A 72,089-nucleotide genomic window follows, 5' to 3' on the forward strand; every position below is an offset into this window, starting at 1 on the left:
CAAAAGGTGGCTACTTTGAAGAACCTAGAATATGACATATTTTCAGTTGTTTCACACTTGTTTGTTATGTATATAATTCCACATGTGTTAATTAATAGTTTTGATGCCTTCATAGTCATGAAAATAAAGAAAACTCTTTGAATGAGAAGGTGTGTCCAAACTTTTGGTCTGTACTGTATATTAGGGTTACTCCTGCAGTTTATAAGTCTTTTGCTAGAGGTAGTTGTGCGTTGTGTGTGTATATATTACGCTTTTTGTGAGGCAGTGTAACCAAAAAATGGCTGTTCTGGCACAGTTAAAAAATTTTTGTTTTTGACAATGTTCACCTGACAGGGTAGATCATGTGATATGTTTATAGAGCAGGTCGTCTAGGACGTGGCAATACCCAATATCTATTTTTAACATTTTATTTTGGTTTTACACAATAAAAAGAACTTTTGGAAAAAAATGTCTCCATTTTCTGAAAGCCATATTTTATATATATATATATATATATATTTTTTTTTTTGGTGTGATTGTCTTAATACTTGGTACCATTTTGGGGCACATGACTTTTTGTATCACTTGGTATTACACTTTTTGTGCTATAAGGTGATAAAAAAATAGCTTTTTTTTATGTTGTTTACCAGATGGGTTGGATCACATGATATTTTAATAGAGCAGGTCGTTATGGACATGATGATACCTAATATGTGCATTTTTTAAGTTTTATTTTATACAATAAAATCATTTTTGAAAAAAAATCATGTTTTTGGGTCTCTATTTTCTGAAAGCCATATTTTTATATTTTTTGGCTGAGTGTCTTATGTAGGAGCTCATTGTGTGCGGGATGAGGTCACGGTTTGATTGGTACTAATTCTGGGTATATATGATTTCTTCAATCACTTTTTATACCATTTTTTGGGAAGTGCGGTGGGCAAAATTGCAATTCCATCATAGTTTTTCTTTTTTTTTTATGGTGTTCACCATGCGGTAAAAGTGATCTTTTTATAGATCAGGTCCTTACGGATGCGGCGATACCAAACATGTTTAGTGTTTATTTTTTTTACATTTTTAACCAATTATGTGTGGATCTAGGAAGAAGTTCGTTTAAAAAAAAATGGCATAAATTTTCTTTTACTTTTTTTGGACCCAGACCCACTTTGTTCTTGAAGATCCAGTTGGTCTGATGGCTTACAATACACTGCAGTACACTGTATAGTGTACTGCAGTGTATTGTGAATTTCCACTTGGCCTTTAGCAGAAGCCTGATCAGACTTAGATATACCATAGCAAGCCGGACGCCTGTGAAGGCATCAGGTTGCCATGGTAACTACCGGGACGCTGCCACAGTGCAGCGGCCTGATGGGGGAGGGATCCCCCTCCCTCAGTTTACCCTTCAAGCATCGGGTTGCTGCCACAGTAGAGCAGTGGCCCGATGGTTAGCCCCTCCATACAGCGGTCCCTAAGGACCATGGTATGAAAGGGGTTAAACATCAGACATCGGTGCCAGCACCGATCTCGGCCGTTTCAAGCAGAGTATCAGCTGTACATTACAGCTAACACTCTGACCCGCTGCCATCCTGAAAGGGTGTGTGTGTGTGTGTGTGCGCTGCGCGCTCTGCATCTATGAAGGAGGGGGGCTCTATGCCCTCTTGAAAGGGGGGATGGGAGTGTTGTGTGCGCTCTGCCATGCTGAACTGGGAGGGTGGGGGGGCCACCGCTTGGCCATCTATAAAGGAGGGGCGGCATTAACCATTCACGCTTTGGGCTGCTGCCACGGCAGAGCAGCGGCCCGATGGTTAGCCCCTTCCAGACAGCAGTCCCTAAGGACCGTGGCATGGAAGGGGTTAAGCAGCTGTCTCAAGCAGATTGTCAGCTGTATGTTACAGCTGACACTCTGCACCACTGTGCCATCCTGAAGGTGGGGAGGGGGGAGGAAGGAGAGGGAGACACTGGAGCTAGGAGGAGTTACAGAGAATCCATCATCTGATGGATTCTCTGTAAATTCACTAAGAGCAGCCTGCTGTGCATAGGAAGCACAGCAGGCTGTAGAACAAAAACGAAAAAAAATAAATAAATAAATATATATATATATATATATATAACACAACCACCTTTACAAAGGTGTCCATATACTTTAATGCCTGACAAAAAAGAGAAAAAAATACAGATCCTGCTAGTAGACAAACTCAAAGCTGTGTAGGGAAAACGGCTCATCATTTTTAATAAAGACCAATTTTAAAAATAATTTTCAGTTCAAAATCAGTACAGTGCAATAATAGAAAAAAAATTGCGACCAATGGAGTACATAGCCTTTAATTAGAGATTAGCAAATGTCATATTTTGAAATTCGTTCACGGTTCGTTTGGTGGTAAAAGCAGAATTGCGTTATGGATTCAGTTACCACGGACCATAACTTAATTCTATGACGGAATGCATAATGGAATGCCTTTAGAGGCATTCCGTCATAATAGAAGTCTATAGGCTGCAAAATCTGACAGTTGCCCATAGCAACCAATCAGATTCCATATTTAATTTTCCAAAGGAGCTCTGAAAAATGAAAAGGTGGAATCCGATTGGTTGCTATGGGCAGCTAAGCCAGTTTTCCTTTGCACCAGTTTTGATAAATCTCCCTCAGAGTGCTACAACTGAATCCAATCCTTGGGCTTGCAAACTATAATCAGCTGGTGTAGCTGAAATTAGTGGGTTCTCTAATATGCATGAGGACCTTAATGAATTTTACCAGAACATCGGTAAATATGCTTCATGTGACAGCAGTATTTCCAGAAACTGAACACTGCTTCAGTGATGGTTTATAATGCTGTGTTCTTGCCTGACCTCGGCTGTACAATTCAGTACAGCCAAGGTCAGGCAGGAACACACAAAATTATAAATCATTATAATGCTGTGAGTCACAGGAGTGGTGTTCAGTCTGGGAATTGCCTATGCAGTGCGAGAAATACGCTTTCTGTGACAGAGGTATTTCCCATCCTGAATGCTGCTCAGACCCACGGTATTATAATTAATAATGATGCTGTGTGTTCCTGCCCGACCTCAACTCTAATGTTTTGTACTGACAGTACAAATTATGCTAGTGAAAATCATACAGTTGAGGTCGGACGGAACACACAGCATCATAAATCATTACAATGCCGTGGGTCTATGTCATAAGAGTAGCATTCAGGACGGGAAAAACTTCTGACACACGGAGCGCATTTCTTGCACTGAACACGCTTGTGTGAAATTGGCCTTAGTGTTCTATTTCCCTGGAACACCACTACAGGGGAACTATTACACAGTGCCTATTGAAATCAATTAGTTGCCTCTATAATGCAGGACAGGTCCTCCACTCTTATCAACTTATGAGGATGCTGAACAAGGGACCCCTCTATTCACTTTACTGCCTAAAAGCACAATGGCTCAGTGGTTAGCATTAATGCCTTGCAGCCCTGGGGTCCCGAGTTTGAATCCGACCAAGGACAAACATCTGCATGGAGTTTTTTTTTGCCAGTCTCAGTGTTCCTCCTTAAAGGGGTTATCCCACTTAGCAGTTTCATACTTACCTGCTGCCACCGCGCGTTCACTTCCTGGATTCTGGCTGGGGGCGGGCTTCATCTTGATTGAAGTCTTCTCCCGGCCGGGCCGCGCGCTGGACTGAACGCGCACGCTGCCGCGCATGCGCAATGTGACTTATTTCTGGCCAGTATAGTACAGAGCCGGCGTGCGCGTTCGCAGCTCTGTACTATTCTGGCCGGGAAGAAGTCACCGTCGCGCATGCGCGGCAGCGTGCGCGTTCAGGACAGCGAGTGGCCCGGCCGGGAGAAAAGAAGAAGTCTTCTGGGCAAGCGCGACCATCGGTATTTTGCGGAAGAGCGGTGGTCGTAACCAGGGGAGACCGAGTCACAACCATGAGGTAAGTGGGGATGAATTTTCTCCTAATCGGTGGGAATTTGTTAATAAAGTATATTTACAAAAATGATCACTGTCAAATCATTAACAGATTTAACAGTGATCATTATGATGGGATAACCCCTTTAATATTATTCCTCAAATGTGAATTTAGCTTTTCATGAGCTACATATAACACGGATGCCCATTTCATACATGGCATGCATTGCACACAGAAAGACCATATACCTACTTACAACACATTCTCGAAGGTGCATCACAATTTTAAAATGAAGTTTACCCAACCACTGAAGCATCAGGACACATGTTCTGCCAGCATTGCTCCAGCTAGCAAATTCACCAATGGGCAGATTAGGTGAACCCCAAGTTCTAATGCTCTGAAAGAAGTCAAAATAAAATTTAGGTTTAGGTTGTGAAACGTTTACTCGAAAGACAGAGCGCCTTGAATTCATACCATGTTGTGTAAGCTGGATGACAAGCCCGGTCACGGTGAACATTCCTCTGGCTGAGCCCTCTTCATTTAGTCTCAGTGCTGTAGTAACTGAGCCAGCTGTTCCCTACAGACCAGAGTTGTGACAACAGGGATGTTTATTAGTTGAATAAACCTCTCTGGGTTTGCACCTGCCTTCTGGTATAGCACAGGGAGTTTGGGCAAAAGCACCCGGAAAATCAAGTTAACGTTTCATGGGGAAAATATTCCCAGGTGTTAACAGAATCTTTATTCAGTCTCACACATGTGTGATGTGAGATTGGTGACACTCCACCGTGAACCCTTAGAAATTTGTATTTTGGGATTTACTTGTTACATTAAGTTTTCTGCTTTAACAATTCCATTAATTGTGACAAAAAGGAATCTACAGAATTCCAATCAAACTCAAATCCAGACAACATAGTGTATCTGGGGTGCTATTTAGAGGGATTTTCTCAGCATGACAACCCAGGTCCATATGACCTTTGAAGGTTCGTCTACACATCAACAACATGTGTCATGTGACAATTCATGTAATGATGGTCAATGGTGTTACAATGTGACATGCTCGATTTTGTGTCACAAGAAGCATGCCACACATGGCTTTTACTCCATAGGCTTGAATCTAAGTTGCGCTCAACATGCAATTCATAGCGATTTTTCTGTGACTTGCTGTTCCCTGTAGACGTACCCTTATGGCATGTGGATGTCATTGTGGGGGTCCCCAGGTGATCAACATGCAAGGTTCTTTTTAAAAAGGGTGGTGTTCTTCATGTGACAAATACTATCAATAACAGAAACATGGGTACTTATGCAACGATTTAGAGTATCACACGTGTAGCTACAGTATAGCCATAGTAGATCATCTAGCTGTAATAGGGCTAAGAGAAGAATAGGCCATCGATCTGCAGAGGCAATACTGAACCATGATGCAAATAGCATTAAGTTGTGTTCTGTTTCATTGTAGGACGTTCTTGTAGTCTACTTATATCTTTTAAAGAGAAATAGCCTGGTACATTTATGAAAGATCCATATCAGTCCACCCACTACTACAAGTTAATATTTATATTGGACCCGTCACCTCTCTTAACAAGTCTGTATTAGTAACTAATTGTATTCCACATTAAATGACCATTCTGGAGCATATTTTCATATACACTCCTTAAGACTAAAATTGCAGCACAAACTTATGCAAGTTGAGGAAGTAGCAGGTGTCTATAAGATCTGCAGATGGTTCAATTTTAAGCACCTAGCCTCAATCTGTAGCACATAAGAGAGGCATAAAAGCCTGATTGAAAAAGTTTTTATTAGCCACATGAAACCTCACAAATCAGACCAAGTTGTGTAGGATGATTGAGTGACGCCTCCCAACACTGGGCTACTAGCCAGACATCCAGCTACAGGTGTTCCATTGACCTCATGCCACTGCTCTTAAAAGGCTGTCATGGTGCACAGCAAGATGACAATGGAGGTCTATCTTCTTCCTCAATGAGTCCCCCTTTTGTCTTGGTTGCAATGATAGCCAGAGATTGATCTGGAGACCACACGGGCAATGCCATGAAGATGCCTTCACAAGGGAACATCGTACCAGTCCTACCCCCAGGATTATGGTATGGGGCGGCATAATATACAGTAGCTGGATCCCTTGAGTCTTCATTTCAGATACACTAACAGCTCAGCGTTATATTGGAGAAATGGTCATACCATTGGTTCCACGGCCAGGAATAGTTTTTCAACAGGACGAAATGCACCATGTTTCTCATGCTACTATGAGCAGCCTGTGTGACCTAAATGTGCTACTATGGCCTGCAGTGTGTTCAGACTTTTCTCCCTTCGTGCACATCTGGGACTTCATTGGTTGGCAATTGCAAGGGGAGCTTTCAGCAGCAGATCTTGATGATTTTTGTTCCCTAACTGCATTCAGCGTGGCAGAGCATTCCTGAGATAACTATTAATAACAATTGATAGCATGCCAAGGTGTGCATTTCTGTGAGTGGTGCTCACTCAATACTAAAGATTTTTTTTAAAATATATTTTGTTTCATTTTTTTATCATTTGCATATCATTAACATGCCTATAGATGCTGTGATTTCCATAATTACATGACTTTTCCTTATTGGTATTGCAATGTCAGTGCTTAGGAGTGTAGCTCTAGGTTGCGTCGTTCCTTGGTCATTCCAACTCGAAGTATATGAATGAATTGCCAACTAGGTGTTATCAATTTCGAAGTGTATCCCTGCACAGTCTGCCACTGCCCAATTAGTGCTGCTAGATGTAGACTTTACGGACACACCACTTTGACCAGCAGGAATAGTAATACCCAGCTGACCATTCATAATAGCAGGAATAACAGAGTCAATAGAGTCATATGAAAACATGTTTCAGAATAATTTCATAGGGAGGTGACAAGTCCTCTTTAAAGGGTTTCTGTCACCCTGCAAAACTCTTTTTTTTTTTTTTGGATAGTTAGATTGCTCATAGTGCGATATAGCAGAATATAATGCTCTTACTTACATTCATGCGGCCGATTCTTTATAAAACGAACTTTTATAATATGTAAATTCGGGCTCTACCAGCAAGTAGGGCGTCTACTTGCTGGTAGCTGCTGCAGAAATCCGCCCCCTCGCCGTGTTGATTGACAGGGCCAGCCGTGATCTCCTCCTCCGGCCGGCCCTGTCAGTAATTCAAAAATCGCGCGCCTCGCGTCATTCGGCGCAGGCGCTCTGAGATGAGGAGGCTCGTATCCTCAGCACTCCCTCAGTGCGCCTGCGCCGATGACATCACCGAAAGAGAAGACGTCATCGGCGCAGGCGCACTGAGGGAGTGCTGAGGAGACGAGCCTCCTCATCTCAGAGCGCCTGCGCCGAATGACGCGAGGCGCGCGATTTTTGAATTACTGACAGGGCCGGCCGGAGGAGGAGATCACGGCTGGCCCTGTCAATCAACACGGCGAGGGGGCGGATTTCTGCAGCAGCTACCAGCAAGTAGACGCCCTACTTGCTGGTAGAGCCCGAATTTACATATTATAAAAGTTCGTTTTATAAAGAATCGGCCGCATGAATGTAAGTAAGAGCATTATATTCTGCTATATCGCACTATGAGCAATCTAACTATCCAAAAAAAAAAAAATGAGTTTTGCAGGGTGACAGAAACCCTTTAAGAGGTTTTCCAGGAAAATAAAAAAATAAAAAAAATATTGGCCTATGCCAAGTGTCAACTGCTCAGCAGAATTAGGCTCCATTCACATGTCCGCAACGTGATTTGCGGATCCACGGAGCCGCAAAACATGGAAAGCGTTAATGTGCGTTCCGCATTTTGCGGACCGCACATTGCCGGCACTAATAGAATATGCCTGTTCTTGTCCGCAATTGACAAGAATAGGACATGTTCTATTTTTTTGCAGAACGGAAGTGCGGATCCGCAATTCCTTGTCCGGGCAGCACATCGTGCTGCCCCTTAGGAATGAATGGGTCCCCAATTCCGTTCCGCACAATGCGGAACGAAATTGCGGACGAGTTAATGGAGCCTTAAGGGGTAGCTGTGTGAAGATCAGGGGTACATCATTCATGAGGCAAACTGACAAACTGATCCTCTTGGCTCAGGTGGCGCTGTGCTAAGATTGAAGGGGGGCAGCAAATTATCCTCCAGCCCTGCACAATTCTGGGGATTATTGTACATCATGGTTTTATTGCAGTTTTTTTTTAAATTTGCGGCAAAACTGTAACAAAAACAAGAGGTGTATTATAAGTCCTAGGCATAGATGTGTGTAGGAGAGGGTAAACATAGAAACATAGAATGTGTCGGCAGATAGGAACCATTTGGCCCATCTAGTCTGCCCAATATACTGAGTACTATGGATAGCCGCTGGCCCTATCTTATATGAAGGATGGCCTTATGCCTATCCCATGCATGCTTAAATTCCTTCACTGTATTTGCAGCTACCACTTCTGCAGGAAGGCTATTCCATGCATCCACTACTCTCTCAGTAAAGTAATACTTCCTGATATTACTTTTAAACCTTTGCCCCTCTAATTTAAAACTATGTCCTCTTGTAGCAGTTTTTCTTCTTTTAAATATTCTCTCCTCTTTTACCTTGTTGATTCCCTTTATGTATTTAAAAGTTTCTATCATATCCCCTCTGTCTCGTCTTTCTTCCAAGCTATACATGTTAAGGTCCTTTAATCTTTCCTAGTAAGTTTTATCCTGCAATCCATGTACCAGTTTAGTAGCTCTTCTCTGAACTCTCTCCAAAGTATCAATATCCTTCTGGAGATATGGTCTCCAGTACTGAGCACAATACTCCAAATGAGGTCTCACTAGTGCTCTGTAGAGCGGCATGAGCACCTCCCTCTTTCTACTAGTAATGCCTCTCCCTATACACCCAAGCATTCTGCTAGCATTTCCTGCTGCTCTATGACATTGTCTGCCTACTTTTAAGTCTTCTGAAATAATGACCCCTAAATCCCTTTCCTCAGATACTGAGGTTAGGACTGTATCACTGATTTTATATTCTGCTCTTGGGTTTTTACGCCCCAGGTGCATTATTTTGCACTTATCCACATTAAATTTTAGTTGCCAGATTTTTGACCATTCCTCTAGTTTTCCTAAATCCTTTTCCATTTGGTGTATCCCTCCAGGAACATCAACCCTGTTACAAATCTTTGTGTCATCAGCAAAAAGACACACCTTACCATCGAGGCCTTCTGCAATTTCGCTGATAAAGATATTAAACAATATGGGTCCCAGAACAGATCCCTGAGGTACCCCACTGGTAACAAGACCTTGGTCTGAATATACTCCATTGACTACAACACTCTGTTGCCTGTCCCTCAGCCACTGCCTAATCCATTCAACAATATGGGAGTCCAAGCCCAAAGACTGCAATTTATTGATAAGCCTTCTGTATGGGACAGTATCGAAAGCCTTACTGAAGTCTAGATAAGCGATGTCTACTGCACCTCCGCCATCTATTGTTTTAGTCACCCAATCAAAAAAAATCAATAAGATTAGTTTGACATGATCTCCCTGAAGTAAACCCATGCTGTTTTTCATCTTTCAATCCATGGAATTTTAGATGTTCCACAATCCTCTCCTTAAGTATGGTTTCCATTAATTTCCCCACTATTGATGTCAGGCTTACTGGCCTATAGTTGCCCGATTCCTCCCTACTACCTTTCGTGTGAATGGGCACAACATTTGCTAATTTCCAATCTTCTGGGACAACTGCTGTTGCCAGTGATTGGTTAAATAAATCTGTTAATGGTTTTGCTAGTTCACCGCTGAGCTCTTTTAATAGCTTTGGGTGTATCCCATCAGGCCCCTGTGACTTATTTGTATTGATTTTAGACAGCTGACTTAAAACCTCTTCCTCTGTAAAGACACATGCATCAAAAGATTCATTAGTCTTCTTTCCTAACTGAGGTCCTTTTCCTTCATTTTCCTTCGTAAAGACTGAACAGAAGTATTCATTGAGGCAGTCAGCTAGTTCTTTATCTTCTTCCATATACCTTCCTTCTTTTGTTTTTAATTTGGTAATTCCTTGTTTTAGTTTCCTTTTGTCATTTATGTATCTGAAGAATGCCTTATCGCCTTTTTTCCCTGACTGAGCTAATTTCTCTTCTGCCTGTGCTTTAGAAGCTCTTATAACTTGTTTGGCCTCTCTCTGCCTAATCTTGTAAATTAGCCTGTCATCCTCTTTTTATTTATTTATTTTTTTATAATTCCTAAATGCTATCTTTTTGTTTTTAATGATTTTGGTCACTTCTGCTGAGTACCACAGTGGTCTTTTCCTTTTTTTGCTTTTACTGACAAGCCTAATGCAATTTTCTGTTGCCTTCAATAGTGCCTCTTTTAAGTAGTCCCAATTCTCCTGGACTCCAATGAAACTGTTCCAATCTGATAGGGACTCTTATACCACTAATCTAATTTTAGAAAAGTCAGTTTTTCTAAGATCTAAAACTTTTGTTTTTGTGTGGTGTGACTCAGTCACTGTACTTATAGTAAACCACACTGACTGGTGATCACTAGATCCCAAGCTTTCCCCTACAGTAATATCATATACCAAATTCCCATTTGTGAATACTAAATCTAAAATGGCCTCCTTCCGGGTTGGCTCCTCAACTACTTGCTGTAGAGATAATCCCAGTAGGGAATTTAGAATATCTGTACTCCTGGCAGAACTAGCTATTTTGGTTTTCCAGTTTACATCAGGAAGATTGAAGTCTCCCATAATGATAACTTCCCCCTTCAATGTCATTTTAGCTATTTCCTCAACTAGTAGATCATCTAATTCTTTGACTTGGCTAGGTGGTCTATATATCACACCTACACGAGTTACCATATGATTATCAAGCTGCAAGGTAAAGGACCTTTGAGATCATGTGTGCATGCCAAAGGACTCCAGGGAGAAGAAGAACTGGCAGCATCTGCTCTTATTCTGAATAGAGAGGAAATGTACAGCATCACGCCTCATGTACTGTATACTGATGTATATATACAAAGCCACAGCACAGCACCTATATACTGATATATATGGCAGATTTACGTTTTTCCCAATTCCACCCCATTTGGAATTTATTCCACCTTCCCACTATATCATATGCAATGTTAAATGGTGTCATTAGAAAGTACAACTTGTCCAGCAAAAAGTTAGGCTTCATACATGTATGTGAACTGAAAAATAAAGTTATGGCTCTGGGAAGGTAGGTATTTAGAAAGATTCAGAGTGTATGTCTGTAAATACATGACCACATATTGCAAACATATTTAAGGCTGAGTTCACACGAGCGTGTCCGGATAAGGTCCGGATGCGTTGCGGCAAGGTCCGGATGCGTGAGTAGGTACCCAAATGCAGTCAGTTTTGACTGCGATTGCGTTCCATTGTTCAGTTTTTATCGGGCGGGTGCAATGCGTTTTGCACGCTCTTGATAAAAAAACTGACTGTGGTACCCAGACCCGAACTTCTTCACTGAAGTTCAGGTTTGGGTTCGGTGATGTGTAGATGTTATTATTTTCACTTATAACATGGTTATAAGGGAAAATAATAGCATTCTTTAATACAGAATGCTTAGTAGGTGGTCAATTGAGTGTTAAAAAATAAAAAATAATCAACTCCCCTTCTCCTCTTGATCGCGTAGCTGGCGATCTCTTCTTACTTCTTTAATCATGAGCTGCCGGCTAAAGGACCTGTGGTGACGTCAGATCACATGGTTCAATCACATGGTCCATCACCACGGTGATGGATCATGTGATTGGAACATGTGATATGACATCACCACAGGTCCTTTAGCCGGCAGCTCATGATTAAAGAAGTAAGAAGAGACCGGCAGCTACGCGATCAAGAGGAGAAGGTGAGTTAATTATTTTTTAACCCTCAATTGACCACCTACTAAGCATTCTGTATTAAAAGAATGCTATCATTTTCCCTTATAACCATGTTATAAGGGAAAATAATACAGTGAATAGACTGTCATCTTAGCAACCATGCGTGAAAATCGCACCGTATCCGCACTTGACTGCGGATGCTTGCGATTTTCACTCAGCCCCATTCACTTCTATGGGGCCTGCGTTGCGTGATAAACGCACAATATAGAGCATGCTGCGATTTTCACGCAACGCATAAGTGATGTGTGAAAATCACAGCTCATGTGCACAGCCCCATAGAAATGAATGGGTCCAGAGTCAGTGCGGGTGCAATGCGTTCACCGCCCACATTGCACCCGCGCGGAAATCTCGCCCATGTGAACTAAGCCTAAGGCTGCAACTCAGCCCTTAGGCTACTTTCACACTTGCGTTTTGGCTTTCCGTTTGTGAGATCCATTTAGGGCTCTCACAAGCGGTCCAAAACGGATCAGTTTTGCCCTAATGCATTCTGAATGGAAAAGGATCCGCTCAGAATGCATCAGTTTGCCTCCAATCATTCTCCATTCCGTTCTGGAGGTGGACACCAAAACGCTGCCTGCAGCGTTTTGCTGTCCACTTGAAGAAACTGAGCCAAACGGATCTGTCCTGGCACACAATGTAAGTCAATAGGGACGGATCCGTTTTCTCTGACACAATCTGGCACAATAGAAAACGGATCCGTCTCCTATTGACTTTCAATGGAGTTCATGACGGATCCGTCTTGGCTATGTTACAGATAATACAAACTAATCCGTTCATGACGGATGCATGCGGTTGTATTATTGTAACGGATCCGATTTTACAGATCCATGACGGAACCGCCCAAAACGCGAGTGTGAAAGTAGCTTAGTCACAGAGTTGCAGTCTGAAAGACGTAGGAAGTTTGCTGTCATGTACTGAATGGATTTTATGACAATTCCAAAAAGCTAGAATATTTTATGTAAAACTGAATTCTGGATTTAGCTTACTTATATACTGACAGGTAACTGAGCCCTATTATTCGCCAAGGACCACAGATTGTATATCCAGACACAGCAGCTCGTCTGTTCCTGGTCCTGCAGGTGAGGGGCCAACCTTGATCCCAAGGATGGGGCACCAATGCTTTTCCTGGAAACCCCTTTCAGAATGATAAGTGGAGAAACTAGACTGACATTAAGATATTACATTTTTAACAATTTGCAGGAATAATGTTATTTTGCTTGAAAAGAAAACCAATAGCACTTACATAAAAAAAAAAAAATGTTCATGGGGGGGGGGGGGGGGGAAGCAAAAAGTAATAAAGAAACATTTGACCCTACTGTATACATATGTAATATACTCTCTTTGACAAAAAAATTAATGCACCAAGAAGGAGTTGTTGGCATCACATGAACCTGTGTGTGAATGTAATGATGACATATGTAAGTGATTACAATATTAGAGCGAAAAGATACATTTATTGGGGAAAACTGTACAATTGTAAGGAGGCTCCAGTACCTGTTGGGTCACCTCTAGCCTGGATACAGGATGAGATATGGTTGGTCATGAAGGCATACACGTTCCTTATGGTATCCTGCAGCACATTTGCCCACAGGTGTTGCAGCTGGGCCTGTAGATCCTGCACACTGGAAGGTTGCCGAAGCTGGCGATCCAGTGGAAGCCCTTTTACGCCCTCTTGTGGCAAGACCCAGTGTCTAATCAGACCATACCTGTAATCATTTACATATCTGCCTGAGACATTAACTGCATGACGAATTTTTCAGCAATCCGACATTTCTGGGTGCACACTACATGACAAAACAAATTGATATGATCAGGCCTTTATATGTAGATAATGTTGCTATTTAAAAAAATTAAATAATGGAACTAGTCAGTGCAATGTGAGCAAAATTTATTAATACAAAAAAATGTACATAGGGTATACAAATGTAGCTATTAGGAACACTTGATTTTAAATAACTAGCAAAAAACAACATATTTTGAAAGACAAGAGAAATTGCCTTTGGTAGAACCATGAAGAAAAGTGGACCACTTGGATTTGTAACCTTTAAATACAGAATACGGTTTATTTTAAGGCCATCTCCTGTCAACATTACAAATATAGATGAGCGAATTTCATATTTTGAAATTCGGTCACGCTTCGTTTGGTGGTAAAAGCAGAATTGAGTTATGGATTCCGTTACCACAGACCATAACGCAATTCTATGACGGAATGCATAATGGAATGCCTTTAGAGGCATTCCGTTATAATAGAATTCTATGGGCTGCAAAACGGATCCGTCCCGTTTCCGTTATGCAGGGGAGACACAGAATCCCTATAGTTCCATATTTCAGTGCTGTAGGCACACTGTGCTTCTGTACGGCACAGTATTCTTCTCTAGAAGCATAACTGACTGTGCATGAGCCTTTATACTGTATCAGGTCAATTAGACAACTACTACAGTTTGCTTGGTCCATCAGATGCTAGCCGTACCAAGATTTGCATCATCAATATTTCCAACAGAAAATGAAGCTTAATAGAGTTTTAACAAATAATGGTGTTTTGGGGTTTGGCCAGTAGAAGATTTATATTTAAGCCCCATGCACACAACCGTATCCACTTTCTTCAAAATATAGATGCAGATCGCGTGCGGTCCGCATTTTATTTGCGGACCCATTGTGTGGATGTCCATTTTGTTTGTGGAATGGATATACAGATGATCCATGTGCTTTCCACATCCATACGTCCGTTCCGCAAAAAGGTAGAACATGTCCTATACTTGTTCACAAAATGCGGACGCAACACAGAGCGCATCCATATAAGGCTGATCTGCGATTTGCAGACCCGATAGGGTTTTCTGCATGGGGCTTGAATGAGGAGAAATACCTTATTTAGATACTCGCCTGTATGAAATGTGTATTTATCAAGCTATGAGAGAATGATACTAATATGCCCAAAATCTAAAGATTTTCTAGGACAACCTCACGTTATACCTGGAGCAAGACACAGCCTCATGCAGCACAGTGCCTCTGTGAATGAGAAATGATGAGAACATCTGGCAATCTGAAATAATATGCATCTACACGTCTCCATGCTAAAACTATGTTGGGGCTTATCTTGAAAACTGAGAAGCAAAGGGGTTTCCTATGGTAATCAAAGCTTTCACTTTTTAAACCAGTGAAAAAGCCATAATCTGGTTGCTATAGGCAACATTTTTTGCATAGATTTTCAAAAATAAGCCCCATTGTCTTTAGCGCATGCTGCTCAGGGTCAGTCCGACATATATCTGGTCTACTCCAACTTAGGTCTTATTGCCTCTAGAGGTTCTGAAGGTCTTCATCGCAAGACAGATGGTTGAAAAATGCATGTAGCTTAGGCTGAGTTCACACTTCAGTTATTTGGCCAGTTATTTCCATCAGTTATTGTGAGCCAAAACCAGTAGTGAAGCCTACTCAGAGATCAGGTATAATGGAAAGATCTGCACCTGTTCTATGTTTTTGCTCACAATAACTGATGGAAATAGCTGACCAAATAACTGAAGTGTAAACTCAGCCTTAAAAATCGTAGGTAGACTGGTTGCAAGGGACGCATTGCCTGACAAACATATATAACAGGTAGTGCATCTACTGAAACTAATCAGTCTCAGCCTGCCGGCTTGCATTAGAAAACTTTCAGCCAATTTTCAGTAAACTGAACCACTTTTGTCCACGGACTATGCCTGGTATTGCAGTTCAGTTGTATTCATGTGCATGGGCTTACTACAGTAGATACGGCCTATGGACAAGAATGAGCTGTTCTGAGAATGTGTTCTCTTCCATGAAAAGTAAACCCATGTTGACAAAGCTTCTAATTAAACGCTGATGTGTAAGGGCTCATGCACACAAACGCATTTTTCTTTGGTTTCCGTTCCGTTATTTTTACAGGTCCGTATGTGGAACCATTAATTTCAATGGTGCTTGAAAAAAACGGAAATGACTCTGCGTGTATTCCTTGTCCGTATGTCCTTTCCGAAAAACAAATCCTATTCTTGTTGGTTTTGTGGACAAGGACAGGCATTGTTACAAAGGATCCGCAAAAATAAAAAAAGATGCAACATGGACGTCACCTTTTTTTTTTTTTTTTGAGGATCAGCGTTTTGCGGACCGCAGAGTACATACTGTCATGTGCATGAGCCCTAAGAGTGAGGATTTATTAAACCATAATCTTGGAGATATCCCTCATACACTGAGCAATTCCTGGGCAGGATGCTCTACACTTTTCCCCCCGTTTAGATGCATTTTACAAGGATTTCCACTGCAGCTACATAGCAAGAACTTGCATACCAACTGGGCTCATTCCCAATAAGTTAAATATCAACAAAACTGAAATACTGCTACAAATAGCAACAAATGAAATCTATTAGGTTCTCTTTTCTCTATATATATATATTTACAGTACATGACAACATTTCACAAGTCCAGTCCTACTGGAATACTCAGAATGAAGGAAAGAGAATCTTTTGACTATTTACAAAGTGGAATCAATGGCATGCTTCTGGAAACCATCGGCCTTTTCCAATTGAAACAAAGAAAAACACATTTATATAATAATAATAGGACATAATATCTATAATAACAAAAGTGAACAGGCAGCATTTTAGTACAAAATGCCAGTTACAAGTGCATAGCATACAGAATAACAAAACAGTGACATGGTATCAAAACTTTACAAATTCAGAGAATGACGTTACTACTTACACAGCTCAATACTGTCTACAAAAAACGTGAACGCTTTTTTTTTGTTCAGCTGGCATCATAACAGTAGTGGTTTGACCATTTTGTGTGTTTTTGGGGTTCAGTAAAAGGAGCTGTTTGCACATCCTCTACTTTGAAATGCATCATTGTTTCGTTCTTTCAAGATCATGCTTTTTCCTAGAATGAAAAAGATGCATTAAAAAGAGAGCAGGGAGTGACATGTTCCTTACTGTATCAGATGTAGGAAGCCATCTCTATAGCACATAACAGCATTTTACTTTAGTTGCAATGTGACACCATAAAGCGGTTGTCAGGATTTAGTCACACATGCATTCTGTACAAAAAACATGTTTAACGCAGGAAACAAACATTTCTACCTTTTTACCACCATGTTGCTTTTATATATACATACACACTGTATGTAGCGGTTTGGCGCTTTGTACAGAGCATTTGGATCTCTGTACCAGAAAAAGTCTTTAAAAAAATGCAGCCACCAGTCACCACTAGGGGGAGTTTACTACACACTGTGTTATTACAGGGTTAAATTAACACTAAGCAACAAGTTTTTGCTCTAGCGGCAAATGCAGGCATTTTCTAAAGTTTACATCTATGCATGTGATTTCTAGTTCTCCAGCAGAAAAAACAACAACAATATTTTAAGACATTCAAGAGGTTAGCCCATTAACAGTATATATTGTAGGTGATAAACGTATGATCCATGGAGGTCTGACTGCTGGTACCTCCACTGATCATGAGAATGGGAAGCCCCGAGTCTTTGTGAATGAAGCAGTAGTGTGCATGTGTGAACACTTTTCCATTTGCTTCTATGGAGCTAATTGAGATAGCTAAATGCTGTACTCAGAAGTCCCATGTAGGCGCACTGCTGCTCCATGCACACAGGAGACTCAGAAACCCCTGTTCTCATAATTGGTGAGTGATCCCACCACCATTGATGATAATTTAAAGGGGTGACCCACAAACAACATTTATCACCCATTCACAATTAATCAGTGCACAATTTTGAATCTATTAGATGTAGTGTTCAAGGGGGGAGAATTACACGAAAATCTACTGTATAAAATGACAAGTGCTTTCAAAAGAATTTTCAAAAAGGGACCATAACATAAATCTGGCTATTATGGTACAACAGCATCAGATTTTTTTAAAGTTTTAAACCCCACATCATTCATACTAAACAGTACTTGGTGACTCAGGCAAGCTCCTGTGCAAGTTAGGATTTTGGCTATGTCTGTTTCGACTACGCACAGAAGAGAACATAATGTTGCAACCAGTCACCTTACATTTATGAAGTTGCCTCAGATGTACAGTTTTGTAATGGGCCCTGAATGTCCCCTTGTTACTGTAAGTTTTTTGGCAGATGTGGCAAGTTATTGGCATACCAGATGGTATATGTGAGAATCTTTGGTCAGCTTTGCTGACCAAATTCAAGTTGTGGTAGACCTCTTCCTGTGACATGAAGCTCAAGCCTTCAAAGTTTTCATCACTATCTTCCACTGGTAGGTTACCTTCTTCACTACTGCCATCTGAGTCCCAGGAGGAATGTGAACTGCTTGCCGACTGGATGCTTGAGGTTGTGCTTAAATCCAACACAACGCTGTCATTCACAGGATCCGTACCAAAGCTGTCCAAACAAGGCTCTCTGATCTTACTCATGGGATAAACCAGACTCCCTGTCCGGTTCATTCCTTTGAAGATCACAGATGTCTGTCCTAGGTTTTTTAGTGGGGATTCCTGGTAGTGATCCTTAACCATGTCTTTCAAAAGATAAGGGATGTTGTATGGGTTGTTTTGTAGTTCCAAAGCCTCTCTGGTTAGAAGCTTATGATGAAGGTTCAGATTAGAACTGTGCCTGTAAAACAGAAGGAAGAGTGAAGGGAATTTCCAGTACACAGACGGCAACTACCTGTTTCTAAATGTATTATGATAAAGATAAAACGTTACCTAATAAAGCAGATTAGGTTTCTCTTTCTGCTAGGGATTGAAAACTAACTAAAAGTCTACATAAACTGTGAGGGGAGCTCTGAATGGATAGGTGCACTTGCACCCAAGTCCTGGTATCTTAGAAGGCTCCAAACCCCTTGTGTACATAAGACATCAGTACTACAAAAAGCATGCTAGTTTTAACGTTTTGAAAAAAGTAGGGCGATTTTGATATGGACTCTGGAATGCTCTCCACTTACATCTAATTTACAGACAATTATAGGGGATTGCTTTTTTACTGTATGAAAATGTCATTTACAATGTAGAACAGATGCAAAAATTTTGATTTTTGTCTTGGTTAAACTCAATAAACATGCAAGTAGGTCTCAAAATTATGAAAAAATATTTGTTTTTAAGGCAATTAATCTGCTTATCTGACTGAGAGTCATTCTGTACATATGATGAGAAATATACAGGTGGTATAGTAGCACAGAGGGCTCTGCTGTAATAGTTGCCATGGCAGATACCTCAAGTGTGGAGTTTTTTTCTAAGTAACCCCTACAGGTTTCCATACACATTAGGCCAACGTTGGCAAACCTGGCAATTTCATCCGGACAGGCCAACTATCTAATGTGCATTCGAAATTCGGCCAATGTTCATTCAGCCTTTGTCATGGGGAAAAAAGGACCAGGATGACTTCTACGTGCCTGATTCTTTATTTTTCAATAACTTGTGGATGTGTATGGCAGTAGCTTAATCCCCATTCCGGACAAACTAAGCAGTCAGGAGGTTTTACGAAGTATATTGTTTGGCTAACAGCTATTGAATGTGTACTGACACCCTTAAGGTCCCAATATAGATTATTGTATTGTCAGCCGAAGCCAACAATCTAATATATAAATGGGGAGCTCCCAACGACCCACCACCGGCAGATTATGTCAGGGGAGAGAAGGGTCAGGAGAAAAAATAAATAAATCATTCTTTTGTTCTCCCAGGGGATGAGCTGCTGCCAGATTTATTTGGCAACAGCTTTCCTCACCCTCCCAACTAACATACACGCTCAGCCGAACCAAATATGTTTATTTGGGGGGTTGGCAGAGATAGTCGTAAGCAAAACAGTTGTTCAGCCAACAGCTATTGACTGTGTAGGGAGAGGTGAGTTTCTACCATACACCAGTGTTACTGCTTGTTTAGCAGTGAAACAACGGGATCAGAGGGGTGCACTCCAACCTGTCTAAGGCCTCTTTCACACTTGCGTTGTTGGGATCCGGCATGCACTTCCGTTGCCGGAGGTGCCTGCCGGATCCGTAACAACGCAAGTGTACTGAAAGCATTTGAAGACGGAACCGTCTTCCAAATGCTTTCAGTGTTACTATGGCACCCAGGACGCTATTAAAGTCCTGGTTGCCATAGTAGGAGCGGGGAGCGGGGGAGCGGTATACTTACAGTCCGTGCGGCTCCCCGGGCGCTCCAGAATGACGTCAGAGCGCCCCATGCGCATGGATGACGTGATCCATGTGATCACGTGATCCATGCGCTTGGGGCGCCCTGACGTCACTCTGGAGCGCCCGGGGAGCCGCACGGACGGTAAGTATGCTGCTCCCCTGCTCCCCGCTACACTTACCATGGCTGTCAGGACTTTAGCGTCCCGGTAGCCATGGTAACTATTCAGAAAAAGCTAAACGTCGGGTCCGGCAATGCGCCGAAACGACGTTTAGCTTAAGGCCGGATCCGGATCAATGCCTTTCAATGGGCATTGATCCCGGATCCGGCCTTGCGGCAAGTCTTCAGGATTTTTGGCCGGAGCAAAAAGCGCAGCATGCTGCGGTATTTTCTCCGGCCAAAAAACGTTCCGTACCGGAACTGAAGACATCCTGATGCATCCTGAACGGATTACTCTCCATTCAGAATGCATTAGGATAATCCTGATCAGTATTCTTCCGGCATAGAGTCCCGACGACGGAACTCTATGCCGGAAGACAATAACGCAAGTGTGAAAGAGCCCTAATCCACATTTATCCTTCTTAAAACTATTTAATTAAATGTATTTTAATGGTACATATAAGGGTCCATTCACACATCCGTAGTGCATTGTGGATCGTCAATACACCCGGCCAGCACCCCCATAGAAATGCCTATTCTTGTCCGCAATTGTGGACAAGAATAGGACATGCTCTATTTTTTTCCGGAGCTGCGGACCGTAAGATCGGGGCCGCGCTCCGAAAATGCGGATGCGGAGAGCACATAGCAGTCCCCATAGAGAATGAAAGGGTCCGCACCCGATCCGCACAATTGCGGAACGGGTGCGGACAACACTTGCGGACGTGTAAATGGAGCCTTAATAGAAACCAGGCAAGAATTTAAAAGAAACGGTCACTCATTGTCAGCAACCATAGCATGTGTTAAATACCAGCTCCTACAGAAGTGAGTGGGGGATTGGTGTAGGGTAGCAAAGTTGATTCACCAGCATCTGCCCATCCAGAGAGTGGTGGCATCTATTACGAGCATCAGTACAGTCTTAGACTACTGTTTCCCTCCCATATAGCCACTGGAGGGAGAGGGGAGATATAGTCTTAAGTCATAGCAATATCTGTTGTCATGAATACTTCCAGAAAGGATGAAATGATGCACTGATGAATAGCACCATCAGCCCTAACATCATATCTCTAGAGACACAAATGCATTTCTACAGCAGCAGTAAACTACATAAGGAAAAAAAAAAAAAACATAAAATAAACGTAATATTGACTAAATAGTTCTTTACCTGTCTCTGCTCCTTCGGGAAGGGAAAGCAGCATTGCAGCCATCAATTGTACATAAATGCATTTCTTTTGGGTGCACATTTTTGTAATGCATTTTAACACTGTATGCGTTTTTGAAGGCCTTCTTACAAATCTCACAGTGGAAACGATTTTCATCCTTGGGTAAATCTAAGTGCTGATCTCCACGTTCTAGGTTTATAGAGTCACTTAAACCAGGGCCCTTGTTAGATATTGCACCAAAAGTGCCCCCATTGAAAGGGAAATGCCGAAATTCAATACTGTCCTCAGAATCAGCGAGTTTTGGCTGCTCTCTGTTATACAGAGAAGGGTCAGCCAGCTGCCTCACAACATTAAAGTGGGTTGGGCGTTCATATTTATTTTCACTGGAATCCACTCTCAATGCCGGCTCTTGAGTGAAGGGATGAAATTCATTCTCAGAGTCTGAAGATGTATTGTCATAACTTTTATCCATAGAGTGAGAATTTGGTCCTTCTCCATTTTGGGAGTGGAAAGTAATTGAAGAATGCACAGTATCCCTCTCAGGTCCACCTGGACTTTCATCAGGAGTTTGTACATTCCTATCAGAGTTATCAAATACAAAGGAATCATCTTTGTTTGGAGAGAGGTCCTCTTCAGAACTCATGTTTTCTGTGCTTTCTGTTGGGGCATCCACAGATTCTTTATGGATTTTGATGGGCATGCTGGATTTTCGAGATTTCTTTTTTGGCATGTTATCCAATAGCGCATCTGCGGAAGCCATCTTATCACTGATAGAAGGAGAGATGGCTGGTAGAGAAGGAAGCATGCCAGGAGTATTGGCAATTTCAGCTGGAGTAACAGGACATCGGTAGAAAGGTAAAACTGGTTGAACAGTTTTCAAGTTAGGAATGAGTACACAAGACTGTCCAACATTAGGCAGACCTGTTGGCATCTTTGAGTCAGTGCTGTGAGTTATATAGTTATTAGAAGATCTGTTATCTAAGCAAGGACTTTTGAGTCCCATCCTTTTGTGATCCTCAGATACAGAGATAATAAGTCCATTCCTAAGATCTTTATCTCTATTATTTCTATTCATTGGCATATGAAGTCGTGGGTTGGGATTAGAACTATGACGATTTCGGCTACGTAGTGAACTAAATACCATATTACAACCCTCTATAGTACACCTATGTTTTATCTTCAGGTGCACCGCATTGTAATGTATCTTTAATGTTCCTTTGTCATAAAAGGTCTTTTCACAAGCAGTGCAAAATACACGGCCCTTTCTGGGTCCAATGCCATTTCGTTCAGCATGCTTCAGTTTATTTTCAGGAGAGACTGAAGTCATCTCATAGTTTGTCAAGGTGTTGTGTGAACTGGTATCGCTTAATGGGCTATCATCTTCTGCTTTGGTGACGACATCCTGAGCACTTATGCTGGACTCATTTTCTAAATTAAATGATGCAGAACTAGAAGTCAAGAAGCTGCTTTCAGAGAATGATATATGGGCATCTTGTTTGCTTTCATTCCCTCTATCCTGGCTTCTTTCAGTAAGTGGCCTTTCAGGTGGTGAGCCTATAAGAGGGGGAGGCACAGGGCTGAAAAACTGAAATGGTAATGTGAAGGCCATGTTATTGATCATGTTCTCAAATGGATGCATGGAAGGTGGAGACAATTTCTCCAGTGGGTTAGGTACTATAATAGGACTGCTCCTGGGGTTGCTGTTTTCGATAAATGTTCTGATGTCAGAATTTGTCCGAGTGCTAGGAATAAGCACAGAGTACCCCTCTTTCTCATGGATTGCCATAAGTTCTACAATAGATTTTGTTTCTCCAAATCGAAGAAACTGCTGCAATGTGGCTAATTCTTCTTCAACAGTCATTATTGACCAGTGATCCAAGACTTTTCCAGATGCATCCTAAAGATAGTTTTGTTTGAAACAAAAAGAAAAGAAAAAAAAACAAACACTTTAACATACAGTACTTTATTATTGCTTTAAGGTATATGAAATTCAAATGGATAAATACTAATCAGGCTAAATTCCTATGGAAAGCAGTGAGAACATGAAGATACTGACACAAAAACCATTTAGTGGAGACACATCGTGGCCAACGTTTCTCCTAACATACCATAGGCAATTTGGTAAGAAAAGAGCTAACCACTGTTTTTGTTAGCAACAACCAAGCAAACTGCGAGTGGAATCATTCAAGTGCTCCCTAACCCAGTGATTGTACCAATAAAAACTACTACTGCAAAAACAAACCTTCACACAGCTCAGTCTGCGGAAAAAGAAAAAGGTTATAGGCCTTTACAAAGCCACAACACTTTTTTAAACAGTTTTATTATGCAAAAGTAGAAAAACCTAAAAAGTGATCAAAAGTATAAAATAAACCATAACTGTATCAGTTTAATATAGCCATAATCGTATAGATCTGCAGAATAAATATAACATGGCAGTCATACTGCACGGTACAGGCCTTAAACAAAAATTCAGAACAGATTTATTTTATTTATTTATCCCTTTTCCCCCGAAAATTTAAGAAAAAGCAGTATGGCCATAATTGTACTGACCCACTAAACCAAAAAGGTATTATACAGTATGTACCGTAATAAGAAAAAAAAAATGGATGGTCTGTTTTCGTGATATACTTTTCAAACTAGTTCCTGTCCTGTCTGTGCACTGATAGCACGGAAGCCAGGATTTACTTAAAGGGGGCTGTCCCACCATTACATGTCAATCATTTAAATACCGGTAGTTGATAAAGTATGAAGCATATTTGCCATTAACAGGGTGTAAAAATAAAATATCCAGTAAAGACTTATGACATTTACGGCATAGCATGGAGCCACCTGGTATTCATAGTATACAGCAATGTGTACATCTTTGCATTGAGCTGGGTGCTGCATAAATAAATAGCTTTCTGCATCTCTGTGAACACAGGGAAGACAGTTATTTCTGTTAGCTGCGCTGTGGTGAATAAAAGATTACTATACAGAGACCTGTCTGTGGGGAGAGCAACTGAGCATGTGCGACCAGCCCCACTCAGCTCAGTAAATGGACGTACATGTAGCTATGCACTTTAAATACCAGGTAGCAATATAATACGTAAGAAATGTGATAACTTCATTGGATCATTGTTAACAGCTTCCAAATGGTAAATATGCTTCATTTTTTATCATTTATAAATTTATTATGACATGTAATGGTTGGACAACCCTTTTAATACTCTGTATCATTGTAAACCACCACCTGCTAGTATAAGGAGACCCAGCAGCAGTAAACTGGCAATAGATTCCCCTGGTGTGCAAGACTTTTAAGCCTGACTGCTGTATCTATAGGAGTACAATATTTTGTATGCAACTTAATTGCACAGAATGCAAAAAAAATAAAACATTTTCCATGACTACAAAGTTAAAAATACCCCTTTCTGACAGACAGTCCCTTTAAATTAGCGTTTTAACCTGTTCCTTTCCGGTTTTAGCATCCTAATTGTACAAAATGTATCCAGTGCTTTGAAGTTACTAGACAATTTTGGCTCTATTGGAAGTTCATGTTCATTGACTTTTATAGGATGATATCGTTATCATATGGCATCCACCGGAGCATGACAAGTATAGAAAGGAACTATAAGGAAAGCTGTGCTTCTGCTTAATTTTTATCAAATAAATCAGTCTGAAAGTGTGCTCCAATGGAATGTCTATTAATCAATCATATGCAGGTCAGGCAGCAGACACTATGGGGCCATTTTACATGTAGTATTTTCCATCCACTTTGGTAACATGTGAAATGCTGTATCGGATATCACCAAGGTCCCTTTGTATGCGCCTGCTTGATCGTATACCATAAGTATTATAATATAATATAATTATAATATAATTTATTATCATTTTGTTTCTATTGTTTGACCTCTTACTCAATTTGTACCAACCCCCTGATGAACCTACAGTGGGGGAAACGTGTTGGTGTGATTTATCTTTATAGAGTTAAAGGGAACCGGTCATCAACTTTATGCTGCCTATACTAACGGCAGAATAAAGTAGAGACAGGTAAGTTGATTTCAACGGTCTGTCATTTATAAGTTAAAAGTAAGTGGTTGCCGAGAACCAACATCACAATCATTGCAGACTGGACTTGGAAAAGAGTCCCGGACACCTGAGAAGAGTCCTGGTTATCCATGACTTCCTGCTCTCCTGCCCACCTGCTGATGACTGACCGTCTTCTACCTAGTTTTCTCCCTTTCTCTCTAGGAGAGAACTGCCAATCATCAGCAGACGGGTGAGAGAGCAGGAGATTAGGAATAACCATGACTCTTCTCAGGTAGATTTGACTCTATTCCAGGCCTGGACTGCAATGATTATGATGCTGGTTCTCAGCAACCACTTACTTTTAGCTCATGAGTGACACGCCACTGAAATCAGCATTTCTGTCACTATTTAATGCTACCCTCAGTGAGGTCAGCGTAAAGTTGATGACAGGTTCCCTATAAGGGGGTAGGATATCCAGGGCCCATCAGGTTTAGGCATGTGGACGGAGTAATCCCACCTTTAGGGTTTGTCTCCGGGCTGAAGCTATACTAGGGTATTTATAGGGAAAATACCCCCAGACCTATACCTCACCCATTTATGCCTTCACTTTTTGCCCATTATCCCTCCCACTTTTTTGTTTTCGTTTGGTTTTGTTGGTAGCGATACTCTGATCTGGTATCTAGTGGAATCGGATATATATCTTACCTGTTTTTCATTGATTGGGCACATGGGTTGTCCTATTGGTGACCTTCAACTATAGGTCCCGTTTTTAGTACTGATTCAATAAAATATGATGTTTTAAGGGTCCTTGTTCTTTTTCTAGTAATTACTTTATTCTGGTTAGGACACCACTATTATCTATATCTTCACTCTGTATACTTTGTTTTAAGAATATCTATTAATCCTTGAAATCTGATGGGTTATTAGATATCATGGCAAATATCTACAAGTATCTTTCTGTATTAAAATGCAAACTGTAAATATTGCTTTTTTACACTTAGATAACACATAAAAGGGATTTCTCATCTAAAGTTAAGTGGATGAATTAACATCAGGATAAAAAGCCATGCAATTTAAGTTTCAGATTAGCTGCTCATTTTAGTCAAGTCCAATTTTCACCCCCATTGTAAGTTTAATAATGTTGCAAGCATGTAAGGATCGTGGAATAAATGAGGGCATATTGATCTATAGCCAGCGTCCACAAAGCACAGCTGTAATTACACTTGAGTGTTGGAGTTATATCAAACTCTGGCCATGTCTAACTTTTCCCAATAACTATAATAAATATTTTATCACAGGACATGTATTTGATAGCCTACTGAGATTTTTCAGTCCATGAAAGACTTTCCAGGTTGATGAAGAATGTATCATCATATTTTTTTGATGCTGTAGAGGCTTTGAGATAATTGATTCCATATTTTTAATCCCAACACTAAAACGCAAGATTATCCAGATCATTAAATATTGATCTGTGTCATGATATAAGACCATAATGGAACTTTGCATAAAAAACATAATTGTAGCAAGCAGCAGGAAGAGCAAGGATCTTGCAAGCCGTTTAATTAGCATAACTTAACGGAGGTCCATTGTGCTCTTACGAGGTACAAAGAGTTGTTATAAGATGATCATAATGGACCGCAAACTAAATAACTTTCAACTGATTTACATTTATTACTGGAGTTTGTAAGCACAAGCAAATGACAACTAAAACAGGATGCAAGTGGGCTGAACATGCATCTTTACCCATAAGACATCACCACCGCAATGCTGATTGTGAGAGGTACTGCAAGTAGAACCGTTTTAAAGGCTATGGCCACCATTGGGGGCATTTTGTTTACTAAAATGCATTTATTTTTGGCTAAAAATCTTTTTCGTAATTAGGATTTATTACATTCTGCAGGGTGCAGAATGCTGTTAATTTGTTGAAGAGCTTGTTTAACTGCTCGGTTTTCAGTGTTCTCTCCTGAGCAAATATCCAAGTTTAATTATGGTCGAAGTAAATACATTTTGGATTGATCATAATTGAGCATAGATCGCTTAGGGTGCTGCCACATGTTTAGGTTTTTTCAAGCTGTTTTTTAAGCCAAAACCAGGAGTAGATTGAATAAAGTGGAGAAGCTATATCTGCCTTTAACATTTCCTCTCTTGCTACGTTCCACACCTTAAACACGAACCACTGTATCAACCAACAGATTTAGCTTAGGGCAACTCCTAAGGACATTATCCTGGCAATCCACAGTTTTCACCCTTTAACCACTGTACTGAGAACTGGAAATCGCTGGAGGGGAACCACCAGGCTGCTACCTCCTGTAGTAGTCTTTGTGATTGACAGTTGACCCATGAGGTGCAGAAACACCGATGCAATGCACCGAATGGTCAGGCAAAATCGTAGATCGACAGGCCGAGGTCAGTGAAGGTGGAATACATGCTATACGGTAAATGTTCTGAGGTCAGAGCAGGCCGTGAAGAGTCAACACACAGGAACAAGTCAGGTCAGGCAGCAGAGGGTCAAAATCCTGTAAGTGGGCAGAAAGTTGGTACACAGTCGGCAGATATAGAACCTATTGCTCAGGCACCATCCAAAAAGGGAAGGTGCCTTAAGCACTTCAGTGTTGCCAGCCATTGGCTGGTGAAAATAAGTATGTGTGTAATGGTCCCTTAAGAACCAGTGGGATTGCACCCTATGGGAGGAGGAGGAGAGGGCTTGCTGGCAAGCAGGCTGCAGCCTGCATGGAGGAACAGAGCAGGCCCACGAGAAGACAGCAGGAGGTGGGTCTAGACCACTGGAAGAGTTGGGAGGAGAAGGAGGAACACAGGAATGGCTGAAGCTGCTGAAACATTTGTTTAATCTTATTCTGACAGATCCAAATTGATCTAAATTGTAGAGGTCCCATTTTCATTCTTGTTTTTTTTTTTTTTAGGAGAAGTCTGGAACTATGTGAACTCGCCTACTTCAGGTGAAAGAGAAGTGGATTTATACAAGATGTATCATGTTGGATCTGTCATAATAAGACTAAACAAATGTTTGTGTGTTGAGAATGTAAACACTGATCACTGGTAGGTTTTTGTGAATTTGTTTGTTCTTTTATGTGCTTTTTCTGGCTTTGACCTTCAGACAAAAAATGACCACTCAGGCAATCACTTACTGAGGTGGGTGTGTGGCAAGATTTACTGAGATGTTATTTCCTGTTTGTTGAGGGGATCCAGGAAGGCCCAGAACAGGAGTGGTGGAGTACTGGCAAGTAGGCGGGTATCACCCCTTTGCCTTTTTTATGACATTCTGACATTTGAAAATGTTTTACTTGGCAGACAATCAATCACTAAGTGGCACTAACATGTCCTGTATTAGAGACTTGCTTAGAATTTTAATTTAAAGGGGTTCTTGGAGAGTACAATATTGAATTCTTATGATCAGGATAGGTAATCAATATCAAATTGGTGGGGGTCTGACTACCAGAACCCCCACTGATCAACTCACTGCAGCTTCTTCAAGCAGCTGATCAGCGGGAGTACTGGAAGTCGGGCCCACACACCAATCTTATATCGATAACCCATCCTTAGGATAGGTCATCAATACTGTACTCCCAGATAACCCCTTTAATTCATTTGCAGCTTAAAAGCACTCCCTGCACTTTACAAGGTATGTTATAAAGAGGAGAAGGTTTGCTTTCCGGAGGCAATGGTTTACAAAAATAAAGATACAATACTAATACTAGATAGATAAAATAATATATATGATATATGCATATATTATCTAGCTATCATAAATCTATGACATATATCATAACCATAGAGTAATAATGATTGATGGATATATCACAGATACAGTATACACATACATGGTATATAGATAGGTTATACAGTATATGCATATATGATAGACATACAGTATATGCATATATGATAGACAGACAGATAAAACTTTGTGCATGACTACTGCAATAGTACCTGAAGCACATAACCCCGGATATAGTCCTGGAGTGTCCAGTCAAGTGAATGAAGGATCTGTATGACCTCTTCTTGCTTTAAGACACTGAAAAGTCGATCAAGCAGAATTTTCAGTCGAATAGGAATGGCTTGGGTTCCATAGAGCATAAGGCTGCTGATATCAAAGACTACGCTGGACTGAACAATTTCAACTTGACTGGTGGGGTAAAAGTGTGGGATCCGTAGCTTACTCAATGCTATATGAAGAAAAATATGTATTAGAAGAATAGTAATTCAACAGGGATAATGATCAGAATGTAGTCATAACATTTACCATGTGCCACCCATCCATGTCTGCACTGCTCGCACTGACGGGGATTTATTTTGCCAGGTTTGAATCCCAAACAGATGCAGTTTACCAATGTACATCTTATTGCCTGCAATATAAACACATTGAATATTAAGAATTAATACCGCAACACAGGCAGAATGCTCTAAGACTGAATGAAGATGAAAAGTACAATCCACATTTTTTATATTCATCCTGTATCTGCTACACCCCCCATTATTTCCTCTAAGTAGGCAACAACTGTGGTAAACTGATAGAACTAATATCAAATACAGACAGACCCATGCAGACACTGTGTACCATCCAGATCAGTTGCATATGTAATAGACATCGGTGACAGATTACAGTGTATGCTCATACTTTTATAGCTTCCAGGTACAATGTAATGATTGCCTTTTTTAATCGTGGTAGAACAAGTTATCCATCTGGATGCCTTATGCAGGTCATAAATAATCTCCAGTATGGTGGGTTTCAAAGTCAGACACACAAACCTACAGACGTAACCTATGGTTCTATAAGCTATAGGTGGGGTCGCATCTATACGGAAAAAAAAAAGATGAAAAAGGTGATAAAACTATTTGCCAAACACGTAGCTTTTCAGAAATCAATCCTAGATAGCCGATTTATGAACTCTGCTGGGCAGCTGCATTCACACAACTCTGTTTAAATTTGGATGAATGAATTTGGGATCCATGGATCTAAAAAGTGGTGACAGATTGACTTTCTCACTGGTTGCATCAATTGCTGTGTCTAGAAACAGAAATGTCCTATATTTGCGGGCACTACACCCAGCTGTAAGGTAACAATGAGTCAAGGCTGGGGACGTATATTAATCCCCTGGGGAGACCACTGCTGTACAGAGTGGAAAACAGATTATGGCAGCCTAAGAAAACCAGTCTCAAGTTACCCCTATTAGCATTTCATCAGCAAGACTTCCTACAGGGGTCAGTGACATCTGCTGAAACTTTGTGTCCAACTGATAAACTGATACAATAAATGAAATGCTATAAAGAGGGGTATGAAGGCAATAAGAATTCTTGGACATTCAGCTTGATCGTATGTTGCACTAAGGCTAGGACTAATTACAATTTCAAGGAGTAGCCTGGTTTAGGGAATTTAGCCTGGACCATTAACGCATTATGCAGACTGCCTTTTGATTTCAATGAGAATAGCCTAACTCTTTATTTCCCTGGTAATGGCGCTGTAGGGAAATGATTCACTCGCTGCCAGGTTCATCATAGATGACATGTGTTCGATGGTGGTCCCAGCAGTGACATATACTTATCATTGGAAGACCCCCCAGTTAACCTATATAAGTTACTGTCTAACCCAAGCCTAAAGTAATACTGGGGTAGTCAAAATTTCCAAAGGCTTCAGCCAAATCTGTTTCATCTAGTAGCAGACCTTTATCTTCTCATGTTCTCCATCAATTCATATGGATTTAGTTCATGAAGTTGGTTTTATACAAGTTCATTAACGGAGACCAAGCCAAAGTTGAGTTTTGGAGACAACATAACATACAACAGGTTGATATCCATTGGTATTTCACAGGTTGCATGTGGGTAGAAACGTTTTGTGACATCTGGTGGCCTTTCCAGTAACGCACCTCTTGCCAATTAAAAAGAAAACTATCATATTATAAATTGACTGAATTACACAACGCACAAGTCCTTGATTACTGTCAAACAACAATCAACACATTCCTGGAAAGCAGATGGCAAAATAAATGTCTGAAATCTTCTGTATGAAGTTGCTGAAGGTAAAGTGTTAAAATATGCAAAAAAAACTAAACTTACCTCATTCATTTTGTGCTTTGGTTCGGTCCCCGCAAACAGCTGAATCTCATTCCCTGGAATGCACTCACTAACACACAAAACAGAAGGTCAAGTTACTTTCTGAAAACACTTCTTGGCAATGCTTCCCAAACCAGCTACCACCCTCATTACAGATATCCACTAGCTACAACTTCTGTTCAATATCAATAAGATACATATATATCATTTTCGGGACCTACTTATGAAGCTTGTTTACACAGCAAATGAAAAAGTAAAGAATCCCGCATTGCATTATAGACTGTTCTCTACCTTAATGTGGCCACACACGCAGCCAGCAGCTTCTCCTCTGACTCCCCCAAACCTGCATGCTTATTTGTATGAGAAGAGGGGTAAAAGCCACTGCCTGACACCTCAAGACACCCACTTACCACCCAGGGATAAAAACTAACAGGGGCACACTTTAACCAGCATGTCTGTCTTCACTCTCAGAGTATCCACTTTATACAGTAGGATCTGTTCGCCCCACATGTGAGCAACTTCTATACCAAATGTTTAGCATCGTTGTATACAATTATAAGCCACACAGTTCCATACTGTATTCCATAAAGAATCTCATTTACTTAATTAGCCGATTATGCTACTACAGAGGTTAAAAAAAGTAATGTGACGTATACCGTCTGCCTTTTGGGGTACTTTGGGCCCATTAAGGAATATAAATACTTTTAAATATAAATTGTTGACTGCTCTTTCCAGCATTTATCTGTGTTTCGGCAGCTTGAGGAGTTGTCTAGGATTTTGATATTGATTGGCTATCCTCAGAATAGACAATCCATATCAAATTGGCCAGGGTTTGACACTCCAAACTCCACAGTTTCCCATGCAGGAACTAGACAGCTCTGGACATAGCTGGTTACTGCAGTGCTTCTCCCATTGAAGTGAACGGAAGCAGTGCTGCAGTTACTAGCTCCATCCAGACTGGCCATCAGTATCAAAATCCTGAACAAGCCCTTTAAGCCTACACATAACTACTGTGTGCAAAACTAACATGTCAACTTTTTACTCATTTTTGTTCTAATTGACATGAAAAACGGGGGGGTACACATGCTTCTGGTAGAGAAAACTTGGTTGTGAAAGCTACTACAATCTCTCCTTGTGTAGCCTGATCTATGCAATTTGGGACTATGCAGCGTCGGGACATGCAGCACAAAAACCACATTTACAGGAACCATCACAAAAGACTTGTGGTACCTGCATATAAAATTATAATAAATGGTAATCCAGACATCGATACACTGAATAATATGGTCCAGAGCCCATTACATGAGGGTAAAACACTACCAATGTGATATCTGTGTGGTATACAGGAGACAGACATATAAGTGCTGTACGCTGCTGCAGCCGGACGCTACTACAGGGGCAGGTTGTGATGCTGTGTAATAACTTAGTTGAGTGATGAAGGTCTAAGTGATGTTACCAATACTAAAGACTCAAGCTTTTAGCCTGGTCCAGTCTCTCATTCATATACCCTATTGGAAGATGAAGTCAGAGGCTCAAATTCTGTTTGTATGTATAGATTTGTCAGTGTCTAGGCCGCTGTGCTGTTTAGGCCTCATGCACACGACCGTTGTGCGTTTTGCGGTCCGCAAACCGTGGATCCGCAAAACAAGGATGGCGTCCGTGTGCGTTCCGCAATTTGCAGAATGGCACGGACAGCCTTTATTATAACTCCCTATTCTTGTCCGCAAAGAATAGGACATGTTATACTTTTTTTGCGGACCACGGAACGGAGCAACGGATGTGGACAGCACACGGAGTGCGGTCCGCATCTTTTGCGGCCCCATTGAAGTGAATGGGTCCGCATCCGAGCCGCCAAAACTGCGGCTCGGATGCAGACCAAAAGAACGGCCGTGTGCATGAGGCCTAGCATGTATGGTGCGGTCTACTGCCATGTGTGATCGTACTCTTAAGTCCTCTTGTGGCAGTTTAAAAGCTGCAACACAATAAATGTAAAGTGGTAATAACCCTGTAATCATGAATATATTCAGTATCTGCCTTCCATACTTTTTAGTAGGACCCTACTGCATAGAAGACAAAAAGATTTGCTGTCATCCATGACTAATGAGCAGACAATCAAGACGATCTGAGAACATGGCAAATATGTCTTGATTACACATCTCAAGTAACAACATTTGGCTGTAGTCAGGTAACCCCCAAAACATTGGTGCAGACACAATAATGACACAATAGAGGTGATATGGGAGGCCAGAAGACAGGAAAGGATGAGCTCATCATTAGGGCCTGAGTCATATCCACTAGAACTCCTGCAGGGTCATGACACAGACCGTCCTACCACATACACCTACTTGCACAATCCATTTTTCTCAGCCAAAATATATACCACAAGTACAATAAATCAAATTGTATAAAACTTCTGAATACATTGCTGTTAGAATGTGGTTACATGTCTGTATGATCCTTCGTGTATTTCATTGTATACTCATTTCCCGATTACATACAGTAATCTGTTCAGCCAGTAAAAATTATTACTGAAGCTTCAAGGAACGGTCACCCATGTGGAGATGCTGCATGTTCACACTTCTTAGTATACCATATCCACATGCTAAAATATGGTACATTTGTTGTAAAAAAAAAAAGAAAAGTCTGACAATATCCATCCCATACATATAAATGGAGTTTTACTACAGCATGTGCAAGGATTTATACAAACCCCAATTACTGTAAATGTACAGTATAGAACAGTCATTGACATTTTTGCAACAAATATGCCCTACAAACCCTTACGTGGTCCAGATTTAGTCCTTTCTACAGCTATACTTCACATATGGGGGGACATCAACCTTGGCATGTGCATGCTCCAGTTGGATTATTATAAGACAGTCATTTCTGATACTTGGCCTGAGCTGGAGGTGCTGTATAATACAAGAATGTCAGAACACCTTTTCAGGAGCCCACCACACATTTAAGATATAAGCAATATGCACTTACCAAACTGTTCCCCATAACTTTAAAACTTGTAGATGACTGACACCTGTCTTTCCCCCCCAACAGGGTATCAGAGGATCCTCTGGTGGCCCAAACTCTGACTCAATAAAGGACCTCTAAGTTCTAGCAGAACAGAACTCTGAACTGACTTTGAAACCAATAACCTTCAGAGATCCTATTAAACCTCATAGAAGATATGTTCTGAATATGCAATGATAACAAAAATTACTTAAAAGGGCACAAGTCCTGTATACAGAGAGGGGGTTTGGCTCCTAGGAACTTCAGTTCATCATTGAGAACGCTAATAATTCTATAAGCCACTCAGTATAAGGCAAGCGCCAACAATCAAAGGCATGAGATTTACTGAAGTTTACAATACAAAGAGTTAAACATTTATTTCATATCTGCTAACATTTAATCAAGTGTGTGGATTTTTATTTCATTTTCTTTCCCAGAAGCCAAATACAGGAAATAATAATGTGAAATGTAGTAGATGTGGTTCATTTACAGGGACATCCATGTTCATGACAACTTAATTTACCTTATGCTGCTTAACTGTGCTATGTTACCGTTACATAACCCCCCATTCCAGAAACCTTCAGTGGTTCTACTGACAGGTTATCACAGCAATGCTTCAACTCAAGTAGAATCCTCAAGAAATTACAGCTGTGATCATTTTTGGCAATTCTCTCTCCAGGCATTGTCACACGTTAAAACAATGAGAACCTACACCAAAAGACAATACTGGCAACACACCTTTTTTTAATAGGTTCCCCAGACTAGCTATGAAGGCCTTCAGTCACTGTGATCATTCAGAAATCACAATAAATTGCGCCAGAATGACAACTCCACTCTGTTGCATCTGTACATAACTTTTCAGGTTTTTTGATGTTTATAATAAAAACAGGCAACGTGTAGTACTATAGTAAGACATATTTTAGAAAACACCTGAAACAAAAACGAACTTCACATCTTTGCAACCCATTGACTTAAAAGGTCAATGCAGATGCAACTCAATGCAGACTAAGAATTTTAAAAGATATAACTCTGCTATATGAGACGAGGACTCTCTAAACGCCAGCAGAGATGCATGGTCACAGACTTCAGGCCACGTAAAGAACAGTTGACAGAGCCTGTCAATTAGCAATGCTGCATGTCTTACTGATGCCTATACAGTTAACTGCTCATCCATCACATGATCCCCGCTTGTTGGACCATTGCTGATACCTGGTGTCTGAACACCAGACAATTAGGTCCATGCATCATTAAATCCTGTAAGAATGTCGATATCTACAGAGATCTAATGCTCCTATTCACAAGGTGCATGAAGTAAAGATCCTAAGATGTCAAACTTTATCTCCATGATTATTCTATGATCTGCAAATTGCAGAACCTGCTGGTAAATGGTTACGAAATATAAGGTTTTAATGCCTGAAGAGGAACCATAAAACATTGCCTGTTGAAACTCTTTAATATAACGTAGCACTTGTCCAGACAGACTTATTTAGTTGTCAGGATTCCTGGAGGGGCGCCTTCACAAGCAGCAGATTTTTGCTGAAATTTCTGTGATGCAACATAAGTTCCTTTCATTTTAGTGGGGTTGTTTTGGTGACAAGCGCATGGATTTCTGCAAGCCCCATTCAGATGAATGGAACAGAGTTTTAGGCACAGAAAACTTCTGCAACAAAATCTGCCCCTCTCGAGACACAACACACCCACAAAATAGGGTGATGGTCACTATTAAATCCATAACCGAAAATAGCACCACACATACTGGCAGGATTAATGAGGTGACAATTAGAAGGAGCTGACCTGCGCAACTATGCTGCAGACCAAACACGAGCATTGTGCGGAGAATTACATACATGCTAGGTCTTCGTGTGAAAAAGCATGTTAACTCCAATATCAGGATAGGAGAGAGACTTGAAAGCAGTGATAAATAATGCATGCTTAGGAATTGTGATAAAATTAAGGCATTCTATGAAGAAGAAAAAAAAACATAGGCGATTTTAGACATTGGTTCGCAGACAGACATGCAAGGCGAAAAAAAAGAAAGAAAGAGAAAAGCACACCATTATCCACTCTAGTCTGTAATAAACCCAGAAGTTGAGACAGTGGCAGCTCAATGGTAAGAAAAGAGGAGCAGTCGAGAAGAACATGTTTCTACACTGCCTTTGAGAAAGTTTGGCTTCCAGCTATGCACTGATTAATATCAGATCTCCTCCTTTACTTGCCTCTTGACAATCGTGTCACATCTGGCTGACAAATCCTTACAAGCTTATCCAAACCTAGGCAGCCCAGATCATGCTCCAGGACTTGCTAGAAGGAAGCGGTAACACCAGCCCTGTACTGATGTGCCATCATGAAACTAATGAAGCTGACTTCACTTGTAGACTGCAGAAACACGAAGCAGCACAACATGCCTGGAGGTCCTTGCAACATAGATGTTAGCTCACCCAAAAGATACAAAACAACAATAAGCTTTCCAGTTGATGAAGCCAACGCAGCTACATGATTCCAGGCGGTGCAGGAGAGCATTGTAAAAGCAGATAATCACAGATTAACATAAGAGCATAAAGACACCTCTGTGCAGGCGAAACAGGACAGTTTGTCTCTAGATTGCACTTTCCATCTCCAGCATTACGTCAAACTAAGAAAATGGGCTGGGCACACCTATCTTAATGGATACTGCATAGTTAAAGCCATCTATCAGTGTATTGATTGTTCTGTACCAAGTTCAGTGGAAAGATTGGTTTCCTATCCACAACTACAGGAAAAGCTTAACGTAAAAAAAGAGGGAAAAAAAAAAAAAAGAATCTCGCCTAGCTTTCCCCATACAATAGCTGCTTTTTAAAACAGTATAAAGCGCACTTGTAAGGAGCATATATTTGGACTACTAAGTGTTACGGTAATAAAATGCATTGAGAATATTCTGTGGAATTAGGACTGAATAGAACGGTGAGCCCATAATTGTGTCATCCCCATAATCTTCATCAGCACCACTACCACAGTGCTTTCAATGGGGCTACAGGACTAAGTGTGCTCCGAGGGAGGACAATAGCACTCTTCAATAAAAGGATAGGATTGTATGCATAATTTACAGACACTGATCACCGGCCACTAATAACACTAAGAACGACTATAGGAAAATGGGTTTTACTGCCTGCTCTAAAGAGCCTTTCTGCATCATAATACGGACATTAATGTACTTGCTTAAAGCACTTTATACAGGACTCCTTTAAAGTTACATTGTCACTTATCAGCATTAGCAAATGCGGAGTGAAAAGAATGCAGACACAATTATGCTCGAAAAAAAATTAGGTCTTAGGCTAGTAACGGAGCAGAATATCATTTTAGGTATATTATTATTATCAATAACAAAACTGCAACAATGTTATTTAAGACCAGAATAAAAGAATTTAATATAGAAAAAGTTTCCTTACTTTGTCCATTGCTAAGGAGATTTCATGTCCCAGGCAGTTCCTCATTCCCTCAATGAGTACTCCAGCTATGTAGTTTAAGCGCGCTCCTGTCTGTACAAGTACTAAGACAGAACATCACACGCCTTCTTAGCCTTGTCTGAATAGGAGCACCTCAAGGTCTGATGAATACTAAGACTGTGCACAGGGGAGTGGAGTGAGATCCTCCCACTTGGTGATCTGTGGGCCCTCCAAGTTTGTGTCTGCCTCGCTCACCTCTGCAGCATGCTCTCACCTCAGTGCCCTGGTGTGCTCTGTTCCAGCATGCTCTCAGTCACAGGGCAGTCCCCTCACAGCTGGCTTGAAGAGGGCATGACACTCATCTTTCACAGAGATTTGATCAAAAGGAATCACAGAGGCTTGAGGCACTCCTGATGCGGTCTAAGAAGATTCTACCTCAGTTCTGGCAGCCAAAGTAATGCATTAAATCAATGCAGCTGACCTAAGGCCACTTACCATTTTTCCCCCCTGAAAACAGAACTATCTGTGTATAAACTACCAGGCTCATTTCAGGTTGGGATTACTTGTTCAAACCAATGACCTAACCCCACCTAAACTAAGTCCCCAAACTGAAATTTCTTCACCAGTTTTCGGAAATCTTACAATTAGATGTGGAAGAGCATCAGACTTTCAGGAATGCTAAGTATTTAACACATACTGTAGATTTCTAGATCTATAGCAATCTGAATACTAATTTTACAAAATGCTATAGATCCGAACAGTAACGTTCCTACAATGCATTTATGCCAAAGCAACGTGGTACCTAATGTACATGTCCATGGGACATTCCTGCACCTGTCAGATCCTGCTGTATTAAGAGAATTACTGCATATCCAATAGACCAGTATAAAAATACTAACGGTACACAATTAGCCCAGAGAACACATTTGGATTCCTTCTCCACTGACTTTCTGGTCTTGACCCATATGACAATTTAACCCCTTCAGGACTGGGCGATTATCAGTTTTAGCTTTTTTTTTTTTACTGCCGACCTTCCCGGAGCCACAACTTATTTTTCCATTCACATATCTGTATGAGGACTTGTTTTTTGTGGGGCAAGTTGTACTTTCTAATGGCACCATTTAATATTTTATATGATGAAGTTGGAAAAATAAATTCCAAATGGGGTGGAATTGGATAAAAATACAATAGTTTTATGGGTTTCATTTTTGTGGTTTTCACTATGCGGTAAAATATACATGTTCTTTTCATTCTCTGGGTCAGTACAATTACAATGATACCACATTTGTATAGTTTTTCTTGTGTTTTAATACTGGGGAGAAAAAAAACTTTGGAAAACAATTATTTTTTTCTTTGTATCGCCATATTCTGACCCCCGACTTTTTTTGCTTTGCCCTTATGCCTTATTCACACGTCAGTGTTCGGTCAGTGATTTTTAGCCAAAACCAGGTGCGTCTCTATAGACCGAACAGGTGCAGATCTTTTCCTTATACCTTATGTCTGTGGAGGCTCCAATCCTGGTTTTGTGAAACAATTTTAATTTTACATTTTTCACAAAATAAAAACAGGTATATCAGTACATATGAGCAATAATATGTATGTGATACAAGTCATAAAGGTCGCTAACATCCAACATGGATATATATTTATGTATCAACAGCAAGTTTCACGCAATCAATAGAATCTCTTTATTCCTTAAGTCATAGGAATTTGCGTTGTACAATCTATGTACTCAAACCTGGTTTTGGCTCACAATCGATGATGTAAATCACTGACCAAAACACTGATGTGTGAATGAGGCTTTACACTGCAACAGATTACCAGTGTATGGGAGAATTGCTATGTTCCTATCGAACCCTGCCTGTAACAGAGAATTAACTGCTTCCCCTAGTGCAGTGCTTCTCAAATAGTGGGGCGCCAGGCTCCGTAAAGGGGGGCTTGTTCAGGGCCGGCCTTTGGGGTGTGCGAATTTCTTCTGTATAATGCCGGCAGGCAGGCCGGGCGTCCGGCGCGTCCCTCAGTGATGTTACGTGCCTGCGCCGCCTGCTTTATGAATGAAGCAGGCGGCGCAGACAAGTGACGTCACTGAGGGACGCGCCGGCCCGCCTGCCGGCATTATACAGAAGAAATTCGGATATACGGTACTATTAGGAGTGAGGGGGGCATGTTTAATAACTTTAAACGGCGGCGGCGGGCACACGGAATCTGTGGATGGCACTGTTATGGGCTGGGGGGGCCCTGTGGATGGCACTGTTATGGGGTGGGGGGGCACTGTGGATGGCACTGTTATGGGGTGGGGGGTCTGTGGATGGCACATATATAACAGTGCCAGCCACAGATCCCCCTGTAACAGTGCCAGCCACAGATCCCCCCCATAAGTGTCCGTCATCCACAGATCCCCCCATAAGTGTCCATCATCCACAGATCCCCCCATAAGTGTCCGTCATCCACAGATCCCCCATAAGTGTCCGTCATCCACAGATCCCCCCCATAAGTGTCAGTCATCCACAGATCCCCCCATAAGTTTGTGTCCGATCCACATTTCTTTCTTTTTTTATTCTCTTATACGTTAATAAGGATACAGTGTTATGCAGAGGTGTACTTATAACAATTTTATAGACAAATGATACTATTTACAGTCGCGCGGGGGGCGCAAAATGTTTTCTTCTTCCTAGGGGGGGGGGGGGGGGGGGGGGCATGACAGAAAATAATTGAGAAGCACTGCCCTAGTGACTTAACTATAAATGACTGGGCCCCACAGCAAATATTTGAAAGGAGCACCCCCCCAGAAATGTATTTTCAATTCCCTACTCCTGTGCAACCCCCACTCCAGTGGCTAGTTAAGATCACTCTCTCAGATGAGACCCGGCAGCCTCTCAGTCCATTTCTTACAGTGTCACTGTATATAATGTCTTTGTATAATACGGTTGTGGGGGCCCTGACAATATCATCATTTAGCCCTCACCCTGGGTGGGTCCCTTCTGAGTTTGGGCCCCAAATCAGACACTTCCCCTATAGCTACTTCCCTGGCTTCCCCGATCTGAGTAGGGAAGCCATTTGGGCCCTGAGAGCACAGTGCTCCCAGGGAATGCCGCCTCAGATGGTGTGTTCACAATGGACCATGGCACCTGAGGGGTTAAATGTCTGTGATCAACGCTGTCACCGACATTAACGACGGGTGTCTGCTTTTTAAAACAGAACTCTGGCGACCGTTGTGCCTGCTCCGCTCACGAGCTGACTTCATTTTTAAACCACAGACTTCTGCCGTATATGTACAGTGGTGGTTGTGAAGGGCTTAATATTCCATTAAGGCCTCATGCACACGACCGTTGTTGTGTTCCGTTCTGCAAAATGGGGTTCCAGACATGAAGGAAAGTAAAAAAAAGTCTAAGTCAAGTTTGCCATGCAAATGATAGGAAAAAAACGGACGTGGACGACAATCTTGTGTGCCTCGGCGTTTTTTCACGGTCCCATTGACTTGAATGGGTCCACGAACCATTTTCCGTGAAAAAAATAGGACAAGTTATATTTTTTGGACGGACTGGAACCACGGACGACAAACGGTGCATTAGCCGAGTTTTCAACGGACCCATTGAAAGTCAATGGGTCCACAGAAAATCACGAAAAACGGAACAACGGACACGGAATAAAACAACGGTCGTGTGCATGAGGCCTAACTTACCTGTTACCAGAGTACCATGCACAGATGGCCAGAGAGACTGCACCAGAGGAACAAGCCATGGTGAAGATGCAGTCTGCTCTGCAGCCAGCATATTACAGAGCACGGGAAGCTGGACAGATATAAAGACTGATATATAGATTCTGTATAAATTGCCATCTATTAATCTAAAACGCTGTTCATTTTAGACTAGTTCTGTGAGCGCGCTCCAACTCTAACGGCGCTGAATGCGACTACCCACTAGACTGGAATTTATACAGAACAGTCTCCAGAAAACTATGTACGGATAGTCTCACCTCCTTCTGCTCTATAACATGCTGTCCATGGCTCAGACTGCGGTACCACATGAAAAGTGCCCTTTCAGCTTGGTCCTATAGGAAGCCAATTTCTGTTTCCAGAGGGATCACTTTTATTCTGAAAAGAAGCAAACTTTGTGAAGTGCACAAACTAAAGCCTCATCATATGGAGCCAGAAAGGTTCCACGTGAAAATATAAAGCACCTGTGAGGACAATTTGAATTTCACAGTGCACTGTCCAACATTCCCCAGATATGTGTTCTGGAAACACAACCCTCTACTGATTTCACATTGCTGCTTAGAAAGCCGAAACGTTGAAAAAGAATCAATTTTCTGTGCTCTGGTTGATCCACAAGAACAAATAGGGTACGGAGTGCAGAAAATCCACAGCATTTACAGTAGCAGTGAAGCGGAGAAGATTTTAACAACTGTCATCCACATGCTGCACAGAGAGTCAACGTCTGAATCTGTACTTCACTTGACACGCGGTGCAGATTTTAAAGAGGACCTGTCGCCTCTGCTGACATGTCTGTTTTACCAAATGATTGTATTCCACATGAAATGACAATTCTGGAGCATCCATCTTTATCACTGCGTTGTGTTACTCCTCTAATCTGGAAGTTACCAAGTGGGCAGTGTTCACTGCACAGTCTAATGCTGTCCAATCAGTGCTGCTGGTGTCAGACTGTGCAGGGACCCCCCCCCCCCCAACTGGTAACACCCAGCTGGACCTTTACTGCATCAGGAAACGTGACCATGTGGCCGTTCCCTATTACGGTTGAGTAGCACGTGGCAGTATGAGCTCTAATTAAACTAATGAAGACCGCACTGTTTAGTTGGTCTACATTGCTAATGGCTGAAAGTATTAATGGTGTACATGGATCCATTGATTTTAATATGTTTATATTCATTAATACAAGTCACTGGAAAACCAACAAACACGCACTACTTTGGTCCATGATGTGGAATGAACATGCCAATTAAGGTCTATGGGCGAGTGAAAACTATGGCATCCGTGTTCTGTCAGTGACCATTGTTAGGGCTCATGCTTACGGCCGCTGCCGTATTGCGGCCTGCATGCAGCGGGTCGTCCGCAATACACAGGCATGTGTACCCATTAACTTAAATGGGTCCGCAATCTGGGAGATGCAGTGCGGATCGTAGGCACGGATCAGAAGCCGACGGAAGCACTATAGAGTGCTTCCGTGGGTTTTCTGTCCGTACCTCCACACCACAAAAAAAGTAGTGCATGCACTACTTTTTCGCAGTGCTAACCGTCAGATGCGGATCGCGGACCCCATTCAAGTGAATGGGTCCGCGATCCGCATGCGGGTGCTCGTGCATTGCGGTCCGCAGCATGGGCCCGGCCAGCACATTGTCGTGTGCATGAGCCCTTAGGAGATACTCTGGAAATCCCTTTTTCAGCCTAGTAGGGCACGTGAAATATGGATGACACATTGAGGGAAAAAAAAAAAAACTGACACACGTACCCTTCACAGACATCTTCACAGATGAAACACTGGCCGTCATCACTGACAAAGATGTGTGAAAAAGTCGAAATTGCCAATTTTTTATTTGGTACAGTCATAAGATGCTATAATTCCATAGCTGTTACTACTCATTAGAAAAGTCCTTATATCACTAGAATATATGCTACTGTTTTTGTAAAGTCATACACTGGATTTTTCTTGCTTTATAACACTTACTATTATTATTTCAATTTAGGGTACTTTCACACTAGCGTTTCTCTTTTGCGGCACTGAGTTCCGTCAAAAGGGCTAAATGCCGGAAAAGAACTGATCAGGTATATCCCCATGCATTCTGAATGGAGAGTAATCCGTTCAGGATGCATCAGGACGTCTTCAGTTCAGTCATTTTGACTGATCAGGCAAAAGATAAAACCGTAGCATTTATCTCTTTCACACTTGCGTTCTTGTCTTCCGGCATAGAGTTCCGTCGTCGGGGCTCTATGCCGGAAGAATCCTGATCAGGATTATCCCAATGCATTCTGAATGGAGTGAAATCCGTTCAGGATGCATCAGGATGTCTTCAGTTCCGGAACGGAACGTTTTTTGGCCGGAGAAAATACCGCAGCATGCTGCGCTTTTTGCTCCGGCCAAAAATCCGGAACACTTGCCGCAAGGCCGGATCCGGAATTAATGCCCATTGAAAGGCATTGATCCGGATCCGGCCTTAAGCTAAACGTCGTTTCAGGCGCATTGCCGGAGCCGACATTTAGCTTTTTCTGAATGGTTACCATGGCTGCCGGGACGCTAAAGTCCTGGCAGCCATGGTAAAGTGTAGCAGGGAGCGGGGGAGCAGTATACTTACCGTCCGTGCGGCTCCCCTGGCGCTCCAGAGTGACGTCAGGGCGCCCCAAGCGCATGGATCATGTGATCACATGGATCACGTCATCCATGCGCATGGGGCGCTCTGACGTCATTCTGGAGCGCCCCGGGAGCCGCACGGACTGTAAGTATACTGCTCCCCCGCTCCCCGCTCCTACTATGGCAGCCAGGACTTTAATAGCGTCCTGGGTGCCATAGTAACACTGAAAGTTCCGTCTTCAAATGCTTTCAGTACACTTGCGTTTTTCCGGATCCGGAGTGTAATTCCGGCAAGTGGAGTGCACGCCGGATCCGGACAACGCAAGTGTGAAAGAGGCCTTAGGCCTCATGCACCGCATGTCCGCAGTTTTTGCGGCTCGGGTGCGTACCCATTCACTTCAATGGGGCCGCAAAAGATGCGGTCAGCACTCTGTGTGCTGTCTGCATCCTTTGCTCCCTTACGTGGCCCAGCAAAAAAAATATAGCATGTCCTATTTTTGTCCGTTTTGCGGACAAGAATAGGCATTTCTACAATGGGCCGCTTCCGTTTTTTGCAGATCCGCGGTTTGCGGACCGCAAAAAACGGCACAGTCGTGTGCATGAGGCCTTACTAATGCCATCAGTTGGCATACGTTTTGCCGGATCCGGCAGGCAGTTCAGACAACGGAACTGCTTGCCGGATCACTCTGCCGCAAGTGTGAAAGTAGCCTTACTTAGAGTTAGTTAACTCTATTATGACATGATTTATTTTAATGTCTATATTTGCATGTGTTACTATAAATAAACAAAATTTGCAAGAAAAGTCCATCTCAAATAAATGTCCATGTGCAAAAGAAAAAACACGTGTATGCATGAAAGAGCAAATCTACTTTGACCTTGGCTTCACACATCCCCCTGTCCCCTCACATAGCCATGAACTGAGGACAGGCATCAGAAGGGGGCAAACAGTCACTTTTAGGAAAGGTAAACAGAGACAAAAATCTTCACTTTGAGTGAGCTGATAATAGCCCAGGAGAGCAGCAGAAAGCCCCACTTAATACCCTTTAGGAGAAGGTCATGGCAGGGTTGCCTGTCTTGTACACTGGTGGTGCTGCTTCGGTATCCCACACAGTCAATCATCGCATTGTGAGCCATTCAGCGGATTTATGGGGCACTTTAGCGTTGCTGAAGGCTATGTAAATTGAAGGGTATATGCGACAGTTGGATTACAACCTAAGGACACATATACTTGTACCTTTGAAAGCCTTCTGTGCACCTCTTCAAACAGTCCTTCAAAGGACATCATTTGGTCAGCAGAGTCATATGGAGGTAGTCACAGAGAAAAAAAAAATATATATGTATTGCATTCCTTCCGGAGGACGTCCTATCAAGGAATTTAAGCAACTAATATGAATTTGCCTCTTGTTTATACAACACAGACATTTTTGCAGTGATATACAAGAAGTTTCCCATGTTATAAAAATGGAAATCATGATAATGTGTTTTAAATCTTCCCCATTTTAATATCTCTGCTTGCTGGCCATGAATGGAAAGCCGATTATGCATCCTGTACAACTTTGTGAGAAGCACATTTTAGGGCACCTTTTCCTAAAGGAGTTGTCCAAGATTTTAATATTGATGGCCAATCCTCAGCATAGGTCATCTGTACCTGATCAGTGGGGAACTGACTCCTGAGACCCCTGCCGATCAGCTGTTTGAAGAGGCTGCGGTGCTCCTGTAAGTGCTGCAGCCCCCTCCTAGGCCAGCGACGTCACGTTCATCGATCACATGGCCTAGGTGCAGTTCAGTCCAATTCAAGTGAATGGGGCTGAACTGCAATACCAAGCACAGAAGCTATCCAATGTATGATGCTGTGCTTGGTAAATTGTGCTCACAGGAGTGTCATCACCTCAAACAGCTAATCAGTGGGGGTACCAGGAGTTGGACGCCTGCCCATCTGATAATGATGACCTATCCTGAAGATAGGTCATCAGTATTAAACTCCTGGAAAAACCCTTTATGTTCCCTTCCCTGGCTCCAAGCAAAGATCTTAAAGGAGCTGCGTCCCTGCATGGTCTGATACTGCTTGGTTAATACAGCCAGTGTCAGGACGTGCATGGAAACCCCAACTGGTAACACCCAACTGGCAATTCATTCATAAGCTTTTAGTAGGAATATTAAAAGAATGGGACAACAGAGTCATAAGACAAGATGTTCCATAGTTGTTGTTTCATGGGGAATGCAAACGGTTGGTGCCAGGAGAAATGACAGGTCCTCTCTAAAAGCTGCAGTTGATCAGCCCACATGCATTTATTTATTTTACTTTACACTTAATGTTGATTATTAAATACATTCAGTTCCAAAAAAAATATATAAAAAAAATATCACGCACCAAGAAGGAATTGTTGAAATCTAGTTAAACTTTCTATGTGTGAATGTAATGATAATAGATGTAAATGATTATTATAATATTAGAGCGAAAAGATAACGTTTGAAAGGAGGTTCTAGTACCCTTTTGGTCCATCTCTAGCGTAGATACAAGAAGAGACATGATTGGGCATGGAGACATACAGGTTCTGTACAGTATCCACTGTCTGGCACGTTAGGAGCCTGTACACCATGTGTGCATGCCCTCACGTAACCACTGCTCCCAAACCTAACAACTAGATTAGAACGGCTAAGGGTACTTTCACACTTGTGGCAGGACGGATCCGACAGGCTGTTCACCATGTCGGATCCGTCCTTCCACTATTTCGCCGTGCCGCCGCTCCGTCCCCATTGACTATAATGGGGACGGGGGCGGAGCTCCGGCGCAGTACGGCAGTTCGCGGTGAGAGGCCGCCGGACTAAAAAGTCGGACGTGCAGAACTTTTAGTCCGGCGGCCTTTCGGGGATGGAGCAGCGGCCCGGCGAAATAGCGGAAGGACGGATCCGACCGGGTGAACAGCCTGTCGGATCCGTCCTGCCGCAAGTGTGAAAGTACCCTTAGCCGTTCTAATCTAGTTGTTAGGTTTGGGAGCAGTGGTTACGTGAGGGCATGCACACATGGTGTACAGGCTCCTAACGTGCCAGACAGTGGATACTGTACAGAACCTGTATGTCTCCATGCCCAATCATGTCTCCTCTGGTATCTAGGCTAGAGGTGGACCAAAAGAGTACTAGAACCTCCTTTCGTCCGGCGGCACGGCGAAATAGCGGAAGGACGGATCCGACAGGGTGAACAGCCTGTCGGATCCGTCCTGCCGCAAGTGTGAAAGTACCCTTGGATCGCTTGTAATTCGTCAAAACAATCACACTGCTTCTCTCAGTCCAATGATATGCCTCCTCTCAAAGTCTGTCAACTGAGCAAAATATCTTTGAGCGAGTCAGAGAGACATGTCTAGCAGTCAACGACCTTTCACCAAGAGGTATACTACCCAAAGTAGCCTCTGAGAGCCTTTTAATAAGGCAGTGGGGGAAGCACTCTTAGGCCCTTTTTTGGCAAGTCCCAGTGTCTAATCAGACCACACCCATTATTATTTACATATCTGCCTGAGTCATAACTACATGAAAAGTTTTTCAGCAATCTGACATTTTTATTTTTAGGTGCATTATCATTTTTGACTCCCAAATGCGTAGACTCAGGAACCAAAGGCGCCTAAAACCTCTTGCACACGAACGTGGGCCAGCCGCATGCCGAGCGCGACCCTATTCACTTGAATGAGGTCCGCGATCCATTCATTCCGCAAAAAGATAGGACAAGTTCTATCTTTTTGCAGAACGGAAGCACGGAACGGAACCCCATGAAAGCACTCCGTGCTTCTGTTCCGTGGTTCCGTTCCGTATCTCCGAATTTGCAGACCCATTCAAGCGAATGGGTCCACATCAGTGATTTAGTGATGCAGAATGCACACGGCCGGTGTCCCGTGTATTGCATTATGGCCACGGGGGACACACGGTCGTGTGCAAGAGGTCTAAGTGATTTTATTTAGCTTGAAGCCATGAATTGCCTAGAACTATCCTACCTACAATTGATTAACCACATCTTAGGGTCCATTCACACATTTGTAACGTGTTTTTCGGATCCACAAAACACGGACAGCAGCAATGAGCATTCCGCATTTTGCGGACCGCACATTGCCGGCACTAATAGAATATGCCTGTTCTTGTCCGCTATTTTTTCAGGAACGGAATTGCAGACCCGGAAGATGCAAAATGCGGAACGAAATTGCAGACCCGGAAGATGCAAAATGCGGAACGAAATTGCAGACGTGTGAATGGACCCTAAGGCCTCATGCACACGACCGTTGTGTGCATCCGCGTCCGTTCCGTCATTTTTCACAGTTCATTTCTATGGAGCTGTGAAAAAAAACTGATAGTCCTCTGTTTTTTCTCCGCGTCCGTGATCTGTGATTCCAGTCCGTCAAAAAAATATAACCTGTCCTATTCTTGTCAGTGGAAAACGGAGGACGGACCCATTCAAGTCAATGGGTCTGTCGAAAAAAACAGATGCACAACTGGTATGTCATCTGTGTCCGCGTCCGTTTTTTTCTACAAGACCTTGGTGCAATAAAATTACACTTTTCATTAACCTTCCTTTTTTCCCCCCTGTCAAACAAAAAAAAAGAAATACACAAGGAAACACAACTGAAGCAAAATCGGACACGGACCACTGAAGCCAAAATCACTGACAGTGGAAAAAAACAGTCGTGTGCATGAGGCCTTATGTGTATAGCTTCGTTCACATCTCCATTCGGAAATCCTGCAGGCTGTTCCAGCACAGAGCAGAATGCCAGATCCTCTACTTCATTGCAATGAGGTCCAGGAGGGATCCAGCCGATTTCTTGCATAAATGTCAAGTTCTAGCCAGACAAAAACTGTTGCATACATGTTTTTTTGTCCGGCCGAAAGCTGGCATTTGCGCCGGATCTCAGAAATAGAGATGTAAATACAGTCAAAGTGTGGTCAGCTTTACTACTAATTCAAACCACTGCTGCCATATGAATTTAATAAGTTCAAATTAAACACTTAGCAAAGCTTTTGTGAAAAGGTTGTACATTTTGACACCTAGAGCCGAAATGCAATTCTAAAAATGTGTGGTGTCAAACCCCCACGAATCAGCTCTTTGAGAAGGCAGCGGCCGCAGCCTTCTCGCAGCTTACCGAGCCCGGCGCCGTACACTGTAGAGCGGCTGTGCTTGGTATCACAGCTCAGCCCCATTCACTTCTATAGGGCTGAGCTGCTCCAAGGCTACATGACCGATGAATGGGTTATCACTGGCCTAGGAAAAGCTGGAGAAGGCCGCCTCGCTAACAGGAGCACCGGTGTCTTCTTAAACAGCTGATTGACGGGGGTCCCGGATGTCGGCTATCCTTTGGATCGGTCATCGGTATTAACATCTCATAAATCTGTGGCAAAAAGGGCAGAGAAAATCACAAGAATCACATGTGGTTTTTGCCATGCAAATGGCTGTGGATTTCACCCTCTACATTGCAAAGGGTGAAATCCGCAGTGGAATTCCACACCATAAATTGACAGTGTAGATTGCAAATCCGCACCGCAGGTCAGTTTACATAGCAATCTTTTTAAAGCTGTATGTATGAGATTTCTTGAAATCTCATCCACTTTGCTGGTACTGTACAACACTGCAGATTTGCTGTATGGAAATCCACTGTGGCATCTCCGCAGCATTATGGCATGTATGAATCCACCCCGAATGTATTCGTTTTCAGGCGTTCCTTCTGTCGCAGGTAACAATGTCATGTTTTCAATCCATCATTTAGCTGTGGTTTTCTACAGTGGTGAAGCTCTCAGATGCTCCACGACCTCCCTCCTCCCCATCTGGTCTGCTAACACATATGTTGTAGGGTTAACTGTATGTCACCCGCAGTTTTAGTCTGGTAAAGAAAATCACCGATTTTAAACAAGCACTGTCTCCAACAACAAAAACAGTCCTGGTACGGATGTTCCCCAGAGGTGTGGCGTCTAATCCATAAATTGCCACACAAGTTTTAACAGGCACGTCTAGTCTGTCACCAGGAGTTTAGTAATTAACAAAAAAAGGTCTCTTATTTTTCCTAATGGTTTATGAGCGATGCATGTGAGCAGAAGCACCTCTCTCTGCTATGCAAAGATATCCATCTACTTGGTGATCCCTTTTCTGTTGCATCCAATTAAAAGAAGCCTATAGGCCAAGAGTACACATAAACAGAACATTCCTGAAGTCATGTTTCAACTTCAGTGATGTTTTCAGAAGTGCAGATAGCAGGGTGGAATAGGTAGAAAACAGGAAGATGCACTAATCATGCCAGAGCCGTCTTCAGAGGAACAGAAAATAAACTACTGGAGCAGCATTCAGAGTCCTCACAAGGAAAGCAAGGCTCAGTGCTCGCCCAATCTACTGATATCATTAACCTTTTCACTCTCAGCTGCACAAGATCATTATTAATATTATTTATTATTAAAGCGCCATTCATACCATAGCGCTGTACCTATGATAAGGGCATACATACATAATACAGACAATTGCACTAAGCATGAACAAGACGAGTTACAAACTGGTACAGAGGGAGAGAGAGCCCTGCCCGTGAGGGCTTACAATCTACATGGTATGGGAGAAGGACACAGTAGGTGCGGGTGAAGTTGGTCATGGCGGTATAGAGGCAGCAGGGTCACTGGTTGTAGGCTTGCCTGAAGAGGTGGGTATTTAGGTTTCTTTTGAAGGATTCCACTGTAGGTGAGAGTCTGATATGTTGGGGTAGCGAGTTCCAGAGTGTGGGGGATGCACGGGAAAAATCTTGGAGGATCGGAGATTGCGTGTGGGGATGTATCGGGAAAGTAGCTCAGAGATGTAGGGAGGGGACAGGTTCGGGACGGCCTTGTATGTATTTGTTAGTATTTTGAACTGAATTTGCTGGGCAATGGGGAGAGGCAAAGGAGTAACAGGGTGAGAGGTAGATTAGTCGGGCAGCAGAGTTGAGGATAGATTGGAGGGGTGCGAGAGTGCTAGATGGAAGGCCACAGAGGAGAATGTTGCAGCAGTCTAGGCGGGAAATGATGATCATCAGCTGTTTATTAAAATTAAAAATAATAGATAAAATGTACATATAGATTAAAGAAGTTATCCAAGACCTAAAATGCCCTTCACACAGATTGTACTTACCTCGCTCCCCATTACCCGAGTCGCTTCTGATGCCGGCACAGCCGCCGCATCTCCCTGTCGTGTAGATGAAAACATCCAGCAATGGGGCTGCAGCCAATAGCAGGCCGCAACGGGAACAAGCTTTCCTAGCGTCACCCTGGGACTTGAACATGCGATCGTTAGATCACTAATCTCAGACTGTAATAAATTACCATTGCAGCCTATGGGACATTCAATACGTTCTTATGAAGGGCAGGACTCCATAAGAACTATTGCTGTGGTAGCCTCGAATCCTTCAGAGGGACAGAGGCTACCACAGTGAATGGACAGCTTCCCCAATCTCAGCTCGGGGAAGTCGGTTGGGTCCCTGAAGAGCCTCTCAGATGCCGTGTTCACAATTGACCACGGCAGTTGAGGAGTTTTAAACAACCTTGAGTGTGTGCTGTTTAAAATAGCAAAAACCCAGTGGCTTTGGTGCCAAGATATCTGCTGTACATGTACGGCAGATGTCAGAAATTGGTTATCCTCAAGATAGGCCATCACAAACTGATTGGCGAGCTTTGGATATGTGCTGTCTGAAGGTGATTAGAACAACATAAGATCGGTGTGAAGTGGCCTGTTAAACGGATAAGAGAAGTACACCAATGGAAGTATTGATAATGTAACCGATTTTGGAGGTCGGACCCGTTCCATCGCTCGGGTGGGGGGTGAATGGGCTTTAGTTGGGTAGGGAGGGACGGTCTTTTGTTTATAAACCGTATTGGGTGGGAAATTTGGTTTGTACAAGGTATACTGTGTAATAATATTACTTGATCTTATGTACGTCTTCTAATAGGCTTGATGATACATATTGTATTCATGGAATTAATTCTATGACCGATCATGTAATGCTTTGGTAATACTTTTATTGACTGCTGCATGTATATTGTACAGACTATTTTCTTTCTCTGTATTTTTGCAATTTACAAAAAATTCAATAAAAATTATCTGATTTAAAAAACAAACAAAAAAAAAGATTGGCGACACCCCATATCCCTGCCGACCAGAAGATTGGGTGTAGCTCTGTCACTAGAAGTCGGAGCCTGAACTACATAGCATTGTCAACATTTGTAGTGGATGACGCTCTTTACTACAGCGCGGTTCCCATTGACATCAACTGTGCAGTTTTTGGAGCTGTGTAGTTTCAGTGGAGGACATAATAGATATCTTACATGTTTACAAGCAGTCATGGGAACATATTTGTGTCAAGCTGTGGATTATCCAAGTAATTGTTTCAACTTGATATATAACATCACTAGTTTTGCTTGATAAAGGCTGAGTGTGGCCAAAACATCGCAATATTTGTTGCTTTAATGGAGATTTCAATTAAAGCATCTTTTATAAAAATTCCAGTGCCTTGGAATAATTGACTATTGCCATATGTATGGTGACTGGGAGGCTGCCCAAGTTAAAGAGGTTCTCCGGCAATTAAGAAAGTGAAAATACTTAAATATTAATTTATGATAAATATATTCCCAAATACTTTTCATTAGTTATAATGGCTCGTTTTGTCTAGGGAGCAATCATTAGAAGAAATAAAATGGCCGCCGTCCTATTGGTGCACACAAAACCTGTCCTCACACAGCAGGACAAGTTACTTTACAACACTGAGCTAAAGAGCTGCCTCATCGTCCTCTCTGCTCTGTTTGTCAGTATAGAGCTGATAAGATCTTCAGCTTAATCTCTGTAAGGCCTCATGCACACGGCCGTTGTTTCGGTCCGCATCTGAGCCACCGTTTTGGCACCGTGGCCCCGCAAAAATAAAATTGAACATGTCCTATTCTTGTCCGTTTTGCGGACAAGAATAGGCATGTCTACAATGGGCCGCCTGTTCCGTTCCTCAAATTGCGGAAGGCACGCGGACGGCTTCTGTTTTTTGCGGAACCGTGGTTTGCGGACCGCAAAAAACAGAACGGTCGTGTGCATGAGGCCTAAGAATGGAGTTCATGAGGAGAAATTAAGTACAGAGGGGAGGGTGTGGATAATGAGCAGCAGCTCTTATATGCAGTCTCCATTACCACAGCCCACAATCTGTCCTGTCCATACTTCATGTCTCCTCATGAACTTTATTCCTACAGAGATTCAGCTGAAGATCTTATCTGTATTCAGGATCATAACCCCTGACAGGTAGAGCAGAGATGGGACAGCTCTTTAGCTCAGTGATGTGAAGTTAAGCCCTCATTCACATGTCTGTGTTCTCCACGGACAGCACACGTCCCCATTCATTTTCATGTGTGTATTCACACACCAGTGTTTTAGCACGGTCCGTGGGTCAGTGTTTTTAGCACGGATGCATGCTCTATTTTGTCTGTGTTCATGGATCAATCGCGTCAATTATAGTCTATGAGTCAGTGAAAATCACGGATGCAATATGGATGTCATTCGTGTTGTATGTGTTTCATGGATCATTAAGAAGAGATGCTTTGAAAATTATATATTTCAGCTGTTCAGTGTCAGTAATACACTGATCCAACATGGACAGCAAAAAACGGACACACGGACCCAACACTGATCCTTCATGGATGCATCACCACCTGCTCACGGATTTGCGCGCTGACACGGACGTGTGAATAAGGCTTAACTTGTACTGCTGTGTGATTAGTATGTACTAACAGGACAGAGCAGCCATTTTGTTTACCCCCTTCTGTTTCCCCTGATGATTGCTCCCTATACAACATGAGCCATTATAAATAATGAAAGGTATTTGGGAATATATTTATTATAAAGTATTATTTAAGTATTTTAATTTTCTTAATTCCCGGAGAACCCCTTTAAGTACGCAGAATAGGAAGGGTCGCTGGGAGATTATATTGGATTTTGCAGTGCTGTTACCCAAGATCTCAAATCAATGATAAGTCATATCTCATGTACATGGCTGTATTATAGTTCAGTTTTGTATGTAGCTGTAGTAGGTCTCCCCATGAAGCCTTTTACTGTTCCTCCACATGCCTCCAATGTCATACAGCAGCATACAGAGGTTGAGTGACATGCACCATCCTATGCCATATGCACAAGAATCCATTAGTACAGATTTGTACATATGGCATCCATATAGCTCCTTTTACATTTACATGATAATGAATATATACCTTTTTTTTTCTTTTAAAGCAAATGACCTAGCTTTTCAGCATCCGCACAGAACGGGACAATCTCCTCCTGGGTTACAAAGAAGACAGGCTGTTGCATATCTGAAATTCCCCCTCTCTAAACAAATTTTTTTTTCCATTTCTTATCACTTTGCCATATACAGTATATGTTGCTCTATATGTCACTTCCAAGATAAAGAATCTAGATGCACAATTCCTTAAATAAATAAAAACTACATTTTCTGAAAACTTTGATTGTGTAGCCCCAGCTGTAATTAAAATGCCTTAGTGTTGGTGACCCACTTAAGTGTAGTTATCTATTCAGTAAAACATTATATGCTCTCTACAATTACTCTCATAGTAGCAAATTTGTGATGTGGCCAGTACTACATGTTATGTAGGATGTGGTAGGAATGTTCACTCAGAGTCATCAACATCTTCAACAGGACTGTCAAGGTCAAAGAGGTTTAGAACAGACTAGCTATTTAATGGAATTAATGGAATAATGTTTACAAAGAAAGTCCTATAAATCTCCAAGGACAAGGATGATGTCTAATGAGAAGGACCAAAAAAAATCTTCACATTTTCTGGGGCATAAGAATTGCAAAAAAAAGACCTTTGCGTCATGTCAAGAAGATGCAGCCTAAACCACAAAAGTAAATTAATAAATAATACAGTTAGGTGCACAAGTCTACAGAAATTGCACTGAGATTAGGATATTTGCAAGAAACTGCTACTACAGCAGAAAGGTCCCAAACTAGGATCAGACAAGAAGAGTTCCAAAGTAGCAGCACAGAAGGGTCCACCTGGATGCCATCAGTCTCGGCCAAGTAAACAATACTGACACCAGATTTAGCCTGCTGACCAGCGCAGGTTAGGAAGGGTCACAGAGACATAAGGGTGACCAAACTGTGCCTGAAGCAATGGATGATCTGGAAGTCATCACAGTAACCAGGACAGAAAGTCATCTTTCTCCTCCACCTTCTACAAGAATTTGGCATTACTCTATATTAAACTTACTGGAAACCGCATTACTGGATTTAGGGGATACAAGCAATTTTGCAAAAGGTTGAATACTAAGAACTAATTATAGAAGAGAACATTGGAAGCCATCTTGTAGATAGAAAAAAAGCTACCGTGTACACCTGTGTATTGTTAACATGCTCGCAACGATTGCAGGTCATTGCAGAGGGAGTTCACATCAGTTATGATGATCCGTCAGAAGAACAGAAAAATAAAGAAAATAAAACGGATCCTGTAAACAAAAAAAAAAAATGGATTCTGTGCATCAGTTATGCACATTTCGCATCTGTTTGAGACAGAGATTAGTTATTTCAGAAGGAAAAAAAAAATAAAAAAGTCTTGCATGCAGTACTTTTTCTTCCGTCTGAAATAACGGATCTTTGATGGAAATGGCTCAAATGGATGCCAAACGTGCACAACTGATGCAAAGAATTAGGGATGAGCGAATCAACTTCCGATGAAACATCCGAAGTTGATTCGCATAAGGCTTCGTTCTAATACTGTGCGGAGCAGGAGCTTCGTACAGTATTAGAATGTATTGGCTCCAATGAGCCGAAGTTATTGCTTCGCGAAGTCTAACATCGCGAAGTCTAACATCAATAACATCATAAATTAATTTGTACTGCAAAAAAACTATTTTCCGTACTTGGGTTCGGTTCCAAGGTACCACTTCGGCTCATCGGAGCAATAACTTTGGCTCATCGGAGCCAATACATTCTAATAGTGTACAAAGCTCCTGCTCCGAACAGCATTAGAACGAAGTTTAATGCAAATCGACTTCGGATGTTTCATCCGAAGTCGATTCGCTCATCCCTACACAGAATCATTATTTAAATTTTTTTTTTTATCTTTCTGTTCTTCTGACAGATCAGAAGAACGGAAAAATAACGGGGATGTGAACTCCTTCACAGTGTTTAACAACATTTGTAAATGCCTGTACTTCAAATATTTTTGGAAGGTGCTTACACGCAGGTTTACGCTGCCGTTTTTCTGCGCTTTTGTGTTTTTAGTGGCATTTTTTGCAGTACAAAATCCCCAAATCCCATCTCCAGATGTTAGCTGAAGTTGTATGGGAAACAAAGGCAGGAAACAAGCGTTTTTTGCTCCCCGAGTTTTTGTTCGTTAGGTGGAGTTTGTGTAAAAAAAGAAATAAAAAAATGCAGTATCCTATATAAAAAAAAAATAAAAGGGCCACAAAAAGACAAGTTGGGCAAAAAAATAAAATAAAAAAATGCAAGTGGTTATTCTGCCTTTTTTCTACTGTAAAAAAGAATTCTCGATTGTTCGCAGGGACCTTAATGGCATTTTTAGTTTTGTAGTATTTAAAAACACACACACGCAGAAATGCCCGCCTATATATATTGTTTTATGCCACTTTGTGGCATATTAAAGTCGCAGGTTTTGTCGCAAAGGTGTTTTGCGACAAAATCTGTGCCTTTACCTCGCTGATGCCACTTTTCTGAAGCGGAAGAAAAAGGGGGAGCTGTGTGAGCGGGGAACAGAGCAGGCCGGCCAGCCGATCTCATTCATCATTTTCCACACCAGTTTATGGCTCCCTTGCTGGCGTAGTTTAAAGGGGTTTTGCCACTTCAGCAAATAGCATTTATTATAGGAAAAGTGTGTAAAACAGTAAATGTGATGCTAAGCATGCACCAGTTTTTCGGTGCACAATGTGGCGCATTTTTAACAGCAAATCTGCTTTAGGGTACTTTTACACTTGGGGCAGAGAATTCCGGCAGGCAGTTCCGTCGCCGTAACTGCCTGCCGGATCCGTCAAAACGTATGGAAACTGATGGCATTTGTCAGACTGATCAGGATCCTGATCCGTCTGACAAATGCATTGAGATGCCAGATCAGTCTCTCCAGTGTTATCCGGAAAAACGGATCCGGCATTTATTTTTAAAATTTTTTGCGGTCTGAGCATGCGCAGACCGCAAAATCGGATCCATTTTTCCGGAACACTCGGGGCCGGATCCGGCATTAATGCATTTCAATGGGCAAAAATGCAGAATTCCGGAATTTTGGACATAGATAAAACCGCAGCATGCTGTGGTATTATCTCCGTCCTGAAAAGGCAAAAAGACTGAACTGAAGACATCCTGAACGGATTGCTCTCCATTCAGAATGCATTAGGATAAAACTGATCAGTTTTTTTCCGGTATTGAGCCCCTAGGACGGAACTCAATGCCAGAAAAAAATAATGCTAGTGTGAAAGTAACCTTAGTGTATCTGTCCCTAAAGTCACAGGATTTGAATACAAAAATATGCTGGCACGCAACTGTAGGGAGTTCACATCGAACATTTGTAGTGTTTAAATAAAATGTGGTAAAGTGGTACCCTCTGGACACTATTATTACGTGGCATTGCAATTATATTTCAGTACTGTACGGCATGGATATTTGGCCACTGATTAGGGATGAGCGAATTTCATATTTTGAAATTAGAGTTCGGGTTCGTGTAGTTGTATAATCTGAACTGTGTTATGGATTCCGTTACCACGGACCATAATGCAATTCCATGACGGAATGCATAACTGAATGCCTTTAGATGCATTCCGTTATTCATTCCATCATAGTAGAAGTCTATGGCCTGCATAACGAATCGGTACGGTTTCCGTTATGCAGGAGAGTACTCCAGCATAACGGAAACCGGACGGATCCATTATGCAGGCCATAGACTTCTATTATGACGGAATGAATAACGGAATAGCTCTAAAGTCATTCAGTTATGCATTCCATCATGGAATTGAGTTATGGTCGGTGGTAACGGAATCCATAATGCAATTCAGATTATATCACAACACAAACCCGAATGTCAAATCACGAAATTCGCTCATCCCTACCACTGATGTTTAAGCATTGTATGACACTTTAATTTTAATTATTTTTTGAGGAAAAGAAAGGCCTTTCTGACTTTTCTCTAATATTTCTATGTACACATCTGGATGTGTATAGCTGATCTATGGCCATACTGATCTGTATACAAAAGCCACAACTAGTTTGGGCACTGACGTCCAATGGCCTCTTTTAGGGCACAGCCACATAGGGTGGATTAAAAATTCCATTGCGGAACTCACTGTGGATTTGTGGTGTATTTTGTCCTATACATTAAAAAGGGCGATATCCGCTGTGGATACCCTCAGCATAAATTGACATGCCCCAGATTTGAAATCTGCACCTATTTCTGCCGCAAAGTTTTTTGCAGTGTGTAGATTAAGCTTCTTAAAATCTCACACACTTTGCTGGAACTGTAAAGCGCTGAGGATTTTCCACAGGCAAATCAGCAACAGAAAATCTGAAGCGTTTGTGTCCTGTGAAGTGAAGGTTTTACCTTTGAATCAGATTCCTTTTAGCAGCAGCATCATCAGAATACAGGTAGACTTTATAGCACCAGCAGTTTGTCAATAATGAGGAGGAGGTTTTGATATGCTGAAGGCCATCAAGACAGCCTCTTTCCTGTCAACATTGGCAGAATACAGGTGCTCTGGTTGGATTTGACTCAATGACCCGCATAAAATGAATAATCATTTTCAGAAGTGGAAGTAAATTCCCAATTTATGGAAGTTCACACAATTACGACTTTCTTTTGGACTGTGAAAAAAGGTGCCCCACACAGCATCTCTGTCTTCTCAAACAACTACCCTAGGAACAAATAAGGAGTTCATATAGTCTTTTCTAGAAAACGGTTATGAAGAAAAGATCTTTTGTGGACAGCTTGTTCCCAAAAAACAAAAAATGATAGTGGGGACTTGCTCTGGTAGACAGGATTAGCGGACGCAGTATAGAGGCAACAAGTTCTTTGGATAAAACAGTTCAGTGTTTTATTCACACTTACGGCAAGTGACAAAACAAGCAGTCATATTCAAACAAAAAGTCACCTTGCGGTGTTGGTGGTAATTCACACCATGGGGCAATCCTGCCTTAAAGAGTCCTTGCTTATAGCAGCGCCAACCGGGGTTTTCACGCCAAACAGGTAGCAAGCCTTCATCCAGACACAAGGCTCCCAATACAGAGACATGGCTTCTGAGCCCAGCTGCCTATTTAAGGACAGCCAGGTGCTGCCAAAACCCGGACCGGCATTTAAAGAGGACCTTTCACCGATTCTTACCCTATGAACTAACTATACAGATATGTAGAGCGGCGCCCGGGGATCTCACTGCACTTACAATTATCCCCGGGCGCCGCTCCGTTCTCCCGTTATGCCCTCCGGTATCTCCGCTCACTAAGTTATAGTAGGCGGAGATACCAGTCCCTAAGTTATGGTAGGCGGAGTCTGCCCTAGCGCTGGCCAATCGCAGCGCAGAGCTCACAGCCTGGGAGGTTATTTTCTCCCAGGCTGTGAGCTCTGCAATGCGATTGGCCAGCGCTAGGGCAGACTCCGCCTACCATAACTTAGGGAACGGAGATACCGGAGGGCATAGCAGCAGAACGGAGCGGCGCCCGGGGATAATAGTAAGTGCAGAGAGATCCCCGGGCGCCGCTCCACATGTCTGTATACTTAGTTCATAGGGTAAGAATCAGTGAAAGGTCCTCTTTAAAATCCAGTCCGATATTTGACCTCACCTGGCTGTAAATCATGCTGGCACATGCTGGGAGAAAAATAACTTTTTCCAGACCAAACCTCTCACTGTGTCACAATATATACAGTGGATATAAAAAGTCTACACACCCCTGTTAAAATGTCAGGTTTCTGTGCTGTAAAAAAAATGAGACAAAGATAAATCATTTCAGAACTTTTTCCCCCTTTAATGTGACCTATAAACTGTACCACTCAATTGAAAAACAAACTGAAATCTTTTAGGTGGAGGGAAGAAAACAAAACAAAAAAAATAAAAATTGTGTGGTTGCCTAGGTGTGCACACCCTCTTAGTTGGTCTTTCCTGATTTTATTTTAGTCACATCCCACAGCAAAAGCCATGGTCCACAGAGAGCTTCCAAAGAATCAGAGGGATCTCATTGTTAAAATGTATCAGTCAGGAGACGGGTACAAAAGAATTTCCAAGGCATTAGATATACCATGGAACACAGTAAAGACAATCAAGAGAGAAAATATGGCACAACAGTGACAATACCAAGAACTGGACGTCCCTCCAAAATTTATGAAAAGACGATAAGAAAACTGGTCTGGGAGGCTACCAAGAGGCCTACAGCAACATTAAAGGAGCTGCAGGAATATCTGGCAAGTACTGGCTGTGTGGTACATGCGACAACAATCTCCCTTATTCTTCATGTCTGGGCTATGGGGTAGAGTGGCAAGACGAAAGCCTTTTCTTACGAAAAAGGCTATATTTTGCAAAAACACATCTGAAGTCTCCCAAAAGCATGTGGGAAAAGGTGTTATAGTGTGATTAAACCTAGGTTGAACTTTTTGGCCATAATTCCAAAAGATATGTTTTGGTGCAAAAACAACACTGCACATCACCAAAAGAACACCATACCCACAGTGAAGCATGGTGGTGGCAGCATCATGCTTTGGGGCTGTTTTTCTTCAGCTGGAACTGGGGCCTTAGTTAAGCTAGAGGGAATTATGAACAGTTCCAAATACGAATCAATATTGGCACAAAACCTTCAGGCTTCTGCTAGAAAGCTGAACATGAAGAGGAACGTCATCTTTCAGCATGACAACGACCCAAAGCATACATCCAAATCAACAAAGGAATGGCTTCACCAGAAGAAGATTAAAGTTTTGGAATGGCCCAGCCAGAGCCCAGACCTGAATCTGATTGAAAATCTGTGGGGTGATCTGAAGAGGTGCAAAGTGTGTACTTTATTTATTTGCACAAATTACACAAGAATTCTAGCAACATCTCCTAACATCTTGTCAGGCTTGACATCTTGGAGATAGCACTATATAAAGACATTTTTACAGCCACACTCCACTGGAAAAAATATGCAACATAGGTCATAACTAGAGAGGAGCGAATTTCATATTTTGAAATTCGTTCACTCTTCGTTTACTGGTAAAAGGTGAATCCTCTCCTGCATAACGGAAATGGGACAGATCCGTTTTGCAGCCCACAGACTTCTATTATGACGGAATGCCTCTAAAGGCATTCCGTTATGCATTGTCATAAAATTGCGTTATGGTCCGTGGTAACGAAATCCATAACGCAATTCACCTTACCAATAAACGAATCGCAAACAAATTTCATAACCAGAAATTCGCTCATCTCTAGTCATAACCAAGGAAACCCATCTGTATACAGTTTGGCTGGTATTAGCTATTTTGCATACTTTTTCCCATGGGGCCTTCCCTAAAAAAGGAGTCTCCAAAGTGAGAAACAATTCCTTTCCCTAGCGAGCTGTCATCACTAAATAGAGACATTTTTGAAAACCCCTTCTTGTCTAACTGGACTCATTTTGGATGGCCAATTAGAGTTTAGAGCCCTGATACACACAGCACACCGAGCACCTGAGTGAGAAGAACATAGAGGGAGATTTATCAGAACTGGTACACCAGAAGGTGGAAACGTATTAAACAGAGGCTTGAATGGTGTCTAATGCATTAGTTATGCTAAATCCCCCCAAAATTATTCTAGAAAGCAGCATAATTTTTCATTATGTAATGCATATGCTTTATTCACATTACACCAGGATCTCATTTTAGGTAGTCGGAAGATATAAAAATAAATAGCTATAGAAAATTCAGAAAAAGAAATATAATCCCAAAACCAAGTCTTGCCTTTCCTTATTTCATTTTCCATCTAATAAAATGTCATGTTATTTTAGACCACCAAGCATTTGACCAGTGCAACGCCATATGTTTCTCACCTACTCCCTTCATTAATTTGTGCCACAACCTCTGGAAAAAAGCCAGTCTAATGTGCAGCTAATTAGCAGTGTCCATGTGCTCATTCCAAAGGAATAGCAACAGTCACAACGAGTTCAATGCCAGGGGCAGAGGAAGCATTGCTAGCGCAGAATACGGAAAACCTCTCATTTACCAGTTCTTCTTTCATATATAGCGTCAAATCCCAAAAGGCACAATTTGTGTTTTTTGTTTTTATTAAGGTCTTATAAAATAGCTAACTAAAAAGACAAATTTAGTATGAGGGATAGTAATCATCTAGATTTGTGGTATAAACTGCTGCATGATTCTAAATGAAGCCATGTACACATTGGGGCAGATTTCTGAAGACTGAAGGCTTTATGAAGAACTGGTTTAATCTGATCTGTATTGACCAACGAGAGGCATCCCTACTGGAGCCGCACCTGGTGTTGTTCGGTGTAGCAAGGCAGAAGTAAGGCCTCTTTCACATGAGCTCGACGGATTAGGTCCTGATGCGTTCAGGGTGCATTCAGTGAAACTCGCACCACTTTGCAAGCAAGGTCAGTCAGTTTTCTCTGCGACTGCGTTCAGTTCAGTTTTTTCCGCACGAGTGCAATGCATTTTGATGCGTTTTTCACACGCGTGATAAAAAAAACTGAAGGTTTGCAAACATCTCCTAGCAACCATCAGTGAAAAATGCATTGCATCCGCACTTGCTTCCGGATGCAATGCGTTTTTCACTGAAGCCCCATTCACTTCTATGGGGCCAGGGCTGCGTGAAAAACGCAGAATATAGAACATGCTGCGTTTTTCAAGCAACGCAGAACTGATGCGTGAAAAAAAACGCTCATGTACACAGACCCATTAAAATGAATGGGTCAGGATTCAGTGCGGGTGCTATGTGTTCACGTCAAGCATTGCACTCGCGCGGAAAACTCGCTCGTGTGAAAGGGACTAAATGATCTGAGAAGGGGCCATGGGATCTTTTTCTTACAAAAACTAAAATTGTCCTTGGTTTTAAAGTGTTTGTACCGAACTCCATTTCTTCACTGCAATTATGTAATAAGTATAGTGTGCAGTGAAAACACATTTTATTTTGCCAGGTGAATGTCTCAGATTAATAGATCCTTTAAGTGAATAAAGGCTACTGACAAGATCACTGTGAATAAAACACAACACATTGTGAATTGACCATTTATGTAGTATCAACTTCCTATATATTATGCCCATTCTAAGTTGTGCATTTTGTGTTTTTTTCCCTTGTTTTTTATATATATGTTTATAATGTTTTTAACAAGCCAGAACAAATGCCAAGCTAGTCTGTGTTAAGCAAGCCGAATGAGAAGCACTTACATACTTTTTCATATTACTTTCAGGGTACCCCCAACATGCTTCTGTCCATGACGACAAGACGTCCATACTGATAACACATGACATGCTTATGGTTAAGTCAATAAACAATATACCTGATGATAGGTGACATTATTATGGTCATTAATTTGTCACTATAAATAGGGATGAGCGAATCGACTTCGGTACCTTGGAACCGAACCCAAGTTCGGGAAATGTTTTTTTACAGTATAAATCAATTTCTGAAGTTATGTGAAGTCTCGCGAGACTTCGCGAAGTAATAACTTGAGCTCATCAGAGCCAATACATCCTAATACTGTACAGAGCTCCTGCTCCGTACAGCATTAGAACAACGTTTTATGCGAATAGACTAAGGCTGTTTCATCCGAAGTCGATTCGCTGATCCCTAATTATAAACCGTCACTTTCCCCCCATATAAACAATAGACAAAGCAATGAGTAGGCACATGAACAGGCAATAGATACCCCCTTTAATAACCAGGAACACCTGTTTTAGAAATCCCCTATGAAACCCTCAGTTTAAGGCCTCCTGCACACGACCGTTGTGTGCACCCGTGGTCGTTGTGCCGTTTTCCTTTTTCGCGGACCCATTGACTTTCAATGGGTTTGTGGAAAAATCGGAAAATGCACCGTTTTGCAGCCGAGACCGTGATCCGTGTATCCTGTCCGTCAAAAAAATATGACCTGTCCTATTTTTTTGATGGACAACGGTTCACGGACCAATTCAAGTCAATGGGTCCGTGAAAGAACACGGATGCACACAAGATTGGCATCCGTGTCCATGATCCGTGGCCGTAGGTTAGTTTTTATACAGACAGATCCGAAGATCCGTCTGCATAAAAGCTTTTTCATAGCTGAGTTTTCACTTCGTGAAAACTCAGAACCGACAGTATATTCTAACACAGAGGCGTTCCCATGGTGATGGGGACGCTTCAGGTTAGAATATACTAAAAGAACTGTGTACATGACTGCCCCCTGCTGCCTGGCAGGTGCTGCCAGGCAGCAGCCCCCCCCTGTAGTTAACACATTGGTGGCCAGTGTGGCCGGCCCCCCCCCTCCCCTGTAGTTAACTCATTGGTGGCCAGTGCGGCCGGCCCCCCTCCCCTGTAATTAACTCATTAGTGGCCAGTGCGGACGGCCCCCCTCCCTCCCCTGTAGTTAACTCGTTGGTGGCCAGTGGGCCCCCCTCCCTCCCCTGTAGTTAAGTCGTTGGTGGCCAGTGCGGCCGGCCCCCCTCCCTCCCCTGTAGTTAACTCGTTGGTGGCCAGTGGGCCTTCTCCCCTCCCTCCCCCTCCTAATTAAAATCTCCCCCCTATCATTGGTGGCAGCGGAGAGTACCGATCGGAGTCCCAGTTTAATCGCTGGGGCTCTTATCGGTAACCATGGCAACCAGGACACTACTGCAGTCCCGGTTGCCATGGTTACTTAGCAATTTGTAGAACCATTATACTTACCTGCGAGCTGCGATCTCTGCGTCCGGCCGGGAGCTCCTCCTACTGGTAAGTGACATGACCTGTCACTTACCAGTAGGTGGAGCTTCCGGCCGGATGCAGAGATCGCAGCTCGCAGGTAAGTATAATGGTTCTACAAATTGCTAAGTAACCATGGCAACCGGGACTGCAGTAGTGTCCTGGTTGCCATGGTTACCGATAAGAGCCCCAGCGATTAAACTGGGACTCCGATCGGTACTCTCCGCTGCCACCAATGATAGGGGGGAGATTTTAATTAGGAGGGGGAAGGAGGGGAGAAGGCCCACTGGCCACCAACGAGTTAACTACAGGGGAGGGAGGGGGGGCCCACTGGCCACCAACGAGTTAACTACAGGGGAGGGAGGGGGGCCAGCCGCACTGGCCACCAACGAGTTAACTACAGGGGAGGGAGGGGGGCCCACTGGCCACCAACGAGTTAACTACAGGGGAGGGAGGGGGGCCGGCCGCACTGGCCACTAATGAGTTAATTACAGGGGAGGGGGGGCCCACTGGCCACCAATGAGTTAACTACAGGGGAGGAGGGGGGGCCGGCCACACTGGCCACCAATGTGTTAACTACAGGGGGGGGGCTGCCCCCTGCTGCCTGGCAGCACCTGCCAGGCAGCAGGGGGCAGTCATGTACACAGTTCTTTTAGTATATTCTAACCTGAAGCGTCCCCATCACCATGGGAACGCCTCTGTGTTAGAATATACTGTCGGATTTGAGTTTCACGATGTAACTCAAATCCGACTGTATATTCTAACATAGAGGCATTCTAATGGTGATGGGGACGCTTCAAGTTAAAATATACCATCGGATTGGAGAAAACTCTGATCCTATGGTATATTAACTCCTGACTTTACATTGAAAGTCAATGGGGGACGGATCCGTTTGAAATTGCACCATATTGTGTCAACGTCAAACGGATCCGTCCCCATTGACTTGCATTGTAATTCAGGACGGATCCGTTTGGCTCCGCATGGCCAGGCGAACACCAAAACGACTTTTTTTTCCATGTCCGTGGATCCTCCAAAAATCAAGGAAGACCCACGGATGAAAAAACGGTCACGGATCACGGAAAAACGGAACCCGTTTTTGCGGACCGCAAAAAAATACGGTCGTGTGCATGAGGCCTAATAGTGCTATGGCAATGATCTGATTAAAGTTTCCTCCAAGCTTTTATAGCTAGCGAGCAGGGAAGTCAGGGACCTGGGTGATGTTCCTTCTAAACTGGGCAATCCAAGACAGCGTCAAATAAATATTGCTATTTGTATAGTACCAAATAATTTTGGATAGTTCATTTGTTTTATGATAATATACCTGAGGTCTAGGGCACAGAAAAAAATTGTCTGCAACCCTAGCGGTCTAGGGTAATGAAAGGGTTGATGCCTGCATCCCTGGTGGTCCAAGGCAGTGAAGGGGTTAATTTTACATACATGGTGTCCAGGGGGTTACTTACCTTTCCAGGCTCCAGCACTGTCCCTGAAGCAGGAAGGCTAAGACCAGGAACATACTCCCAGGGCCGGCGCTTCCATAGAGGCAAGGGGGGCAATTGCCCCCGGGCCCTTAAGGGGCCCCCCCGCACCGGCCCGCAACTAACTATAGGCAGGACAGTCACACCGAGATGAGCGCTTCCATTGTGGAAGCGCTCATCTCCAGTCATCTGTATCGCCGTCCTCAGGACAGCGATACAGATGGCTGTGCAGCAGGGCAGGGGTGGGAGAGGTGTGTCCCTTCCCCTTCCTCTGATAGGCTGCCGGCCTAGTGCCTGCAGCCTATCAGAGGCCGGCGCAATGCCTAAGCCCTGAGCCGTACAGCGCGGGACACAGGCCGGAAGAGGCCTGCATCGCATCGCTGCCAAGGAGGTAAGTTTAAGTGTTTTTTTTTTTTTTTTTTTTTCAATACTGGTGGCTACTGGCACATGATGGGGGGCTCTGGCTACTGGCACATGATCGGGGGGGCTATGGCTACTGGGACATGAGAGGGGGGCGCTATGGCTACCCGCACATTATAGGGGGGGGGCCTATGGCTACTGGCACATTATAGGGGGGCCTATGGCTACTGGCACATTATAGGGGGGGCCTATGGCTACTGGCACATGTTGATGGGGGGCTCAGGCTACTGGCACATGTTGATGGGGGGGGCTATGGCTGCTGGCACATGATAAGGGGGGCTCTGGCTACTGGCACATTATACTGGGGGCCCTATGGCTACTGGCACATTATACTGGGGGCCCTATGGCTACTGGCACATGTGGATGGGGGGGCCTATGGCTACTGGCACATGTGGATGGGGGGGGCTCAGGCTACTGGCACATGATATAGGGGGGGCTCTGGCTACTGGCACATGATATAGGGGGGGCTCTGGCTACTGGCACTTGATGGTGGGGGCGCTCTGGCTACTGGCACATTATTGGGGGACATCTATGGGGGCACTTATTACTGGCACATTGGGGGCACTTCTTACTGGCACATTATTGGTGGGCACTATAGGGGCATCTACTGAGGCCACAAAGAACGGTTATTTTATATGGGGGCTCTGTATAGGGGCATTTTATACTGGGACACATTATGGTGGGTACTATGGGGAAGGTGGGAGAGGAGTAATATGGGGTCATCTAAGGGGGCACTGAGAAGGGGTATTTTATACTTACAAATTATGGGGGACACTGAGGGCATCTACTGGGGCACTATATTTGGGGCATTTTATACTGGTACATTATAGGGGGCACTAGGAGGGAGGGGGAGGGGGGAGAGGAGCACTATGGGGGGGATTTACTGGGGGCACTATATAGGGGTATTTTATATTGGCACATTATGGGGACATTAGCTCACCTGGCGGCATTACAAGGGGGTATTTTTTGCACTGTCACATTATAAGGAGAATTATTTCTACTGGGGGGGCATTATGGTGGGCTTTATTACTCCCCCATGGTATGACCCCCTAGTAGCAGCACCAGCCTCTCTCTGTTCTGCTATCTCTCTGCCCCTTCTCCAAATCCTTATTATGAAATCTTTCTCATTAGGATAAAACACATCAGCTCCACCGAGCCCCCGGCCAAAGTGTTGAAGTGGCGTCCGAGATCCTCAAGGGCCAAGCCAAGTAATTGTAAGTTTTCATATGAAATAGGTTTATGTTATACACATGTAGCATACACTGTGCCACACAATATACAGTTTTTTCTGTATGAACGTCCACAAATTAAATCTCCAGAGTCAATACAAGATGTTAAAGTCAGCAAGTGTCATGGGGGGGGCTTATTGTTTTTCGCCCCAGGGGCCCATTGCACCTACAACCGGCCCTGCATACTCCTCTCACAGCTATGATGCCCTCTGTTACATAGATGTCTCTCCATGCCCCTGTATGATAGGCTTCTCATCCACATCACTTCCTCTATAAAGTAATTATTTCCCTTTACATATTTATATTTCTCTTGCTTATATAGCGGCAATATATTCCACAGCATTTTACAGACATTATCCTCACTCACTTTTCCCAGTGAAGCTCACAATCTAAATTCTCTATCAGTATTTCTTTGGAGTGTGGCAAGGAACAGATTACCTAAATGTTAAGAATGGGGAAAATAAATAGCTGAATAGACAATCCTTTTTTAAATTAAAAATACACTTTCCATTTAACATGATACGGTTTACCTTTACACAGTGGACTACTACGTGTAAAAGTACAACCTGGTGCAACTGTATAAAGTGAATGGCTACTGAATTTTCCTTTGCAGTGCTGAAGAATTCCAAAAGAGCGGTGACCTCCCCCTTTAGCTAATGGGTGGACTTGAAGTTCGGTTCTTGTAGAAGTGTCTACAGGTGGCCGTCTTTGAGCTGTGGGTTTACAGCTGTTGAGTGACAGCTCCCATCAGCAGCTCTCTAATTAAGGAGACTGCATGGAAAAGGATCATATTGCACCATTTTATGTCTGTTCCTAGACATTCACCCCAAGTATTTGAGGGAAACTAGGACAGAGGCACAAGAAAGGTATATAACACTTTTATTTTTGAAAGTTCAGAGATGAATGTCACACACATATCTACACTAAGGAGAACTGTGCCCTACAAAAAGCTTTTAATATGCAGAAGCTAGGAAAATGTCCCCAGAGGCACTAAAGAATGTAAATTGTTGTAATATATGTGCTCATTCTCAACAATGCAGTCAGTCATTGTCCCAGCTTCTCTCTCAGGAAGCATTTTAGGAGATGAAGCTTACGGGCACACATACAAATTAATAACAGTAGGGACATTCTGGCTTTGTGGCACGCTCCTTTCATGCACAGGTGTTCAGGGCCTAGTATGGGAACTTTGCAATGCTACATATTTTATTATCTGCTTACATCACAGATTGATCCAGTTTATACATTGTGTTAAAGAGGTTGTCTGACTTTAACAAATGAACTTAATCATGTAGACAGAGTTAATACAAGGCGCTTACTAATGTATTGTGATTGTCCATATTGCCTCCTTTGCTGGCTTGATTCATTTTTCCATCACATTATACACTGCTGGTATCCAGGGGTTGTGACCACCCTGCAATCCAGAAGAGGTGGTCATGCTTGCACACTATAGGAAAAAGTATTGGCCTATGTGCACTATCACTGTCCCAGGCACCAGAAAGAGACTGGAGGTTTTTCTTATAGTGTGCATGCACGACCAATGCTGATAGATTGCAAGATGGTCGTAACCTCTGGATACAAGCAGAGTATATTGTGATGAATCTAGCCAACAAAGCAGGCAATATGGACAATCACAATACAGAAGAGTCTTGTATTAACTTTGTCCACATGGTAAATGCCATTTGCTGGGCTTAAAGGGCTCTCATACTTACAACCTATCTTAAGGTCATCAGTAACAGATCCAGTTGGGGTCCAACGCCAGTGATCAGACGTTTCAATGGGCCGATACGCCCCAGAACAGGCACATCACACCTCTGTACACTGGGTAGTGACAGAGAATGGTATTCACTTGAAGGAGCACTCTAGTCACAGTCACAACCCAGTGTATGAAGCAGTGTTGTTCCAGTGGCTGTTCTGGAGTGCAGCAGCCCATTCAAGCAGCTGATCAGTGGTGGAGTTAGGAGTCAGACCTCCACTGATCTGATATTACAGGCCTGCAAAACCTCTTTGACGGACCCAATGAATGGTTAAGGTCTGGTAGATTCTGCTATGCGATACAGATTAAAAAGGTTGTCAGAGATTGAAAATGAAAAGTTTTTTGCTAAAACAGAGCCACTCATCTATAAGTGGGATTCTCATATCCCAGCCAACGCCCTTCACTCCAGATGGCCTGCAATAACAGTCACAGACCATTAGCAAGAGTTGCACAGTTTAAGGAAAAAATATATAAAAATAAAAAGCAGTCTAAGACAACCTTTTTAGCTTGTCCTTCTTGGATTTGGCCTAGCTGCATCCATGGTACCCTAGCTCATTTCTGCTTTCTTTTAGCTTAAAGGGGTTCTCAGGGATTTTGATATCCCCAGAAGAGATCATCAATATCAGATCAGCAGGGGGTACGATTCGCGGCACCATCGCCAATCAGCTGTATGAAGAGGCCATGGCTCTTTGTGAGCACTTATCACTGACCTAGGAAGACATCTGTCATGTTCATTGGTCAGGTTAATGGGGCTGAGCTGTAAAGAGGCCAGTGAGCACTGTGGCTTCTTGAAACAGCTGATCAGTGGTGGTGCCAGAAGTAGGACCCTGACCGATCTCATATTCCTATCCTAAAATCCTGGAGAACTTCAGGCCACTCCGTTAATGCCCTCATTTTGAGAGTTCTGTTTCCATGACAAATCCTCTTTAGTTGTAATTATAGGGGGTCAAGGAAACGGACGCTAAACCAGTGCTTGAGAGGCTTTTTTTTTCACTAGAGAAGAGGTTTATCCATCCCTGGAGAAGATTTTATAGATGTGCAAAAGGAATTGGATTTTTGTTTAGTTCAGGCAAGTTAGGCTTTACAGAAACATAATGAAAAGATAAAAAGTAAAATATCACCATTTTGTTTTAAAACTTTTTATATAAAACTTTTCAATTTAATACGGAATTGACTGCCTCATAAAAGAAAATTTGTATTGAATAAGAAATGTATGCAGAATGCAAATTCTACACGCAGACTAGACATATTCTGGTTAGTGGTTACAAGAAAAAAAAAAATAGACAAGTCTAACTGGCCCACACACATTCACATATGGCTGGACAACTGCATGGCAGAACCTACTGGGAACATGTGTTGTCAATCTCTCTAGTCCAAGTCCCTCAAGATTATGAGGAATTCTTGCAACACATTTTTGATCGACATGGCTGCTTCCCAAAGGGTTCTGCAGTAGGGGGCATCTGAGGTAGGTAAACTGTATTTACCAGAGAGACGCCGCTTCTTCTTACACTGCTACAGAAGACATGCTTCATTTCTGAGGTCCCACTTTATACATGGGCTTGCAAACAACTTCATACTAAAAAGCACCTTCACTTGATTATGAGGCTTTAGTAGAAAATGCAATTTTCTTCACTAGTAAGCATATCTAATATATTACATATCCCATCTATAGAAAATACCACTCTTCATTTTCCAAAACACCTACAGTTTTGCTCAGTAAATGAACAGTGCAACAAAAATCTTGCCATATTCCTAACCATACAGTGTAAAAATGGCTTTCAGCATACCACTTTTTCAGACATTCATACATTTTTCATAGATTACGAAAAAAAAGGCTTTTAGGTCACACCATGTGACTGATTCAATTCTGTTTTACACACAATGGGGCAAATTTACATATGCGATTGGGCCTAGACCTTGCAGTAGAATTGTCCCAAATTTGGGGCATTTCTGTCTAATGGACTTTTAGACGTATTTATGAAAAAAAACAAAAAACACCAATTTATGAAAAGAACACTGCTCCTAGCTCACCTCAGGGGCGTAACGATCAGGGTCGCAGATGGTGGGGAGGGGGCCCGCTGCGCTTACATGTAACGGGGCCCGGCACTTTCACTGTACTTCATGCCAGGCCCAGTCACAGTGCTCAACTCATCTGCCTAATATGCGCTCCAGCATCAGGCCCCAGCACTGCCCTACTCGAAATAGTCACAAATTAAGCAGGTGGGCAGAGCTTAACCAAATGTTAGTCAGGCCCCGCCCACCCATTTAATTTGTGACTAATTCTGTAGAGCAGCACCAGGGTCTGATGCTGGAGGCCTGGAGCGCATATGATACAGGCGAGTTGAGCGCAGCGCTCTGACAAGGTCCGACATGAAGTACATCGACAGTGCCGTGCCCTGTT

The 72,089-nt window shown here is 42.5% G+C and overlaps 1 protein-coding gene across 2 annotated transcripts; it reads right to left on the reverse strand.

Annotated features, from left to right (window-relative positions):
* Nucleotides 1-12,506: 12,506 nt before the first annotated feature.
* On the reverse strand, nucleotides 12,507-37,865 carry BNC1 (basonuclin 1). Of its 2 annotated transcripts, none has more exons than XM_040414063.1 (7): nucleotides 36,672-36,774; nucleotides 31,234-31,300; nucleotides 29,423-29,525; nucleotides 29,110-29,345; nucleotides 21,159-23,053; nucleotides 17,980-18,323; nucleotides 12,507-16,630 (listed from the first exon to the last, which is right to left on the reverse strand). In XM_040414063.1, exons 2-7 carry the CDS (start codon nucleotides 31,240-31,242, stop codon nucleotides 16,554-16,556), a joined length of 2,664 nt encoding a protein of 887 aa, XP_040269997.1. In that variant the 5' UTR covers nucleotides 31,243-31,300; nucleotides 36,672-36,774; the 3' UTR covers nucleotides 12,507-16,553. The 2 variants fall into 2 exon arrangements, with proteins under 2 accessions (XP_040269997.1, XP_040269996.1); XM_040414062.1 differs by lacking the exon at nucleotides 36,672-36,774 and adding an exon at nucleotides 37,659-37,865 and having other exon boundaries at nucleotides 12,508-16,630.
* Nucleotides 37,866-72,089: the final 34,224 nt, after the last annotated feature.

Source organism: Bufo bufo, chromosome 1 (assembly GCF_905171765.1).
Source record: "Bufo bufo chromosome 1, aBufBuf1.1, whole genome shotgun sequence".
Lineage (NCBI taxonomy): Eukaryota > Metazoa > Chordata > Amphibia > Anura > Bufonidae > Bufo > Bufo bufo.

Excerpts from the sequence above, each read along its gene's own strand:
- BNC1 (XM_040414063.1), bottom strand. Across the intron at positions 23,054-29,109 it reads TCCGGGGTTATGTGCTTCAG|GATGCATCTGGAAAAGTCTT; the intron begins GTACTATTGCAG and ends AACTATCTTTAG. Across the intron at positions 18,324-21,158 it reads TCCCGAAGGAGCAGAGACAG|GCACAGTTCTAATCTGAACC; the intron begins GTAAAGAACTAT and ends TCTGTTTTACAG.